The sequence below is a fragment of the Larus michahellis genome, chromosome 13 (assembly GCF_964199755.1).
Source record: "Larus michahellis chromosome 13, bLarMic1.1, whole genome shotgun sequence".
In the NCBI taxonomy this organism is placed as follows: domain Eukaryota; kingdom Metazoa; phylum Chordata; class Aves; order Charadriiformes; family Laridae; genus Larus; species Larus michahellis.
Window position 1 is genome coordinate 1,460,961 of NC_133908.1, and position 72,089 is coordinate 1,533,049.

A 72,089-nucleotide genomic window follows, 5' to 3' on the forward strand; every position below is an offset into this window, starting at 1 on the left:
TCCAGGGTCATGGCAGGGACAGCTTGCCCATGCTGGTGGAGCAGCAAGGTGGTTCCTCATGGTGCCTCTGCTCCAGGTGATGCTCTGACTCCCTTACAGGTGAGACTCATGGCAAAATTATCAACTGAACAAAACAGAGGCCATGGCTCCTCTGCAGACAGAACCTGGTGTGAGCTCAGCAGCAACAGGAGAGGAACTGCTGTTGCATCATTTATGGCATTTCTGAAGCTTCTTTTCTCCATGAGCCACACAGCTCAGTGAGGTACCAAGCTTTGCCTCTGCAGCTCTGAGGACAGCACTGAGCCATCACCCTGGGCCAGGACATGATCAGAGGTAGGTAGGCAAAGCAGGAGTTGCAGCATCTCAAGCAGCATCTCTCATGTTCTCGTCTTAAGGAGATCCCATGCTAACAAAAAGCTCAGACAAGACATGGTGTTCTGATAAATATCTGCTGGAGAAAGGCCTGAGATCACAGGCTGTTTGTGGCAATATGTTTACCTGCAAATGTGCTGATTCACAAAGATCCATTGGAGTTACATATTTCACTGATCGTTTTCTTTCACTCTCGTCCTTCCAACTCCTGGTCGTTTTTGTCTCCTCCAGCAAAACTGCTGCCTCTACCAGTGGTGAGTAGCAATCTTATCATTATGTTAGAAACACAAGCATTCTTCTTGAAGATGACTGCTTGCTCCTCGTCTCCTGGATGCTCTTCTTCTCTTGAAAGGGGGCCTCTGGCTTAAGGGTCTTAAGGTAATCTTGTTCTTCCAGACATGTGCTGTGCCTAGATTGTCCCTATTTGGATCAACAGAGATCAGACTAATCGGGGACTGATACAGGTTTAATCCTTCCCAATGTATTGTTTACTCAATGAATTTGCCTCTTAGCTCTTCTCAAGTCATCCCTCAAAGAGCACCATGAGTTTTACAAATGTGTTCATGATTCAGAAATGTTTGACAATTCAGTTGAGTTTCACAACATTCAGCCTTAAGGATGAATGCTAATTTTCCAGCCTGAGTATTAGTCTAATCACTCACTGAAAGCTCAGTCATTATCTGTGTTCCTAAATGCTGCCATTTTTCACCGTATCTCTGTTGTTAGGGCAGCCCTCCAAGTCACCACCACTGTGTCATCTCCAGTTCTCCATCCAGCCCTGACTGCTGTGAAGAATTCTTGGTTGTAAATGTGACACAAATGCTTGTGTTGGGGTCATCAAGCTCAAAATCAAACCATGGGACGTGCTTTGCACACACAGCTCTACTGTTTGCTAGAGAGTCCAGCCGCAGCAGTTACTCCTGGGTCAATCTCCTGCCACTGGTGAAGCACACGCAGTCCGTGTTGCCCTAACACAGTCACTGACTGCTGACAATTTTCACTTTCCACAAAGCACTGATCTAGGGGAAACCAGGCACAAAGGGAGCAGAAAAGGTCCCTCAGCCACCCTGCTGCCCCAAGGCTGGGTGACTTCTGCTTAAGTGATGTCTGACTGATAGTTGTAATTTAAAAACATCAATGGCAGAAATATCATCTCCCCAGTCAGGTTATTAAAGTCTTGTTAGGGTATGGAAAGCTTTTTCTAACAATGAAATTGTTCCTTCCTCCACAGAGATATGAATTACAGTTTGTTTCCTAACATCACTGTATTTGAAGATGACCATAAAGTCCAGCCTCAAGCCTATTTTTAGGACTAGATGGCCCCATCTCTTCAGTCTTCCCTGTCAGGTTGCGTTGCATAGACCGTTGGTCATTCTCTATGGCTTCCTTCGGATTTGTTCTGGCTGATTTATATCTCCACAATATGACGCTGAGTGCCTAGACTAACAACAGGACCTGATTCAAAACTCACTGGAGTGAGTAGATCTTTCTGGCGATGCTGAATCAGGCATTGTTTGCAGGTTTGTATCTGTGTCTAAGTATGTTCTCTTAATTATTTTTTTTCCCCTGTACAAGTCTGTATTTTTTACGTGGAACAAGGGATTTCTGCAATCACTGGTCATCTACATCCCCATGTGGGGGATCTTCCATGGATAAAAGCATGAAATGCTGCTAAACATCCTGGGAAGGCCTGTTCTGCAGAGGGGCAAAGAGCAAAGTCGGTAAATCATACAAACCGCATTTTCCCAAAAGGAGGTGAGGTGGAGACAGGCACCATCTTGACCCTGCGAGAAGGACAGAAGAGGCTGAGACCTGGGAGGTGGCACTGACTCACCGCCACGCCAGGGACCCTCCTGCATGGCCTGCTGCTTGTGACATTTGGGGTCAAGGAAACCATCCGCTTCTAGGGCACTTTCAAAGACAGTATTTTCACAGATGAGCCTTTACCACACCTGTGATCGTGTGCCGGTTCACTGAGAACCTCTCCACGAGCTGAGTTTCTGCTCTAAAAATGTTCACTTTTCCTAGCCTGCTATTACTGCTCATGCTCTTAAACTTGTCTTGAAAAGCAGTTTACCACCCCTTGGAAGGGCTTAGCAGTCAGTGGAAACACAATTTGCATGTGAGCTGGGCTCTAGCTTGGCATAACCAGGAAACCTGAAGGATGTCAGGGAAATGTTCTGTGCCTGATGTACAGGGGGTCTGTGGATCTATCCGAGGACTGTCTGCACTGCAGTGTCTCCTCCTGTTACACTAAGAAAACTTATGAAAATTCTAGTTGAAAGCTTCATTTTAAAGTCAACCAATTATCTGTAAATTCTAGCGTGATCAGGAAAAAGGGAGAAAGGAAAAGGAAAAAGTGACCGTGATAGCAGCTGCTCTTGGGCGCAGTAAGAAGCAAGTCTGCATAACAAACAGAGCAGAGAAGGCTGGAGGGAAGATGCTCGATGCCTAGGGCTGTGCTGCTCCCACCGAGCTGAGCTGACCCTCAGTGCCTAACTGCTGAGCATTTCCCAAAAAATACCACCAAGAGCGTGTGTTCCCGTGTCAGAGCTTTTCCCGAGGAGCCTTCAAACGTGGGTCAGGTTGATAATGTGGGCTCAGCTCTGTGAAGACCTTCGGGGACTTGCACAAGGCACTGGCAGGAGACTCAGCCCTACCCTGAAGTTTGAATTGAGAGATTCCAACCACACAGCAAGGGCTTGGGGCTTGCAGAAAATGCAGTCTAAAGACAGTTGGATTGTGTGCGGCAAGATCCTCACATACATGCAGGACATATCTGTTTTCTGGAAGGACTGGGGAGGTCCATCCAGCAATGAGTTGCGTGCTAAAGAACATTTTTGTCAGCGACATGGACAGTGGGATCAAGTGCCTCAGCGAGTTTGCTGATGACAGCAAGCTGTGTGGCATGGCCGACACGCTGGAGGGAAGGGAAGCCATCCAGAGGGAGCTGGAGAGGTGGGACTGTGTGAACCTCATGAAGTTCAACCAGGCCAAGGGCAGGGTCCTGCATGCCCAAGCACAAATCCAGGCTGGGTGGAGAATGGCTTGAGAGCAGCCCTGAGGAGAAGGACTTGGCAGTGTTGGGGGGTGAGAAGCTCCACACGCCCCGGCAACGTGTGCTGGCAGCCCAGAAACCCCCCACAGCCCCAGGCTGCATCCCCAGCAGCGTGGGCAGGAGGGGGATTCTGCCCCTCTGCTCTGCTTTGGGGAGACCCCCCTGCAGTGCTGCCTCCAGCGCTGGGGCACCAACAGCAGAAGGACACGGAGCTGTTGGAGCGGGGCCAGAGGAGGCCCAGGAGATGCTGGGAGGGCTGGAGCCCCTCTGCTGGGAGGACAGGCTGAGAGAGCTGGGGGGGTTCAGCCTGGAGGAGAGAAGGCTCCGGGGAGACCTTGGAGCCCCTTCCAGTCCCTAAAGGGGCTCCAGGAAAGCTGGGGAGGGACTCTGGAGCAGGGAGGGGAGCCACAGGATGAGGGAGAATGGTTTTACCCTGAGAAAGGTCAGATTTAGGTGAGATGTGAGGAAGAAATTCTTCATTTTGAGTGGTGAGCCCCTGGCCCAGGTTGCCCAGAGAAGCTGTGGCTGCCCCATCCCTGGAGGGGTTCAAGGCCAGGTTGGCCGGGCCTTGGAGCAACCTGGGCTGGTGGGAGGTGTCCCTGCCCAGGGCAGGGGGTGGCACTGGGTGGGCTTTAAGGTTCCTTCCAACTCTAACTGTTCTGAATTTTTAATCTAATCATTCAAAGCTTAACACGACCATGTAAAACATGTTCTGCAGGCCAATAAAGGTGCCAAAAAAAGAGGCTGGTGGAAGTGTTTTCCTGGGGCTTTGCAATTGGTGTGCTCCACTCAGTTGTCCTCACAGCACTCACCACGAGTCGAGGACTGCACACACCTGGAGGGATTCAATGCGAAACCCAAGTGAGTGCTCCTGATATCCCCCCACGAGTGCCCGGGGGGGTGTCAATGGAGGGAGATCTTCACTCCAGGTGTCTGTGTGCTGTCGGGGGCAGGAACCAAGCAGGAGTGGACACAGGGAGGACAGGCAGGGTGTTGGGCAGCAGGCAACCAGCGCAGCTTCACTGGGGGAGGGCAGCAGGGCTCCGGCGCCTGGTTTTGTTGTGGCTGGCCCAGAAAAATAGGAAATGAACTTTTTTTACAAAAAACATACTGGGATTTCTTTTTAAAAAATGGGAAGGATATGCCATTTTTGTGATTATTTTCTTTTAAAGAGAAACCCCAAGACTAGGACTAAAAGGAAATTCTACTTGATTTCATGTTGGGCTTTGGTTCCACTTCACCTCCAGAAACCAAGAACCTAGAAACTGGGAATTATCCTCTGGAAAACAGACAAAGAAATAAAATACTTCTTTTTGTGTGTCTGCGTTCTTCTCCATTTAGAAATTACAGAAAAAGTGGGGATAGGTGAGAACAAGGAGTTAACAGATGGAATAACTGTGTCATAATTGGTTTTGAACTAGGAAAAGTTTTGACCTGGGAAAGATGGTACTACATTAAAGCAGAAAAAAAATATTTTTCAAAATATGAGAAAGATATTTTTCACTCTCACTTATAATAATACCATCAAAATACATAACAATACTAAGTAATTACTAATAACTAATATTAGTAATAAACTTATTTGTAATCAATAATAAGTAATAACACTACCAAAATAAGAAACTTTTCATACAGAGTGAGAAGGATGAAGTTTTAATTTTTTTCGTTATTTCTCAGGAAACTATTGGTTTAAAAAAAATGTTTTTCTGGGAAATTTTTCATGCCGGAGAGGAATCAGATTTTGAACCCTTTCTCCCAGTTCTTCTCTAAGAAGGCTCATAACTGGGAAGGAGGATGAGGAACACTGGTTTTCCATAAGCCACCAGCTGGGTTCTCCACACGTACAGAGGCTGAGGGACTGCACCTGCAGCAAGGGACTGGATTTCAGGGTGAAGGAACAGAACTTGTGGTGGAGGATGAGGTGTGTGACCCCTTCACCCCCTCTTAGCATCTGCATTTCAGGGTCCTTTTGTGGTCAATGGAGACTCATCAGTGGGCACAAGGCAGGTTGAACTGCTCTCTGGAGGTGCCTGGTTCTTTGCTTTGGTTGCACAAGAGGCTGACGGCGACTAGCTCACGCTGGATGTCCAGCCACCTGAGCTGCTGGGCTAGAGGAAACTGCTTTTATTTTATGTACCTTTGGGTAGATCTCAAATCTCTTCCAGCTGGCTGTTGATGTTCTGCTTTAAACAGCCCATCTTTCCCACCTTCTTGGGCAGTTCAGAAAAAAGGAGCAAACGATGCTCGTGGAAGCTCCCAAGCCCATGGTCCGTGAGAAGGGACCACCACGGGCACTGCTGCCTCTCCAGAGCTAGGGATTATTAGGGTAGGGATGATTAGATCACTCTACCATCGTGGATATCACACACAATTTTTTGTTAGCCATATAACTAAATATGATCTGGCATTGTTGTAATTCTTTCCCGTGATGATGAATAAGAGGCATATAGAATGATGGCAGATGCATTCAAAGGGAAGCATTTCAACAGCTACATTGTTGCTGTAGCAGTATCAACAAACATGTATTTTTTTTTCCTAAATACACGGATTTTTCCTAATAAGAACAAATTCTGTCTGCTCTACTCAGGGAGAAATGTAAAAAAGACTATAGAGAAAGGAAGCCTCTGAAATATCAATTTGTGGAGTGGGTTTGTACGGTATTCTAAAGCTTTTAGTATTTCTAAAGGAAGATCAAATTTCTGTTCAAGCAGTTTTTCCGACAATGAAAATAATTTGCTACAAAAATCAACCCCTTCTGAACTTTCTCTCAGCTCTGGAGTTCTGTGATGACATGACTCAATGCTATTTTCAATTATCTCCCTTTGACAATGAAGCACAGCATTGTCCTTTATATCAAGGTTTTCACAAGAGCCTTCACGCTTTCATGCTGCAGTTGCAATTCAGATGTTTTCTTTTGCTCCTAATTTTTTAATAGACTCTTCCACCGAGCTGATCTCAAAATGAAATGAATCTAATTTAGATTCAAACGAATCAAAACGAGACTTTAAAGCCTTTTTTTTTTTTTCTTTTCTGAAGAAATACGGCATCAAGAGAAATCTTTGAACGCAAAGGAATCCCCAGGGAAGAAGATAATTTTGGCAATAGACTGTGCCATGTTCAGAGGACAAGACCTTGGGGATATGACGATCCACTGCTTTGGAAATATCTGAAGCAAATGCCACTATTCTGATCTAGGAATTATCACCTATTTTACCAATAAGGCCTCTGAATGAGGTAGACCAGGAGTTCCTGTCTCCGATTCCTGGTTCCATCTGAGTGAGCCCAATGCTGAGTCCTCAGCTAACCTGGGGAGAGGTCATTCTGGGCAGAAATTCAAAATACTTCTGGGTGATGTTGCACTGTTGTTGCTGCAGCCTGCAAATACATGAAAAGCATTTACAAAGATGATGCATCAGAGCTATACCCACTGGCAGATGGTAAAAAGAGAGGCAAGAGCCACAGACCGGGACCTTCAATTTGAGCATTAGGAAAACCTTCTTTACCAGGAGGCTGGCACAGCCCTGGGAGAGGGCTCCAGTGGGTGGAAACATCTCAGATCTTGAAGATTGACTCGGTGTTTGGAAATAGAATCATAGAATCATAGAATTGCTGAGGTTGGAAGGGACCTTTAAGATCATCGAGTCCAACCATTAACCTACCCTGACAAAACCCACTTCTAAACCACGTCCCTAAGTACCACATCTACCCTTTTTTTAAACACCTCCAGGGATGGTGAATCCACCACCTCCCTGGGCAGCCTATTCCAATGTTTAATAACCCTTTCAGTGAAAAAATGTTTCCTAATATCCAATCTAAACCTCCCCTGACATAACTTGAACCCGTTTCCTCTTGTCCTATCACTTGTCACCAGAGAGAAGAGGTCAGCCCCCATCTCTCTACAACCTCCTTTCAGGTAGTTGTAGAGGGTGATAAGGTCTCCCCTCAGCCTCCTCTTCTCCAGGCTAAACAACCCCAGCTCCCTCAGTCGTTCTTCACAAGGTTTGTCCTCCAGACCCCTCACCAGCTTTGTAGCCCTTCTCTGGACACGCTCCAACACCCCAATGTCCTTCTTGTAGTGAGAGGCCCAAAACTGAACCCAGTACTCGAGGTGGGGCCTCACCAGTGCCGAGTGCAGGGGGATGATCACTTCCCTAGTCCGGCTCACCACACTATTCCTGATACAGGCTAGGATGCTGTTGGCCTTCTTGGCCACCTGGGCACACTGCTGGCTCATATTCAGCCAGCTGTCAACCAACACCCCACAGGTCCTTTTCTGCCGGGCTGCTTTCGAGCCACTCCGTCCCAATCCTGTAGTGCTGCATGGGGTTGTTGTGACCCAAGTGCAGGACCCGGCATTTGGCCTTGTTGAACCTCATACCATTGGCCTCAGATCATCGGTCCAGCCTGTCCAGATCCCTCTGCAGAGCCAACCTCCCCTCAAGCAGATCAACACGCCCGCCCAGTTTAGTGTCATCTGCGAACTTACTGAGGGTGCATTCGATCCCCTCATCCAGATCATTGATAAAGATATTAAAGAGAACCAGCCCCAGCACCGAGCCCTGGGGGACACCACTTGTGACCGGACACCAACTGGATTTAACTCCATTTACCACCACTCTCTGGGCACAGCCATCCAGCCAGTTTTTTACCCAGAGAAGAGTACACCTGTCCAGGCCATGAGCAGCCAGTTTCTCCAGGAGAATGCTGTGGGAAACGGTGTCAAAAGCTTTGCAAAAATCCAGGTAGGCAACATCCACAGCCTTTCCCTCATCCACTAAGTGGGTCACCTTATCATAGAAGGAGATCAGGTTTGATAGGCATGACCTGCCCTTCACAAACCCATGCTGACTGGGCCTGATCACCCTGTTCTCCTGCACGTGCCGTGTAATGGCACTGAGGAGGATCTGTTCCATGACCTTCCCAGGCACCGAGGTCAGACTGACTGGCTTGTAGTTCCCTGGATCCTCCTTCCGGCCCTTCCTGTGGATGGGTGTCACATTTGCCAACCTCCAGTCAGCTGGGACCTCCTCGGTTGTCCAGGACTGTTCATAAATGATGCAAAGTGGCCTGGTGAGCACTTCCGCCAGCTCCTTCAGTACCCTTGGGTGGATCCCATCCGGCCCCATAGATTTGTGCACCTCCAGGTGCTGAAGCAGGTCCCTCACCATTTCTCTTTGGATTACAGGGGCTTCATTCTTCTCCCCATCCCTTTCTTCTAGCTCAGGGGTCTGGGTACTCAGGGAACAACTGGTCTTACTGCTGAAGACTGAGGCAAAGACTGCATTAAGTACCTCAGCCTTTTCCTCATCCTTGGTCACTATGTTGCCGGCCCCATCTACTAGAGGACAGAGATAATCCTTAGTCCTCTTCCTATTGCTAATATATTTATAGAAACTTTTTTTGTGGTCCTTGACAACAGAAGCCAGGTTTAGTTCTAGCTGGGCTTTGGCCCTCCTGATTTTTTCCCTACATAGCTTCACTACCTCTTTGTAGTCCTCTTGAGTGGCCTGCCCTTCCTTCCAAAGGCCGTAAATCCTCTTTTTTTCTCTAAGTTGCAACACTAGCTCCCTGTTTAGCCAGGCCGGTCTTTTTCCCCGACGGCTTGTCTTCTGGCACATGGGGACAGCCTGCTCCTGCGCCTTTAAGACTTCCTTCTTGAAAAACATCCAGGCTTCCTGGGCTCCTTTGCCCTGGAGGACTGCCTCCCAGGGGACTTTGTCAACCAGGCTCCTGAAAAGCCCAAAGTCCGCCCTCCGGAAGTCCAAGGTAGCAGTTCTGCTGACCCCTCTCCTTGCTTCTTGCAGAATTGAAAACTCTATCATTTCATGGTCACTGTTCCCAAGACAGCCTCCAACCTTCACATCCCCCGCAAGACCTTCCCTGCTTACAAACCACAGATCCAGCAGGTCACCTTCCCTAGTTGGCTCTCTCACCAGCTGTGTCAGGAAGTTATCCCCAGTACATTCCAGGAACCTTCTAGACTGTTCCCTCCCTGCTGTATTGTATTCCCAGCAGATGTCCGGCAAATTGAAGTCCCCCACGAGGACAAGAGCTCGCGATCTTGAGACTCCTCCCAGCCGTTTATAGAATATTTCATCTGCCTCCTCATCCTGGTTGGGCGGTCTATAACAGACTCCTACTACAATATCTGCCTTGTTAGCCCTGCCCCTGATTCTTACCCATAAACGCTCAACAAATAGTGAGAAGCTGGAACGGACACCCCCAATGGTTCTTTCCAACCAACCTTTCCATGCTTCTACATCTGACAAACCATTGACAGAGACAGCCTGAGAGACCCCAACATAAAATAAGGGAGAAAATGTTATGTCTAGGCATTACTGGAAGGCTACATGAAGACATGTGGTCCCTAACTGTTGCAGAAACACCAGGAGGCCACTCCAAGTGGAAGAGTGGCTCTCAGATGGTGAGAGAAAGGCCATTGCTAAAGACACACACCAGTGCAAATCAGGGAGCAGTGATGTTTTCCAGGAAAACAGAATTCTGTAATTCAAGCGCTTTTGTTGGGCAGCAATTATAGGTGCAGGGTGCAACTTGCTGTGCCCCCGTGCAAGTCAATGCCTTGTAAATCCCACCCATAAATAACCCACGTGTTTGGGCTGTGGATGCGATGCGAAGGTTTCCTGGCACTGAGAAGCTGAGCAGTCTGGTCAGGAGAATCCCAGAGGGTTGTGGCGGTGATGGGGCACACGAGTTGGTCTGCCCCCCAGCCTTCCACACCTGACAGACACGGACACCCCACGCAATGGCAGATCCCAATCATCTCCGTTATCCTTTTCAGGAAAAATGGCTTGAAACTGCTTCCTTTCTTGCTTGTTTATTCTCCTAAGGAGCTTTCTTCTGCAAGGAACCTTAAAATGATCAGCTACTGCAGAAAAATGTGACTTTTATAATAAAGGACCAGCAATTATGGAAATGGACTGCTTTCAGTGGCAAAGTGCTGATAAGAACAACAAAAATAATTTTGCCAATAATTATCACATTGAGGCTTGCTGCGCTGTGATTAAAATCTTTCATGTTCCAAAGAAAAGGACCTGTCAGGTGTGTTGCAATTTGCCCATATAAAAAAATAAAAATATTGTCTGTAAAATGGTTACTTGAAAAACATTTAATGACCTCTGGTTATCTATTTAGGGTCTATAACACCCACTGAAGTAGCTGTAGACCATTCAGCAGCAAAATCATCTCAACACATTAAGAGTGAGCAGAAATAATTGAGGTCTGGAGGGGCTGAATGCAAGGAATGATTAAAAGAGATACTTATGCATAATGACTCGAGATGGTACATAATAAGTTTCTTGGAGGGTATATGTAACAAAAAGATGGGATTTGTTTAGCGTTGCACACTGGGGCATAATTAGAAGTAATAGGATTAAATTTATGCATGGGAAAATAATCTGATTATCAGTAATCATTTGCAGCTGTGAAAAAGAAGTTGTATCTGCAAAGGGTTAATTGGCGCTTACAAGCTGCAGCATCTTCCCTCCAGGCATATTCCTGCCTCCGTGGCTCTAGGGCTGGAGCACTTCCAGCAGGTTGCTACAGTCCTTCTGCGGTGCATCCCTTTGGGTAGAGCTGGCCAAGAAGGCTCCCTCTTTGCCAGCGTAGTTTAAATTAGTCTCTTTTTCAGGAACATAACAGTTTCAGTGCAGAGAAGGTGCTGTTTTCATGGGCCTCTTCCTCCACGGTCCTTCAGAGACCACAGCTTCATCAGAGGGGGATGTCCCAGAAGTGGGGTCGGGCAAATGAAGAGGAGAGGCACAGACCTCCCTCAGAAGAACCAGGGGCAGAGGGCGGGTGGGAGGGAGAGCACCCAGTGAAATGAACCCGTAACTCAAGGCATACAACATGTTTCTGTTAGGAGGCAGATCAAAGCCGTTTCTCCTACTGAAAGACCTTGTGGAAGAGGGTAAGACAGTTGAAACTAAATGTAATGGTCTCATTAAAGCGCTGAGTGATTTTTATTCACCTAAGAATTATGTTCTTACTGAAAGACATGATTATTTCCAAGACCGCAGGCAACATCCAGATGAAGAGATGTCTGAATCTATAACAAGCCTGAAAGACTTCACTTCCAAGCACACGTCCAGCCTGACAGCAGAACAATAGCTGACTGTTTGGTGTGTGCCTGCATGTATTAGAACAATGAGTCCCTCTTAGTTTTGTACATCAGGCCCTAAGGTTGTACCCATGCTGAGTAGTCAGAGTGCATCCTGCAGCTCTGACATGTTGGTGGTCTGGACATCCACGTTGTGAGCCTCATTGGACTGCACGAGCCTCTTCTTGCTGTTTGAAGGCAGGCAGGAGGAGGGATGGTTTACTCCAAAGCTCTCATCCTGTTACGAGACTGGAATGTCCCCAGGTCACACATCTGAACCTGTGAACATGGAAGGGCTCCTGAGCATGAGTGAATCCAAACCACCAGAGGCTCCAGGTGACAGACTGACCTGGACTGACCATCTAGGTACAGTATCCTGTCTCCCCTGGGTCCCTGGTGCATTCGTTGCCAGGGCACCTGCCTCTCATACCTGGAATCACCAAACCTTTCATTACATTTGCACCACTCCTGCCCTTGTGACCGCATCTGAGTGGTGTTCACGAAATGCCTGCAGCTGTGTTCTGGAGTTTGTAGGTTTCACTGCAGCATATGCCTCCTGCTAGGCTTTTACAGCCCATGCTAAATCCTCCGCCAGCAGAGTCTGCACTTGAACTAGCTCTCTTGGCGATGTCTTTCCTTACTAGATGGGGAAAAAACTCACCCAAGGTCATCTGTCTCCCATAATCACATCACCTCCCTGTCCTCCTCCTAACGAGCCAAACAGATTGAGCTCTGAAACCACTCCGGGTAAGGCGTTTTCTTTAGTCTTCGAATCACTGTGTTTACTACAACCTTCCCTGTCTTTTTGCAGACTTTTAGAAGGTTGGGGTCGGAACCGAGGTGCATGGCAAGACCCCTTCTCTCACTGGTGGGAGGGGACATGCAGAAGAGCCGCTGTGACACTTGTGTTTGCAACAGAGGTGTACCAAGTTAATAGTAATAGCACTGATGATCTGCTTAACTGGAATTATTGTGCATTTGCAGGACAATAGGGACAATGGCAAACAGGGACAATGTAAAACAAAATAAGAATGTCCACTGAAGAATATTTTTATATTCAAGAATAAGCAGGTACAAGCGTTTGATGCTCAGAGACGGACATGGTTCCAGCAGGCAGCCTTGCTGTAAGGAGCAATCAACGGTAATAAAAAGTCTGAAAAGGGAAAAAATTAAGTTCTCCATGCCAAGACGATTTCTCGCCTACAGTATGCCTGAGAGGCCACTGAGCTACTGCTCCCACAGAAGCCACATTAGAATTTCGTAATCGTAAGTGATGCCTAAGTAAGAGACAGTTACCTATTTTTGTTATCTTTCAATCTCACATGTTTCTTTATGGTGAGGATGTCCTATATTTTATTGAATCGATATCCCAGAGTGGGGAGTATGGATTTTGCTGGCTTCAAGCAATAAGAGTCTAGAAGCAATCAGGAGAAAACAAACAGGGGGATTTACCTTCTCTTGTGGGGATTCATTTTTAACTCCTAGCAGCATGTTGGATGCATTCTGTTGAATGTTATGAGTAATATTTTTTGATCTATTGTTTCACCTTCTCTAAGGCATATTTTATTTCAGAACAATCTTCTTTTGATGTTTTAGAGGTCCTCCTGGCAGATTTCTGAGATGAATCACATCTTTGTCTAACTATTCCCTTTTGAGAAAAAAAAAAAAAAAAAAAAAACCCAACCAAAAAACCCCAAATTTCTTGGGTGAAGTACCATCATGAGAATTTGAGGATAATATTTAATTGATTGACACACTGGAGAGAAAACCTTCTGCATTGTGCCCCAATATTAGTATTTTCATACACTGGGATATAGAATCACTCTTTCAGTCTCTCTGTCTTTTGTTTTTAACATCGGATGAGTGTTAGTGACAATTTTACTCCTGTTTCAAATACAGTTAGCCGCCAGTGTCACATGTCCCCAGAGTGAGCCCTTGCTAGCCAGCCTTCAGGGAGAGATCAGTAATGTAAGATTTTAGTTATATTCTGAGTGCCATCAGTATATTATTTCATGAATCGAGAAACCCACACAAAGAAATTCTGGGGTCTGTATGACCCCTTCTTCCAGGAATTACACTTCAATAACCATGGCCAGCTGCTGATGAACATCCTCTGAATTTTCCACAAATTTTTCCACCACCCAACAGAGCCTCCAATACCAATTGCCTCTAAACGAAACCTACAAAATGAATTCCACTACAGAGCATGTCTTTTCAATACTGAACATTTGCTCATACATAAAACCAAAATAAACAAAAAAAAAGAATGAGGAAGAATCAATGTAAGAGTGCCATCTGGTGACATCTGCCATAACCTTATATCATAGACAGCTTCTTCTCTGCAGTGCAGAGTGGAAAAATTTAGGGACGAGATCCGTGACACGACAGGAGTTTTACAAAACTGATCCATTTTCTCCACAAAATTGGTCAACTTACGTAGGTAACTCAAAATTGCTAGCTGTGGGCTAAGCTCTTTAAAAATCCAGCCCCAAATGTGTAAATACAGGTGCAAAGTGCCTGTGTAATATTCATGGTCATGCATGCAAATTGAGTAATTGTCCTTGCAAATGGCTAATTAGGTACACTGGACATGGCATTGGGATAACTGTGCACACAAATTAAGCCTGTGTTTTGTGCCGAAGCGGTCTGAAAAGCTGTCTCTGGGTTTCTTACCCTAATTTATTTAGATATTAACATCTTGTATTTATGCAAATGCCTGTCATGCTTGGATGTTTTGAAATGCAATCGTGACAATTTGAACATGACCTAATGTCATGCTCTGACGGCTCTTCTTGTCCTAAAGAGGTTAATTTCTATTATGGCCCAATTTAATCCAGTTTTCTACTGGGAATCTGCTCTGCTTAAGAAAACAGAAGCCCTGGATGCATTTCAGGGAGAAGTTGCTTGGAGCTGTCTATTGTTTGTGAATATTTTCACGTTGTCTCCACCTGTAGAGACCACAAAAGACCAAGATTCTCATTTAAAGAGGCTTTGAGTGGGGCTTTGGTTCTGCTTGCTGAGCTTGAACTTTAATCGAGCAGCTCAGGTTTGAGAGACCTAGTAACCATTCTGCCTGCCTGCCTGCCAGTCTCACATTTTAGGGGTAAATAATAAACCCCTGCAAGAAATCTGGGAAAATTAAACCAGTGACCTAATTTTGGGGGTGATGGCTTTTGTCCTTTGCATATTTCTGCTCTTTAGGAAAGATGGCATAGAGCACACAGAGCTATGCTCCCTGGCGTGGTTTTGATGTGGGCCAAATAGCACTGGTCCAAACTAATTGCAGGCATGGTTTGGGAGTAGGAACGGTCCAGCCACCATTCCCAGGAGGCTTTTGGCATGAAACCACTCTGTTCAGGAGGGCAGGAGACTTTGTTAGCACAGGCACAACTCTTCCACGCCAGCTCAGAGACTGTACTTGGACATGGCCAGCTCAGCACATGCAATGTCCAGGGCATCTGGACCCACAGCAGATGATGTGCTCTGCTGGGAGCCCAGTTCAGGTTGTTGCCTTCTTGCTAAAACGATATGGGGCTCTGGGCAGGTCATTCAAGGCATCACAACCCCTAAAGTCCAGGGGAATTAAAGGCGCCAAAGGAACAGCTTACAGTCCCTAGACAGTCATAAGTAAAAGAAGAACCTGAATCAAACTGTCAAACAGTCCCATGGCAAGCAGAGGTGTAACCTCCCACAACCCACAAGTACCCACCAGGCACAGGAGTGCATCTGGTCTGCCAAACTGGAGGCTCTGCCTCCCAAATCAGGGACAAAGGGTGTCAGCAGTCCCAATGCAGAAGGCAGCAATCACCTGAAAAACAGCCCCTCCAGGAACGTGGTTCACTCGTTTCAAAATACAGTCCATGGACAAGGAGAAGGTTGAGCACGGCTTAGCGCACCCCCCTTGTCCTGCACACTCATCCTCCCGGCTCCAGCAGACGTTATACCTCCTCCTTGCTGCACTGTCGTGTTCAGGACTGCAAAAGGGTTTGATGGAGAAGCGTGACAGGACCCATTTTATCTGTGTTCTGCCACATTTTTAGGAAACTCAGCAACTCTGTGAGTTGCAGCAAACTCTGCCCAGTCCCCTCCAAACCCCACAAAGTTCATTGCTGCCAGATGCAAGTCCTCGCAGGTGGCTGCTCGCCCGCCTTGGCCGTCTGTGCTGAGCTGCAACCTCCAGCACGGTCCTGACACCGTCTCCCCGTCTGCCAGCCACACACAGCTCTGGGCAAGGCTTTCCCAGGGCAGGTTTGCTCTTCCCAGGCATGGAAATAACCTTCTTACCAGGCATTTCTACCAGAGACTGCTTTTCTGCCAAAAGGAGGTAGCGTATAGACCAAGGACAGACAGCCCTGGGGTACTGCCGCTGCAGCAAAGCGGCCCACTCCCAAGATTTTGTGTGGCTTCATCTCCAACACACCAACTTCAGTCATTCCCTATCAGCGTCGCTCGCCTCCCATTTACCACACATGATTTTGACAGAGATCTTAGCTGTTATCTCTGGGCATTTTCCTCTGGACTAATTTAGCCTTTCTATCACTAAGTTTTGTTAATGATGATGAACAACAAGGTATACCGGCTGAAATGGATTTCTGTCATTCCAGAAAATTTAGGACACAGGGATCTGCAAAATATGACCTCAATTTAAGTCCATCATTTTCTCCTCCTGGAATTGCTCAGCTGGAATAAATATCATTACCCAGACCAGGGAGACTGGCTGAGTGAGTGGATTGCAGCACACGTACCTGGAGTGGAAGAAATGCAGCTAAAAATCCTACCTCTGTGACAGGAACTGTGAAAAATGGAACTAGTATTCCCAGAGGTCCAGTGAGGACCCTGAACAGTGGCTAGCTGAAAGTCTACCTTCTTTTTTTCTTTCGGTTCAAGAAGAAATTTCATGGTTGGCCTGAGAAATGGCACCGACAAAACATTTGCTGAAATGGATTATTTTCCAGGAGCAAAAAAAAACCCCAACTAGTGCCACCCCAGCCCTCTGGAAAAAAAAAAAAAGCTCCATGTTAGCTTGAATATAAATATTTTCACAAGTTCCTGCAATGGTACTTGGGCAGCAGTGCGTAAAGACACAACCTCGTTTTTCCTGAGAATAAAGCTTTTTATATAGAGAGGGGGAGGGAGCAAACAACTTGGTCACAGGATAAATTGGGGGACAAAGAGGAAGGAAAAAACCCCCTCTCTGGCAGGTTTCTGATGGGGTTGTGCAAAAGGCACCACCAGCACTATGGGTGACAGCAAGGGTGACTCGTCCCAGCTGGTGTGCAGGCACGCGATGAACAGCAAGGATTTCGTATGGGAACAAAAATTAAGCAATCTGTGGCAGGGGTTTAGTGCTTAATTCGGAACGTAATCATTATGCAAGGTTGTGCAGAGGGCGGGCGGGTAACTGATGCCGGAACGTGCAGAATGTGCGGAGAGCACGGAGATGAGGGTGGAGTGTGCACTGAAACACAGGTGGGAAATGAGAAGAGTTCGGGAGATCGGTTGCCACAGGGTTCTCTGGCAGGAAAAAGTTTTGAAAGTGCTGAGATGAAAGGGTAGGTAACCCCTCCGGAGCGAGGAGGAGGCTGGCAGGGAAAAATGTCACAGGCTATTAGCCTCTGCAGAGCAGAGAGAGAAAAGAGTCATTGGCATTTGTATTACAGGAAAGGGTCAATAGGAACAAGCTGAAAATGCAGTGTCTCCACAGCGTCCCTGATTTTCAATCATCAGTAGAGTTATGAAATTTTAGTTCCTACATTCTCCTTGTGAAGGTTTCGGTCTCTTCTGAAGACTGGGACAGAGAGGTCAAGGATGAAGTAGTTATTTTGTGAAAAAATGTTCTCTCAGTAATAACTGTTTTTACCTAGGCTTTATAGATTGTTTGTGTGAGTTCATTCTGGTGGGTACTGGTTGACCTCAGCCTAAGAGCTTATGGGAGAGCATCTGCCATGCAAGATAACACACATAATTTTGGCACTGGCATATGTATGTAAGATCCTTGGGTTTTGATCTGCTTTGCACACAAGGGTCAAAGGAACGGTGGAGAGATACTGGCAGGTTTTGTGTATTTTCACATTTACTGCATTAACAAACGTGGTGCCACTTGCTATTTCTTGGTCTCTAGAAAGTTTGCTCCCAGTCAGAGGAGAAGCTTTGTTTGAAACATGGGGAGAAAACGCCTGGGAAAAATGATTCTGTGGCATAATCTTCTCTTGGTATAGGCTGTAACTGTTTACAGCCATATACATCTGCCTCACACCATCATTTTTCTTCACGGACTCCGGCACAGGACTGTGTGAGTGAGAGAGAGATGTGCAGTTGGAGGGGTGGGAGCTTCCTCTTTTATTGTAATAAGCTCCTCTGAAGTGTCTCAGTAACTTGTACATAAATGTGATGTATTCCCCGGGAGACTGTCTCATGCACTGAAAATCATCTTCAGTTTGGTGAGGCCTTGCTAATTCTTCTCTGAGCAGATGTGGCGATGTCTGAAGGCCTGGCTGTACATCACCACTTTGGGTACTTTTTGCAGAGTTGTGGGGTTTTATGAAGCATGTAAATGGGCTTTTTGTAAGAAATAAGTTGCAAGATACCATTTTCATACATCACTTTAGTATAGGGATGTGCTAGAAAAGCATTCCCTGGGAGGGTAGAGCTGCTGGATCTGTCCTGGAAGAGTGAGAAACCAGGTCTTTGGAGCAGGGAACGTACAGGCTCTCATGTAGGGGCTGTCAGCCCAACAGCCTGTACATGAGGTGGAGTGAGATGTCATGACGAATGCAGTCCAAAGATGCAGCAACCAGGGTCTGGAAACTCAGCGTTACGTTCCTCAGCGCCAGGCTTGGTCTTACAGCTGGCGCATGACTACACAACTTGACATGGCCCAGGTTGGAAAAAAAAAAGGATGAGAAATAACCCCAATTTTGGTGAGGTATTTCACAACACGGCAAACACCACTTTGCCTCCTGTCTGTAACATCAGGGACTACCCCTGAGGACCTTCCACTCCTCTTCCCTCTGGTGCCTCCCCATCCGATGGTCAGCTGCAGAAGCCTGAAGATATTCTCTTGTGTCGGGATCCCAAAGGGAGTATTGAAAGATCAGAGCTCGTAGTTCATTTGTATAATGGAAGGCTCACATTGGTATCTATGGCTAAGAAATAGTCAAACTGGAACAAGCTGCTGCCATAATTTTTATTTTCAAAACTGCAGTCATCTATTGGTCTCAGAATCACCTATGGGCTTTCATTCTTTAGATTACTATATGGAGGGTATTCTTTCCTGGCAGCAATGCGGGCAGGAAGAAGGGACCAAAAGTCAGAGCATGATCTAGCAGGTGATAAAAGCAAGGAGACGTTTAAAACTTACAAATCTTTTGCTATGGGTGCTACACTCAAAGCCCTGTTGTAGGCAAAAGGGAACATGCAACACATATGGAGCTAAGAATATACTGTTAGTATAATTAATGTTTTGACAGCTTAATAGTCCAAATTATCTAATAATTACAGAATAGCCTTATTATTAATATGGTCAAATCATTGTATATAAACATCATGATATATGCCCCTTCTCTCTGGTGTTGTGCTCACGCTCACTGGGTTGGCATCCTCTGCCTTCCCCGAGCCCAATGCGGGGGCTGCGACACGGCAGCGGTGCCCCGAATCCTGTGCCGGGATGAGTCTGATATTCATGGTGGGGTTTCTTTCTCCTCCAACATGGGTTATTTTAATACACTTTTCATCACAGTCTGCTTCCTCGTTATTGAAGCACAGCTAAAATTTGAAAGCTACAAAACCAACATAAAGGACCCCCATCCGTCATGCACTGGCTACCTGGATTTGTTATGCCCTTTATATACAAGATATTGCTGGAGCCATTATCATATATGGCATTCCCATGAGTTATGTATACAACAGTCACTTTGACCCCTAGACAACTGTTGTCACAGCTAAAGCTAAAACCCACCCAGGTCACAGCAATCCCAGGATCTCTGCTGTAGCTAGATCCTACTATTTCAGCTCTTTTTGGGACTTTAGAAAGGGCACACGAATAGACCCTGAACTAACATTTGGGGCAAATCTATCCTCAGCAAAGCAAAGCAAATGAAACCCAAGAAGCTCATTAAAAGTTTGCAGATGCATTTTCAGCTGTAGACAACTCATCAGATGGATTGTGACATTTTCCTAAAACCTGGAAGTACTGCTTGGAAGAGTTGCTTTTGCATGCCAGGAGCCAGTTTCTGTGACACACACCATGGCTTACAGCAATTTTGGGTCTTCTCTTGGACTGTATGAAACCTGACAATCTTTTAAAGACATATGAATGAACAAGATACAAGGTTTAAGGCTATATATCTCGAAGGCATTGTGGTCTGTATCATCTTAGGCACCTTGAAGGAGGTGTTGACTATATTTGGATGAAGGTTTTACCTGCTAACCAGAGCTAACCAGAGCAGCATGACCAAGCATTTAGGGTACACCTAAGGGTATGAGAAGGTCAAATCCTTAAAGATAAGGTTGGAATGTATCTGTCATCAAATGACAAGATAAAAACTCATTATAGTCAAGGTTTCTGTATGTGTAACAAGGCAGCCCAGAGGCTGGTGGGGGTCGCCTGCTTGCAACTGGCCAGATAAAGTGCATTCTCTGTAATATCCCAATACTTGAAGGTCTGATGTTGGCAAGGAATCAATTTTGTGTAATAAACTCTGTGAACTAGCCCTTAACGGAGACGTGAAGGTTGGAGATATCCTGGCCGAGATCTGAGCTGGAAGATCCTTTCACTCAAGCAGCATTACTGCCGGGGTCCTGAGTGCACCAAGGGGCTCTGCAGCCACGTCGCCTCCTCCCCGGGGGCTCGGCTGCCCCTGCTGAGGGTCGGCTCTGACTTGGGATGAGACCTGGGAGAAGCCTTGTTGGTAGCCTGCCCTCAGAGCTGCACTGCAGCTGTGTTGTAGGTGCTCCTGTGCTCCCTGATCCTGAGCTTGCCCTGCGTTGACCATGGACCTGTCATGTCACTACAGATTTTTCTGGCCATCACTGGGCTTTCAGCTGACCCAGGTAACTGTCACCGGACCTGCCCAGCTGTGCTTGCTGAGAGGCGGTGGGAGTGCATCACCTGCCTGCCTTGCGCGCCCGTGGTCCTGGCCGCCCTCCCTGGGCACAGCTGCCCACTCTTGCAGTGACAACAGGACTGCAAACCAGACGGGTGTTTGAAGCTTTTAGGCACTGGTTTCTTGGAGCTCATCAACTCCGGGGCTCCCGATTAAATAACTGCAAGCTATGCGATAAACAAATCTCAGTCCACCCTGCTGGAAACTTACATTTTAGGCTATGCCATTTATAACATGCGACCGATCCAGGACTGTTGTTTTTCTCATAAAAGGGTGCAGATTTAATGGGTGGTGAGGGTGCCTCCGGCTCCATTTCTGGGAAGCAAGAAGTAATAGGGAATATGTGACTTCTCAGGGCTCTTAATCAGACACATTGCTGTGTAGGGAAGCAGCACAATCGGAATCGTGAGTCCCAGGTGAAGGATTTAAACGGGGGCCCAGGTTAGCAGGAGGGGCTGAAATGGGTAGAGGGTGGGGGAAGGAGGCAAGGGCCAAAGTGGGCTCTTCAGGCTGGGGGAAGGGGTAGAAACTTTTTTCCCTTGGTAAGGATTTGCGTGATCGGAGTAGGAGTAGTTAGCTTGTTTAAAGTATGCATACATATCTATACATATGTATATGAGAGGGGGAGGTGTTTGAGCACTGAAATAAAGCCAGATTAACAGATGGGTCAGGAGTCCTGGGTCAGCTCATTTGCCTGGCAGAGGGGGGGGATAAAACAGCAGGGGGGGGCTGCCCTGCCCTGCCCTTGAATGGGGCAGATTTAACGACTGGAGTCTCCAGGCTCTCCAATCGATGGCTCTCGGAGACAAAGGCAGGCAGACAGTGTTTCTTGGGGAGGAGGTGGCCCAGAAATAGCAGAGCTTCGCCTCAGTTCCTGCTCTTGGAAACCTGCATGGCTAGAAATACAACTCACTAAAAATGTTCCATGCCGCAGTAAGCGACGGGCTGGTGCGGGAAGCACAGAATCCGTCCCACGGAGCAATCCATCAGCGCGAACCGGGCATCCCGCAGCGCTGAAGGGAATAGATTTGTGGAAGAGCTATTTAAGGGACTCTTAATATGTTTCATGAATCACGGAAAGGTGAATTTATATCTTTGGGGGGTCATGGCGGTTTAACAAGGTTTTGGCTAAGGTTCTAATGGCTTATTACTGAAATGTAACTATTATAACATAAAATTTAAAGGTCTTGGCCAGATGAAGTGGCTGAATTTAAAAGTACTCTAGAACCATTGATCTGAAGCTCAAAACCTGCTCTTGTGTGCCCTGGTATGACTCTGGAGTCGCTCCACCAAATTTGGTGGGGTGAGCTGCTTTTGCAGGATGCGACGGTGCCTCTGTAGCTCCTCTCCCGGAAAAGCCGGGCTGCAGCCTGGAGAATTAACTGCATCTTCTCATGACCTCCCAGGCTGCACAACATCTACTGCACCAGTTTTCCTGCACTTTGCAAAGTTGTCCCATTATATGGAAATAGCTTTTGTGCTTTCCAGGGAAAGCCTTAAGGGCTTGGCCATGCAAATTGCAAATGAAGGATTCATGGGACATCAGAGCAGCCTTTCCTCCAAGTGCTTTTTCCTACAAGAACTATTGTCTCCCTAGGCTAACCACTTTTTTTATTATTATTATTTTATTTTCCAACAGAAATGGAGATAAGTTTCTGTTGAAGGGAGTTCTTTCGGACGGGCAGGACTGCACCATGGAGATATAGATATATATATATGCTCCTCTGAGCAAATTTTACTGCAGGTACACAGTTTTTCTTTGGTTATGAAGCTACTCACCCTGGAGACACTAAGTGAGGAATGGTTATTTCAACACCAGTGTAGGCACCTGGTCTTCTGAGACAGTGGGCTCCGGACATCCTTCTCCATCCAGGTCCAGCTTCCCCTTCCCATTTCCAATTCCAAAAAGCAGGGCCCCGTGACCCTCTTTCTTGGCCGTATACACCTCTTCTGCTACAGCAGCTCTTATCAACCTCTGTGATGCTTTCCTCCCTGATATCCACACTGAGATTATCCTGAACACCAACACAACGATGAGCATTTCTTCTGCGAGCTACTGTATGGGGTAACAGGATCCTTATGGATTTCCTTCATTTCCGAGGTGTACTACAGCCCTGGCGTTATTTTTCAGTACTTATCAGTGGGCCATGTCTCGGGTGTTTCTGCACGTTTATCAGCGTACTCTGGAGCGACCCCAGTTCCACCAGCTGCTGCTAAGTGTAGTAGGAAATAAATATCAGACTCTTAAGTGCTGATGGAGAGAAATGGTAATTTTCTAGGGCAGGATTTGTTTCTTCTGAAGATAGATCTCCAGAACAAGTCAGATGAATGGCTCCAGCAGTGCCGCTTTCTCTCCCCGACTCCTTATAGGAGCCTAAATGATGAGCTCAGATAAAGACCTCTGTACTGTAGACATCTGAAGTTATTTGTAAACAGTGTCTGCCTTTGGTTTTTAGAAACTGATCTGAGCAACAGCATTCAGGAAGATGCTGTCTGGGTGTCTGATGCTGACGGAGGTTGGCATGGCCAAGGGCAGAGCCCCAGGATGGGTAAGTCTGGGAATTGCTCATGGTTTGGGGCTGGGTGGAGAAATGGGGCGTCTGGCCGTAGGACACTGTCCTATGGGGAAAGCATCTGGAGCCAGCACTGTATCCGGGCACAGAGAGAAGAAAATAAATCAGGCAGGACTCAGGAATCTGCTGGGCATGACTGATGAGCACTTCTCTTAGCTTCTCTAATAGAGGACTCTCTTTTCTTTCTTGTTTTTTTTGTTGTTGTTGTTGGTTTTTTTTTTATTTTTATTTTTTTTTTAAATAAAAGATTTCTCTCTGTCTGTCTCTGGGCTGAGATAACCTAATCAACTCCTGGAGTGGTGCACAGAGGGAATTGTTGTGGATTCAGCGTATGGGAAAATGAAACCCTGATGGAGCAGCACAGGATGGCTGACAGCTAACAAGAAATTAATTTGGAATGCTTTTACTGCTTATTCGCTTGCTTGTCATCCTTACTATTGCTGTAGTTTCCTGTTGGTTTAATTTTTCAAATTATTCCAGCTCATGATATAATTTACATGATGTTTTGCCTTTTCGTTCCACAAGACCCCAGTCCTGCATTCGTGTGTGTAGCTTCCATCAAGGCAGAAAAAGAAAGCAGGGAGGGAGAAGCCCCCAAGAGAGCGTGTTTTGGGAACTGCTTGTTGAGGAAGGAACCTTAAATTGTGACCCTAGTATATCTTAAAGGTACAGAAAAGAGCAGGCGAGGAAAATGAAACTTAAAAGTGTTATTAAAAAAAATAAATCTTAAAATGAGTCTGAGATTCTTTTCTCTGAATTCTAGATGCTGGCAACACTTGAGCAGTCTCTTTGGGAAAAATACTGTCTCCTTTTATCTCTGCCAAGTGCTGTTGTCAATAAATACAGGAAATACGAGCTGGGACTGTAGTGGATGCCGTAACAGCATGTGCAGAGTGTCCCAGGAAAGCCTTTTGTTTGGATCTTGCTAGGAAAATGGTCAGGGAAAGCCGGTGAAAGGCAATCCCGTATTAGCAGAATTACCAGTGACTCACAGCTGACGTGCCACAGCTTAAAAAACACTCACCTGCAGCGACACAGAGCCCCAGGAGCTCCCCATCACACCTTGCAGAGTCCGCGCCATCGGGGAGAGGCAGCAGCAAGCGCAGCCGCGCGTCGAGGACCAGCACCGAGCGGCGGGCAGGCGCTGTGCCCGCTCTCCCCGATGGATTTCCGCGGCGCTGGGGCCACTCAGCTGAGGCCAAAATTTTGCAGAGGTAAGAAGAAGAAGAAGAAGAAAGAAAACGGATTTATTTTTCCTCTTCTTGCAAGGTATTGCAGCCTTTCCTCCCATCAGCAGCAGGAGGTGGCGCGCCTGGATGCGGGATGGTATTTGTAAGGAAGCACTTTAAAGGGGCTGTGGGGGTACTTTTGAGTACCTGTGCCCCAAGGAGGTAAAACCAGTAAATCTGGAGTTCTTAAATTAACAAGAGGGACAACTGTATATAAGCCAAGAAAGCTGCTTGCACAATTTTAACACAAAATACCCCCTTGGTTTGAGTAATGAGGAAATCCCACATACGCAAAACAGGTTGGGGCAAGGGGTTATTGCACTGAGAATTTGCAGGTTCATCTGTGCCGGGCAGGGAGAGGTGGATGGAGCAGGGAGCTATTTTGTGTGTGCGCTGCATGGGTGTGTGTGTGGGTGTGTGTGCGCTGCAGGGGTGTGTGTGCGCACTGCAGGTGTGTGCTAGCAGCCAGGTAACGCATCTACAATGAAAAACAGGTCACAAAGGCCCTCTTGCCTCTCAGAGATGCTTCCCCTGTACAAGGAGCAGGTTCACCCTGTCTGTCTGCTTGGACTGGCCTCCCCGTCCTGGATAAAACCCCAAGTTTTCCCCTTGATCAGTGAGACACTGTCACCTAACACTGAACTTTTTCCTTTCCACTCAGTTTAGTAAAGCCTCAAAAGACCAGCAAGTGGCAAAGGCTAAACCTCTCCGGACGCAGCGAATTCCCCCGCACCAAGCGATGCTGCCCGGGCACAGACCTCCCTGCCCTGGAAAACAAGCCGCCGAGCTCCCTCGCGCGCGTCGCGGCCTGGGGAAAGGACACACATCTCATTAAACCCAGTCAATCTTGCCGGCGCCCTTTCCTTCCAACCACCTCAGCCCTTCTGAAATACATCGATCGGGGCTGCCGAGCTCTGGATAAAGGTCAGGTTACGGGGCTTGTCTGCTTTGATCTGAAGGCTTTTTTGGGGTGGGCGTCGCGGCTGCCCAGTCTGTACCCACGGCAGGACCCCTCATGCTAAAGCGCAGATGTCCCTGCCCCACTGTTCACGGCCACCTCTGCGCTTCCTACGGACGCGTGGGTTTGGGGGGACACAGCCCAGCCAGTATATCCAGGGCTTTGCTCTGCCAGACTCGGGCATGTGCTTCGCACTGGGAGGTGAGGAGCACGTGCCGCTGTACGGGAGAACAGCGAGAAAACTCTTCTCTGTCTTATCCTGGCAATGGAACCCTTGGGGAAACCCCCGCGTCCCATGGAGGGACAACATGGCACAGGTGCTCTGCGGGGGTTATCCTCTGTGCTTTCACAGGTGCAGGGTGAGAGACCCTCCTGGCTTATCCAATCCAGTTCTCCCATATAGCAGACAAAAGATGCTATGAAAAAAAACATCTTAAAACGACGTGGGCTTCTTCCCTTTGCACCTTTCATTAGAAGGTTATTCCCATGACAAACTCAGGCTGGATTTCATGGTCCCAAGTGATGCAGCTTCCAGCTCTTTTCCTATGCAGAAGGATTCCAGCCTCACAAATCTCAACATTGAAAGCTTTCTCTAGTATTTACCTTTATCTTGCCTTTCTTAATATTAAACAGTTCCTGTTTCATCCTCTGCCTCCACTATATTTACTGGTCTTCCTATTTGGAGCAGGATGATTCCTCTAAGCCTTTTTCCTTTATGCATATTCATATCCAATTAGTGAGCACTGGCAAAAAATGGACATTTCAGCCCCGACATTATTGCGATGCTGCTGTTTTTCTCTTGCGAGGCCTTCAGTTGTCTGCCAGGAGTATTTTGTGTCACAAACCACGTTGCAAAAAGTCACTCTTTTTTTTCCCCACCCCAAGTATAGTCCATTGCCTCGGTCCTTATCTGGGAATTCGTTTCCTTGATTTGTCACAAAATATGTACCCCTTTGGGCAAACCTTTGTGCCCCAAGTCCCTGATTTAGCACTTCCCACGCTTGCAGTGCTGCTCTCACTCCTGTTGTACAGTCCAGATAGGAGGCATTGACTCTTAGGAGGGTACTAGAAATAATCAGCTAATTACCTGGCTATCACATATAAGGGGTACATATGTGGCAAAAATGTATTTCATAGAATCATAGAATCACAGAATGGTTTGGTTTGGAAAGGACCTTAAAGGCCACCCAGTGCCACCCCCTGCCCTGGACACCTCCCACCAGCCCAGGTTGGGCCTTGAACCCCTCCAGGCATGGGGCAGCCACAGCTTCTCTGGGCAACCTGGGCCAGGGGCTCACCACTCTCAAAATGAAGAATTTCTTCCTCAGATCTCATCTAAATCTGACCTTTCTCAGGGGAAAACCATTCCCCCTGGTCCTGTAGCTCCCCTCCCAGATCCAGAGTCCCTCCCCACCTTTCCCGGAGCCCCTTTAGGGACTGGAAGGGGCTCCAAGGTCTCCCCGGAGCCTTCTCTTCTCCAGGCTGAACCCCCCCAGCTCTCAGCCTGTCCCCACAGCAGAGGGGCTCCAGTCCTCCCAGCATCTGGATCAAGTGCAAGGAGCCTGGTCTCTAGGAACGAGTTGTCAGCAAGCGACAAGTGTAAGTTAGCCAGCACAGCCCACAGGCAATGCCAAAACACCCTCCCTTTGCAGCCTTTCAGCCCATCCCTTATGAGAGGACTGCCATAACTGAATAAAGGCCTTCCCTTTCTCCCAAGAGCCTTGCAAATTGTCTTTTCTAGGGGCATTTAACTCTAAAGCTTTACCAAAAATCACATCCCGGAGGCGCCTTGTTTCCCAAAAGTTCTCTATGAAATTGCCTGTCAGGGGAGCTGCCTGCGTCGCCCCACGCCTGGTGCCCCTTCAATGCGGTTTTGTTTCTTTTCCCTGTGGCAGAGATCCATAGGAGGGGGCAATTGCCTGAAGACCAAGTTCCGCGTCCCTCACTCCCGGCAGAGGGGCCGTACCTGTGCGCAGGCAGCATCTCCCCTCCTCCGCGGGGGATCCCTTTGTCTCTAGCCCTGCTTTCCATGTCCATGTTGTGATTTCTCCCCGAAAACTTTGTGTGCGTGTGTGAGTGAAATCTTTTGGTGGGTTGGTTTATATTTTCCACCACCCCCACCCCTGGCTCTGTACAGTGAAAGCCAGTAGGGAATAAAAGCCCTTTGTATATGGAAACCTCACGCTATGCTCTAAGGGGATCCTCCGGGATGAGAGGTAGCAGAGAAATGTAAATGTATTCTTTGGATGAGCCCTCTGGATTAGCGTGTGAATTTTCAGCCGCTTTTCCGCAGCAGAGCTCTGAGCCGGGGGCTCTCTGATTACACTAATTCACATGTAATCTCTCTGACAGACTCGGGTACAAGGGTGGGAGATCCCACCTGGGCCCGGCTGCTCCCAGCTCCCGTTCGCCTGCCCCTCGGCAGCGACCTCCGGGGAGTGCACCGGCTTTTGCATCCTGCCCTTTGACTATTGCAGGGAAAAAAAGGGCCGTTTATCTGTTTGTTCTCGAATGTAATACAAGCTCAAGTTTAAGCAAATAAACAAAGCTGGCTATTATGTAATCTGCTTTTTCTCGGCATCTGCGTTTCGGGATGCAAATCTCGGGAAGGCTTTGATTACAGAAACTGGGGCACTCGCAACCTTGACAACAATTTCAGACGTGATCTGAATACAATGCACACCGACGCGAGCAGAAGCTGGGTCCCAGGGGGGCTCCTCGCCAGCCTCTCTGGGCTCTCACTCTCCTAGGGCTACTTCTGGGTACAAGGCCTGCTGGAAACGGCTGCTTGAGCGATGTTATGCGCTTATATCTAAAGAACAGAAGAGTTTAAAGCAAAGCTCCTGCTCTGCCTCCACAGAAGGTGCTCAGAGCGACTACTCCACCTGATCTTCCACCCTCAGCAGGGAACACATGTATGAAAATAATCTTGTAGCCCTGGCCACAAAATGCAAATATACAATTCTCCCATCCTCCACCTGACCCAAGCACGCTGGAGTTAGCGTGGACAAGCTTCCAGGAGAGTCCTGCTGAGGACAGAGCCCCGCATTGTGCTATTTTATGTTTTCTACCTCTGCTCCAGAAGTTGGTATCAGCTTGCCTAGTAATTTTACTTACTTTTTACCAGCACCATTTTCCACCTTCCCCTGTAATTGTATAATTAACATGCTTCATCCATCACCTCTACATCCACCATCCATCATTGTTTAAGCTGAGCATGGCCGTACACATAAGCGTTGCACACATTAGCCGTCACCGACAAGGGAAAATGTACATCCAAGTGTGAGATGACACTACAGGCAACCCCGATTACATGGAGTGGCCATGGGGCTGTTTCACCCACTTCTTTATCCCCAGACACAAGTGTACCCCACTTCCTAAACTAGGTGAGCTGAGCTGTCCCCTGGAAACGTCTGTCTCTACTCCAGAGATAAATCCAATTTCTAAAATGAATCTGTAACTACAGAACGCTTACATGACCTTAAATCTGCCCTGTTGTGATATCAAGCCACGCATCTAGAGCTATGATTAACCTATTTCAGTGCCTGTGGTACCAAAGGAAAGGAAATAAACTACTTTTTATCATGTGGTGCCCAATCAGGATAAAAAATCCCTTCCAGACTGCTTAGAAACCAGTTGGTCCTGATACCTTTCCTCGCAAAACGCAGCCATAAACACCCTTGTTTCATCTTTTCTTCTTACCCTGATTGTTTCCATTCTGCACCAAAACCAGATGTGACACTGCCAGTGCAGCTTCATCCAACGAACCTCACTGATTAGCAGTCACCTCACTAATAATAACTTCCCGGCACTTTTTTCTCACCCTGAACACCTTTCCGAAATGTAAGAGTGTGTTTTGCCAACTGTCTGTGCAAAGCACGTATGTTCCCGCAGCTCCGGCTTTCCTCCCTGGAGGAATCAAAGGCCATCCGCAGCTCCTCAGGATCGCTGCAAGCCTGTCTGATCCACGGACGCTTATAGACCCGGGTGCGCCTTGTTTTGCAGCCTTCACTCTTCTCTTTTACGGTGCCTTCATTTCCTTCTGGCACCTTCTGGAGCCCTTCCCATGTTCTGTCATTTCAGCTAGCACTTGCTTGAAGTTTCGCCGCTGCTTTGTCACCACGTCTCTTTCCCTTGCCCACTTTGGCTCCCAGCATCTCCTTTTCAGCCGCGTCTTTGCAGCGCAAAATACCACAGCTATCTCCATTGGGAAGACTGTCAAGGGCTCTTGATTTCAGCTCCACTTTTGAGATACCGTGAGCTGTCTTCCTATCAGGGAGATACACATTTCTCCTGCAGAGTCCCTGTTATCCCCCTCTCAGTGAATCAGGGCGGAATACTACAGCTCTTTCCTATTCATGCCCTAATTTATTTTGCAAGAGCTTTCCTGTGTAGCAAATGCTGCGTCTCCCTCACCCGAAAGACATCTTTGTTCCTCTCACTCTGCTTCAGAAATATGTAGAGCCAAGCAGGAAAAGGATGTTTGCTTGGTTGTTTATTTACACATTCCCCTCGGTATTCACAGCTTCTGGGGTAAGTTGTCTCTCTTCACAATAACCTGAGAGCAAGGAGGCTGTTGTGGGCTTTAGGGCCCACCGTATTTGTCGGCATCTTTCATTTTCCTTTAACGAGACCCTCCAAGAGTGGAGGCTGCAGCCAGGCTGTGCCCATTCCCCTTTCCCAGCCGCGGGAGCGATGGCTGCGGGAAAAGCCCCAGCACATGGACACCGCCTTGGCGATGGTCCCCCTGCCCAGGGTCCTGCCCAGGTCCAGGATGGGGATGGGGATGGAGGCGGCTGATGGGGAGTATCCCTGGGAAATGCTGAGTGGTGGGAGGGAAGGGGCCGGCTTGTTTGGAGGAAGGAGAGACGGGAAATGTTCACACCTTCTCCGGTATTGATGGACTCGTGGGTCCAGGAGCTGCTGCATGCACAGAGGCTTGCTGAAAATGTTGAGTGGAGTCAAATTAAAAGGAGAAAAGGAAGGTCCCAAGGAGCTGAAGGAGGATGGGGTGAGGAAGGCAGCCCAGGCCTTACCGGAGGGAGGGGAGAAGCACCCACCAAGAAATGGGAGGACTGCAGAGGAAAAGAAAGGAAGAAGAGGTGTACGTTCACACATGCCCCACGTCCGATGGAGATGAGGCTGATGTGGGGCCACGGGTAGAAGAAGCTACACGCCAAGGTTGAAGCACTGCTCCACGTGTGCTCCAGCAGGAGGTGGCAGAAGACCTTTGAGATGTTCCTCAGAGCCATGCTGCAGCACACCAGGGGGGAAATCAGTGGCTCTCTTGCTCCTCCATTTCCACAGACAGTAAACCTTCCCCCGACAGAGCAGGGAAAAAGCAGAGCAGCCTCCCCTCTGCTGTCCCTTGCAGCTAATTAGAGGGTCTGCTTGCGTCCTGCAGCCCACAGCCCCTGTTCCCAGGGGAAGGGAAGGTGTACTGGAGGCACCCGTACACCTCTGCTCAAGCTACGTGGAGAACTTGCTTCAATCCTGGGCAAGTGACACATTGAAAAAAAAAGTTAATTAAACTAAAGGTCAGAAATTCAGAATAAACAAAGGCGAATATTTCATGGGAGCCTGGATTGTGGCTGTATTTAACAACGACTTATTTGGTATGAGAACAATTCTAGCATTAATATCAGAAAACAAGAACGCTGTAAATCCCTGAGCTTGAGTACCAAAGCCTGCATGAGGAAGCCTATGGAAGGGCAGTACCCTTTCATGGCCCATCGCCATCTCATTTGATTCACCAACCCAAGGCAAACAACGGCCCCTGGGCTCCCAGCCAACCACCCCCCAGCTCACAAGGGCAGCTCCCCTTTCAGAGATGGTGGTGGTGGTGCCGCTGGTCATTCCAAGCTAAGAAGAACTGAAAATTCCTCCAGTGCTCCTGGGGCTCTGAGACTATTATAAAGTGACCACGAGAAGAGACTTAATTAAAAGTGCGCACACTGTGAGCAGCCTTACAGTCTTGTTGCTTTGTTATTCTCTGCCTTCTTTGTTGTTCTGGCACCAGTCTGCTGCCATGCATCCTTATTTAAAATGGAAGCGTTTGGAAAAAGGCTGGTTTTTTCAATGTCTATTGAGTCCTTAACATGTTTTCATGTGCTCTAAAGTGAATAATCATAATAACGGAAAGGACTCCCTTTTACAAAGCGTGCGAGCAATAAAAGCTTCGTGCTGCTTGAATAAATGACCAGGAAGCTGTAATATGGATCTACGACATGCATGGCTTTGATTATTACAAAATGCCATCGCACTGTGATGCATAAGAAGTATGTGCATGGAAGGCAGATCAGAGAGGAGCATCCATCCCCACGCTCACTCGCGGAAAGAGAGGCAGAGGCTGGCAGCTGACTGCCATCTCTGGGACAAGGAGATCGTGACAGGGTGTGAGGGATGCACAGAAGATCCCGGGTGGACTAGTGTGCGCTACATTCACGGACTTAAGAGCGAGACAGCGTGTCTGAACCGGTTGCCTGAGGCTCAATTTAAAGTCCATTGAAGAAAACAGGCTCCTCCAGGCGGGAATTTGGGTGAGCTGGCTGAGAATGGGATAAATAGCCTTCTGCCTTTGTGTATAGGAAAGTGAATGAGTTTTACAGACAGAGATATCTAACTTTAGTGCCCAAATGGGGGCAAACCCATTCCCCCACTTGAGCCCATGTGAGGACGTCAGGCTGCCGGTCCCCCTCACGGAGCCCACGGGGGGGTTCCCGTTTATCATCAGCGCACTCAGCCTTTGACCACAGGGACCAATTCCCACATCAGACGTGCCTCTGTGCCTGGCTGGATGTGTCACCCTTCCCACTGCTCTGGTGGTTTCGGACTCAGCTGCCATGAATCGGGAGAACAGGAACATCACTGACGCCTCCAAGGGGAACTCAATGTATTCCTGTGTGCCCGGTGATAAGACTATTTAATTAAAGAATAGGGATCTGCGGCTCTTCCAAAGTTCTCCATCAGGTTTACTTGATGCACATGGGAATAAAGAACGCGCTATTTTAGGAGCAGAACCGTGTAATGCTTCCCTTAAAAAAATGAGCAAGATGCGATTGTCTGTCTTACTTCAGAATAAGCGAAAATACTACCAAAAGAGTCTGGAACATGAACGTTTTGGTTATAAATGCGGGTGTGTGCGTGCATGCGCACGTGTGTGTGGCTATATTGAACCAGACACAAGATGGCAATTGGTGCCACCTTCAGCCCAGCCGAAGACGCCCAGCTGGCAGCAAAGAGTCAAGGAATGACACCAAGAGCGCAGCTGTGCCGGCAGCCTGACGCATGGGGAGAGACAGCCCCATCGCTCAGCCCATCCCCTTCCCGGGGGCTGCTCCCGGCGCTCGCTGCAGGGTTACCGACCATCGGCAGATGTGCTGCAGTCCTGCGGTTTTCTTCCCCGCTGACAGTAATCCCCACTGCAGCACGCTGAAAAAAAAAAAACCATAGATGAAAGAAGAGAGCGATTAATGGAGGTTCCTCTAAAGGCAGTGTTTGACCCAGAGCCGGGCTGCTAATTGAACCGGAGTGTTTTCAGAAGTATGCGCAGACTCAGTGTTTGAAATAAGGAGTCAGTTCATATACTTAGCAAGCACCAGCACATGAAATGTGGGCACCAGAGTCTAGCGAGACCGACTTGAAGAAATGAGAGGAAAGTGAAGCTGCACCTAGAAAGACCCCAGACACACTGTACAGACAGACCCAGAGCACAAATGCTGGATTTGCAGACAGAAGACCTTGCTGAAGCGTGTTGATAATGGAAACAAGAAAAGAGTGTGATAAGGAGAAGCTGACAAGGGATAAAAATGAGACAGCAAAAGTAAGGCTTTTGTTATTTTGTCAAGGAACAAAAACTAGAGGAAGTGAGAAAACTCAGTGAGGAATAATAGCAAAGCCACTAGACAAACTAATAAATATGTCTGATGAAGAATGTAGCTCTAGCCAGGAGGAGACGGGAGATGGATACCATTTTCAATTCCAAACAAAAAAGGCAGAAATAGGGGAATAAACAGTTACACTGGAGCGCAAAACTCTGGCATCCACACGTAACACTGGAAGCGGAAAAGCTTCCCTATTTAAAGACAAGATAATTGTTGGGCGTGTAATTTCACCTTTACGTTAAAAGTGGTTTGGAGAAGCAAATCTAACTCCAGGTAAATGCGCCTGATTGCACAGAGAGCTGAACTGCCCTGGGAAACAAATCAGACTATGGCAAGGCAGGAGTGGTTTGCCTGGGTGTCCTCCAGTGCAGGACTGTGACAAAGGCACGTCACGGACAAAGTGTCTCTGCAGACACCTGAGGCCACGGTAGGTATTGCAGAAAGCATGGCAAAAGGAAGGAAAATGCCCATCCTATTTGATGCCGCTTAGTTTCCAGATGACGCATCCACACCGGCAGCAGTACAGGCATCTGGGTTGCTGTTGGAAGAGATTTTCCGAATGAGTTCAGCAGATCCAGAGATAGTTTTCAGAAGGCATCTGCCAACCATGCATTTCTCAGCTTGGCTATTAGACTGATGACTAGTAAGAGACCGCCCTCACCCGTTGGGCTGCGGAACCAGCTGGGGTATAATGCCCACAACACCAGCAGATGGGAGAAATATGAATTCTTTCAAATACATTTCTAAAAACTGAGCCTGTGCATAAAGTAATTTCTCCACAAAGAAGCCACAAAACATGTGCTGTTGCCCAAGAGATCTTTGAGCAAGGGAAAACTCAACCTTGAGCAGAAAGGCATTGGTGGCCAGTGCTCACAGGACAACGCCGGGACATAGAAACTTAACAGAGAAGGGACGTGGCGGTATACAAACCAAATGTAAGGCAGTATTCTGCAGATGGGTCCCCAGCAGACAGGAAGAGGGTAGATATTAGATAGATTTAGATTAGATTAGATATTAGATTTAGATTTTAGATATTAGATTAGAATTTAGATTTTAGATTAGATATTAGGAGACATTTTTTCACTGAAAGGGTTATTAAACATTGGAATAGGCTGCCCAGGGAGGTGGTGGATTCACCATCTCTGGAGGTGTTTAAAAAAAGGGTAGATGGGGCACTGAGGGACATGGTTTAGAAGTGGCTCTTGTCAGGGTAGGCTAAAGGTTGGACTCGATGATCTTAAAGGTCCCTTCCAACCTCAACAATTCTATGATTCTATGATTCTATGATTCTATATAGTCCCCGATGCAGCCTGTGAGACAGCCGGAACACGTTTCTCCATGAGCACTGGTGGACGAGGAACTGGTGAGTCTTCAGCCCTGTCTCACAGGGGTCTGATTCCAAGCAAAAAATTCAGTGGCCTAGAGGGATATTGTTAAGCGTGATCCAGGATTGTGTTTTCTTCTTCTTTTCTCCTTTTTTTGTCCCACATCTGGACTTCATATCACCTCAAGTATCCACAAGTTAGACGTCTCCAAGTCTGATTTCATCACTGTCAGGCCCCTTCGACAGGGAGAGACGGACATCTCTGCAATGTAATTCATGCGACCCACGCTTTGCCCCTGGCTGGAGGAGACCGTTTCTTTCTACTGCTTGCAAAGGAGGCAGGAGGGCAGAAGGGAGCAAGCCAGAGGTGGTGCCTCCAAGGCCTGGCCTTCATGAGAGATGGGATTTTTGTTTCTTGGCAGCAGCGAGTCAGTCTGCTGACGGAGGATTGCCCTTTGCCCGCTGCACCCAGCTGGACCAAACCCTGGGGCTGCACTGCAAATAGCAGCGGCACTGGAATGGCAGCTATCATCCGGATGAAGGTGCAAAGTCTGGGCAAAAAAATTGTGGTGCATCCACCCAAAGACCTTGCCTTGAAAATCGGGACTTGCAGTGACGTCCATATCAACCTGTCCATTGGGCCTGTGGTCAAGGAAAGAAAGATTTCAAAGTTATACATTTAAAAAAAGCAAGACATTAGAAACCACAGGACTTTTGAGCTATTAGGCTGCCAGGCAAGTCAGAGAGATAGCCCCTAAGATTTATTAACATTATCTGCTACGCAACTCCTGATACAGCTTCAGAACTTGTGGGAAGTCTTATTTATCAACCACAGGGAAAGGACAAATGTAAGAACAGACCATGACAGATAATAATTCAATGTGCTGGGTGAACCTACAGAGACTGGCATTTTTCATTTCACTTCTCTGTTTGCAAAGAACTTGGCACTAGTGTTGTTTTCATTTAATTTCTCTGTTTGTAAGAGATTTGGCCATTCATTTTGGCTGGAGATCTGATAAGCAAAGCTAAGGAAACACAAGGCACATGTTGTTCTTGAGTGGAGCAGAGTCAGGGAAGCTGAAGAGAAAATAGGTTTTTATTAACAACTCAAATATTGACTGGATGTTGCAAGGAGGGAGGGGGGAAAAATTTGCTCCAGAAGTAACCTCAGAAGAATCCCAGACTGTTGCTGGGAAAGTCTTCTGGTTTCTTGCCTTGATAAACATAGCATCACACTGGAAAATAGTCTTGTATTGTGCAAACGTTCGTGGTCAGCGCGGGGAGATGCACATATACTTACAGGAACCGTCATGTACAGAGTCGCACGGACTGCTCGGATGTAGCTAGATGGGGACGGAGCAGTGCAGCACGAGTTCAGGTACCTCTAAGAGCAGACGTAGAGATGTGAGAGTGGGGTGGCACGGCTGTGTCAGAGGGATTTGAGTGTGGGTGGAAGAGCAGCCCCATGCGGTGTGCAGGAGCAAGGAGCTGGAGGCGTTTGCGGATGCCAGGCTGCAGGCAAGGGCATGGCAGCAGGCGTGAAATTGTAACGGCTGGTGGAGTCCACAGGCACCATCCTGGGCTGGGAGCAAGAGGGTCTAATGGGCTCTCTAGTTTCCCTCTTCTGTCTTTCAGTAAATAACAGACACAGGAAAGGAAATTATTCTTCTGAGCCAGCCAGAAAGAACCCTGCACTTCCTCAACAACTCTTCCTTCTTTTGAAAGAGATAGGAAACTAGGGCAGAGAAGACGCAGACCATTAGGCATTGCCAGATTCAGTTCTGGGCTGACGTCTGACGCAGTTTTCACCAGAAATACCCAAGTTCTCAGCTTAGACCTCCGGGGTAGTAGCTGGTGATTGACAGGGTAGGGAATTAGGATGGGATATTCTGATGCGGTGACTGATGTAAAGCGAAGTGCCCTGCAGACAGGAATCGGCAGGCTCTGGGAGATACAGACGGGGAAAGCAAAGGTACCTTGCATGGGAGCAGTCACACCAGGATGAAAAATGGGCCACCTGGGCTATCTCATTCCCAGCGGATCTACTTCTGCATCCTGCAGAAAAATTCATAAGCTGCTCCTCTGTTGGGAGGCAGAAAATATGGTCTGTTCAGAACACTTCAGATATGGTCCATCAAAAGCACTTTTCTGCCCCACATTTCCACTGGTGTGCGAGACGGCAGTGGGGGGGAGCAGCCCCTCCAGAGGGCTCGGTGGGGAGGGATCCCCTCCGCAGGAAGGTTTTGCTGGAGGACGGAAGGTGAAGGGAAGTCCTGAAACACATCCAGATGACACATGCTCCTTTCTCCCGTATGGGGAAAGTTTCTCTTTCACCTTTTCCTACCAAAGACACTCCCTAAAAAAGGAGTGAGGGAGTTTAGAAATAAAGGCAGGTTTCACTGGAATAGAAACTGGAATAGGCATCTTCTCAAAGCAGAGACAAAATGAGCCAGAAAAAGAGTCTGTAAATAGATTTGTCTCCTGACACGGTGTCCTTTCAGGCTTGCTTCCAGCACCTTTTTCCAGGTGTCCACACCAGCTCCAGGCGGGTTGGCAGGACCTTAGGAAGAGCTGCTGCTTCTGCCACCTTGGAGGGCGGTCACCGTGTGTGCTCTCCGCTCCCCGGTCCCCAGCTGTCCCTGGGTCACTGCTGCCCGCGTGGGGAGCTCAGGCGCTCCGCGCACCCCCTGCCCCACCGTGCCCTCCGCGGGTCTGGTGGCTGCCAGCGAAGAAGAGGCATCTCCTCCTTCCCAGGCCCTGCTTGATCCCCGCTTCCAACGCAGCGTGCCCCAGCAGGGAGGGGAGTTCGGTTCTTGTATGAAAGCCCCGCTTTCCCGTCGTCTGCCTCCGCTCCCCTCCGTGAAGCACTGCCGGTGGCTCCAGCTGATAACCCCCACCGAGCCCCTACACCCCCACCCGAGTGTGAGGCTGGTTTGTTACCTCCGGCCAGGTCTTTGGGTCAGGGCTCACACCGCAGGCCCCTAAAAATTGCTCCCAGCCCTTGCTCCTGCCAGGCAGGTCCTGACAAGAGGCTACAAGCTGAAAAAGGAAAAGCAAAAAGCACAAAGATGACAATGAGCACAGCCCCACTTCGCTCAGTTTTGCTGGACTGAATTTATTGACATACTAGTATTCATCAGCAAAGTGTTTTCCGTACATATTATTTAAAATATTCGTTCAGCTGCTTGAAAACCCAGGGACTTTTAGTCCGCTCCCCTCCTCTCCCACCCCCACAGTAAATAAGTTCTCAAGGGTAGAAGAAAGGAAAAGAAAAAGGAAGAAAATGAAACACACTTCGGCTTTTGCTATTGGTTGCAAAGCCATTTTCCACTGGAAAAATGTGTAAAAAGAATATTCTACTAGAACTATAGCAAAATAAGTTATTTTCGGCGGGGATTCTAGGGATGGGTATGAGTTAAGGTGGTTAACTCTTTTCCTAAAACCTTTTTCTCTAAATTCCTTGCTACTTACCTATTTTATCTAACATAAAAATATTGTTCATCCTTTTCTCCGGCTGAATACTTTGTTTTCTCATAGCTAAAAAAACCAAAAATTATAGCTTTCCTCTGAGCATCTCTACAACCCTTCTGATTTTCAGCCAAACCTAGTCATTTGCAAAGGTGTTATTCTGGTATCTAGCAGACACCCTGCAGAATCCATGGGCAAGTACACTCCTTTTTGGTCAAGTTAAAGCCTGTTGACAGGAATAAAGCTCTCTGGAAATTGCAAAAAGTAGATAGGAAAAGTTTCACGAGAAGTTTTCTGCTGGGGGAGCATTGCAACTTGGCATAGCAGAGGGATGCCTGTGATTATTTGCCACCGGCACATTGGAAGGCATTAGTTTTTTGTTAATGGGGTACTTAGACAATAAAGCCTTGGAATGTGTTAATTTCTAGGACTGGATGTGACTCGACTCTACAATGAGGACATTTTGCCAAGATATGTCTGGTGTTGGCTGTCCTGACATCACAGATTCAGCTGAAGAACAGTTTAATAATGTTTTGATTGTGGTTGCGATGCCAGTACGCATTCATTCATGATGGACTACAGCAACATGGCACTCCAAACGTATCGCCTGATGTACGGCCATGTCGAGCTCAGAGTAAATGTAGGAATAAAATGTGCTGGGTCGTGAAGGGACAATGGATTGAGAGCAGCCCCGAGGAGAAGGACTTGGGGGTGTTGGTGGATAAGAAGCTCCACATGCCCCAGCAACATGTGCTGGCAGCCCAGAAACCCCCCGCAGCCCGGGCTGCATCCCCAGCAGCGTGGGCAGGGGGGGAGGGGGGGGATTCTGCCCCTCTGCTCCGCTCTGGGAGACCCCCCTGCAGTGCTGCCTCCAGCGCTGGGGCACCAACAGCAGAAGGACACGGAGCTGTTGGAGCGGGGCCAGAGGAGGCCCCGGAGCTGCTGGGAGGGCTGGAGCCCCTCTGCTGGGAGGACAGGCTGAGAGAGCTGGGGGGGTTCAGCCTGGAGAAGAGAAGGCTCCGGGGAGACCTTGGAGCCCCTTCCAGTCCCTAAAGGGGCTCCAGGAAAGCTGGGGGGGGACTCTGGATCAGGGAGGGGAGCCATAGGATGAGGGGGAAGGGTTTTAAAATGAAAGAGGGGAGATTTAGATTGGATATTGAGAAGAAATTTTTCACTCTGAGGGTGGTGAGCCCCTGGCGCAGGTTGCCCAGAGAAGCTGTGGCTGCCCCATCCCTGGAGGGGTTCAAGGCCAGGTTGGACGGGGCTTGGAGCAACCTGGTCTGGTGGGAGGTGTCCCTGCCCAGGGCAGGGGGGTCGAATGAGATGATCTTTAAGGTCCCTTCCAACCCAAACCACTCTGTGATTCTAAGTAAGGTAACAGGTCTTTGGCGACTCCTCCACAATGTTAACTTCACTCTCTTCAAAGTGTTGTTTTGCCAGGCCAAGGCACTGGTGAGCATGGAAAGGGGGTTCCCTTTGGTGACCCACTCAACATCTGACAGGCCTCACTTCCACCACCCTGGAAATGCAGAAGGTCCCGCCATCTGGTTAATTTATACCCTGGTCAACCACACTCAGATCCCACTGCAATGCCCCTGTTAGCATTCAGCAATAGACAGTTTTGAAACTGGCTTATCAATATGGATTATACTGAATAAATGAAGGAGGTAAAGCAATCAATAGAAACACTTTTAGAAGAGGAAACAGAACTGTTTGGACAAGAACGTACAAGTTTTCCATGCTTTTTAATGCCTGTGTCACCAGCGAGGCAAGATGTCCGATCCGCACAGCACCCATACTAAGTGTGAATGGAAAAACAGCCGCATGAGTGTGTAATTTTTTCAAAGCTTGTGGAGCAATAGATGGATGTTTGGTGTAGGCAGAAGCTTCACTTGTCTGTGTGTGTGCTATTGCAGTACAAACCTTCACAGCTTCACCACTGGAATAGAAATGACATCCAGGATGACTCACGTCTATTTGTCAGGAAAAGGTAAAGATGAAGCCACAGTGGTACGTTTGCCCTGCTCCTGCTTTGGAAACAAACTTCCCGGCCATTTCCAATCAACAACAGTGATCCAGCAGCCAAAGCTGGTCCTTCATTAATCAGCCTTCAGATTTGCCTGGGGCTTGTTCTAATTGATTTAGAGCAGAGCTTCAATTCTCCAGAAATGAAAAATAAAATAAACTTACCAAGTTTAACTCTGCTGTGTCAATCCAATTTCCAGTGGTTTTATTTCCTTGGACAATTTTCTGACACTCTCAGCTTGGTAGTGCAGGAGCATATTGCTAAAACCGTACTCCACGTGTGTGCAGGAAGGCAGGCAGGTCTGTGTTTTACTCAGTATTTGCCAGAATAAAGCTTTTTATAAGTTACACCTTCTGTGGTATGATCTGGTTCCTAGATCAGACCATTACTTGGACTGCTGTAGGTCTTTCTCAAGGATCTGAATGAACCATTCTCGGTTAGCTTAGGAGTGATGCAAATTGAATTGTAATTTATTTTTTGTAGGCTGTGATGCCTCTTGTAGGTCCAAAGTTACCGTCACATGAAACTCCCTGGCAAATATGTGAGGATGGTCTTCTGAGTCCAGCTAAGAAGGAAGGGCAGGGCAGTGGAGAGCCTTGTTCCCTCACCTCCTCGCTCCTTCTCCACCATTTATGCAGGCATTGGCAAGTTCCTCAGGGAATATCCCCGGGGAGCTCAGCTATCAGACGGAGTCCAGAGGATGCTCCCTCTCACCTGCGCTGCTCCCCTTTGCTGAAATCCCCCAGAGCCCCTGTTCCTCGCGTGGCCCACTGCACCACAGCTGCTGCTCCAGGCAGGCTGGGGACACCGGGACTCGCTGGCGTCAATTACTGGGTGGGAAGTAACGGGGACCAGTTACCTACGGAGGGAGGTGGAGTGGAAGCGAAGCACGAATAGCAAAACCTCCTCTTGCACAGTTCATCAGCCGTGTGGATGTCTGCGCAGGTTATCCAGGCCCTGGGAGGTGGGAGAAGGAAGTTACACAAATGTTATTAAATAGGGTATGATTTAAGAGAAGCAGTAGTTCAGAGTTAAAGTGCATATTTGGGATCAGAGCTTTGAAACATCCATCCAGCTGTTCTGAAATGTAACTTTTGATAATGTGACCCATAAAGCCTTCCTGAAAGTTCACATCTCTCTTCTTTCTTTTTTCTTTTTTTTTTTTTTTTTTTTAATGCTGCAGCCTCTGAACATAAAATTCAACCATTTGCTCCTTTGGTGTGCACAATTTTTTGTAATAAATGTCATCCCATTCATGCAAGAAGTAGAATTTCTCACTGTCCCTGATTCTGCAACAAGAGCAGCAATTCTCATACTAAATCATGATATATGAGCATTTACAATGAGACATTCCTGATTTGCCTCCTGTATCTCATAATACTGGGTAAAACTGAAAGTGCCGGGTAAGAATGAAGTGTTATCAAGTGAGGACTAAGACCATCTATAATCCCTCTAATCCAAATTGGATTAATTATTTGCAGAAAGCGCTAAAAGTGCTTGTATTAGATCAAGGGCTAAACGGGTTGAAGTGGGTCGTACAATTTCATGGAGGAGTGGGTTAAGCAAAAAGGGGATTTGTCAATGAGAAAAACTTTATTAAACAGCTGCTAATTGAAAACAAACTTGCTAAAGAGCTGTCTGCAGTCTGAAGAGATCTTTATGCACTTCTATATAAATCACCGCTTAATTGAGTCCCTTGGAACTGCTGGCTGGCAGTACAGAAGAGGCAACACCATACGCAGTCTGCCCTCCTGAAGCATGGGTGAACAAGGAAGGATACGATGGACAGAAAGGGCACCGGGGATCCCATGTCTCTGCTCCGTGAGAGGGATGGACGCAAATGTTGAGATACTGGCACTAATACAGTAAGCTGGAGAAGTCCATCTAGGAGGCATTCAGCTAGACGTCTGCGTTCACATGAGGTCTGCTGCAACGCAAAACTTACGCAAGTCATGAAGGAGACGCGAGCAGCTTGGGGCGTTGACGTGACAGAGTAGTCCAGTTTAGCTCTGAGTGTCCCCCATAGCAAGACCTTTCGGTGTGACATTAGAAAGAGCTGTCACTAGAGGGGGTAGGCTACTGTCATTCAACCTACACAGGGTTTGTTCAGGGTGCCTTTACAAGGGTAACGCTGGCAGGAGCACTACCGTTAGGAAGATGGCTCATACAACATTACAAGGAGCTAGTTTGGCCCATCACTGCTGCACATTACACCTCAAAACCCCACCCTCTGCCACCGCTCTTCAGCTCTCCACCCTACAAGCATCTGTTTTGCCCCCTAGCGCGCTTTCGTAGAGCCCACCACTGGCCTTCCAGTTTCCTGATGCTCCCTGTTGAAGTAAAGTTATAATTGCCAAGTCTTCCTAGAGCACCTTCTCTTTGTCCCTTTTTCCTTTCCTCAGCTTTACTGGTTTCCCTGGATTTTCTCCTCATTCCAGTTCCTTCCCATAAACTCTGTTCTTGACTCCCTCTCCCTCTGATTTCATTTCTGTTTCCTGTAGCTGTAACTTTATCTACCCTGTATTTTTCTTTCTCCCCATGAGTTAGACTTCCCTCCAAGTCTTCCGGGAGCAGAGCAGCTGCAGTCACCCCAAAGCACATCCAGCTCTCCCGCCTCATCCACGCACTCCTCCCGCCTCCCCCGTCCTGCAGGGACATTGCTTTGCTTTCCCAACTGACTGACCAACACCATCCTCTTCCACAGCCTTCCTCACCAGCAGCCATTGGTACAAATATCAATAAGGATGAATTATGAATTGGGTTAGTGCTATTTAATAATTTACTCATTACTTTAAGCTCTTCCAACAGTTTGTTAGAGCCCAATGCTTAGCGAAAGGATTTAGCTTCAGACTTTTTGAGCATTCTGTACTGTATTAATTAAACCAAAACATAAAAATCAATAAAAATTGAAAAGTTAGAAAAACAATATAAAATTATTCTGTGGAAGGAATAACTACCAAATGTCTGCATTTAAGAAGGGTGATTTAAAGTTTTATCTGGGAGAAATAATAGAATGTAATAGATTCCAGAGACAATAATCAGGGCCTTATCTCAAAGTGCCAATCTTACCTCATTTGCTATTCTGGGGAAGATGACTTTGTTATCAATAATGAAATGAATTGGTTCCTTCATTTAGAATCTTGTTAATACGACACAGGCTCTTCTGTGTCCATTTATTCAGTAGTCTTAACCAAAAATTAGTTCCAGGGCTAAAACAGAAATAATTTCCTTAAACACCAATTAGCTCAAACATTGTCTTTGGGGGCAACGAGTACGAGTCTCTTCTTTCCTTGCTAACACGTTCTTCAGGGCACCAAAAAGGAAAGAAGAACCAGACTGAGTCCATCAAGCCCAGGATCAAATGCAGAACTCCTGGTGGAAAGCTCTCTCTAGAGGAGAAGATCCTCCACAGCCCCTTCCCGGGTAAAAAACAGCTAAAGCCTGAAGCAGGAATTTTCTCTTTTGTGTCATTTAACTGTATCCCACATGATCATAGCAGAAAAATCGTTATCAAAATTTGATCCTCCATTTGAAAACCACGCAGCACTCCACCTAGCAGACATCCTGGCTCCACATTAATTCTGTAAAATTGGGGCACAATTGTATTGTCCTGCATCCAACTGCCAGCTATTACATTTTGTCATAGCAACAACCTTAACCTCCGCTACGTGATTCAGCAAAGGTTGGTGTTTGCCACTCAGGGATGTCCTGTCCATGGATCCTCTCTCTCAACTCCCACATGCTCACTGGTGGCCAGGAGGTAGGTGGCTACGAGGGCCGTGCTAGATCTGTGCTCCCGACAGGGAGGAACCCTCGAGTGGCTTGTCAAACTACCCTTGCAGACACGTAGAACAGTGTTAATTTAACCGGTGATCTTCCTGTAACTTTATGTTCAATCAAACCTATAAATATCACTATTGTCTTAAATATGCATGTGTCAGAGCACCAACGGCTACTCAGAAAGGCCAGGGAAAGTTTTACTATTCATCATAATCAGAAAGAGCTCTCTGTCAGGATTAAAATGGACACTACTGTGCCAGACACCCATGTGTACAAGGCACTGAGGACAAATAAGACATTCATGTCAATTTGCCACATCACTCCCTCCCCAGGGACCCGAGGAATGAGACTGGAGCAGACCTCCATGGTCCCTGGTTTGTGTCTTCCACAGCAACAGCCGTATCACAAAACCTCTTCTGTAAACTGCACAAGCTTCTCACGGACTCAGCTGGATTTCAGCCAGAGCCAGACACCTCCTCCTGTTACCCCTTGCCCCCAGTGTGGCCGTGAAAAGCTGAGCAGCATGGGGGGCGGGAAGCAATGAAAATAAGCAGTCTTTTCAGAGTCTTCGAAATGTCCGCTTTGAATAAACTGATGTAGAATCTCGATTCATGAGATGAGCAGACCCTCCCCTCCCGACAGCTTTCCAGTAATATTCATTAGGTTACAAGTCGTTCACCCTAATTATCAGCTCAAACTCGGAGTGCTGATTAATCACTGCCCAGGAACACTACCCAGCACCAGGCGGATGTAATGCTGAAACAGGCGACTGCATCCTGAAGGAGAAGAGAGGAAGAAATGGTGCTGCAAAGAGAGAGGGAGCAGCTCAGTAGATCAAGGGCTGGAGCATTCCAGAACTGAAGAGACAACTGGGAGAGACTCATAGAAGTTTGTTTTTTATCAATCAAGTGAGCTACAAAAGTGAAGATGAGCTACTTTTCATTTTGCAAGATCAAAAGCACAAGCTTTGTTTAGAAGTGTACACTTAACTGAAAAAGAGAAAGCTGGTTATCAGATAGTGAGTAGCTGAAAAAGAACTAAGTACAGATATTCTGCACAGTTAAAAAAATATATTTCTTGAAAGTACTGAAAGGCAGTTGCATGTTGCAACGCTCACATCACCTTCAACATGGATAGACCCAGGTGTGCACATCAATACAATATCCAAGTTACAGCCACAGGTTTAAGAGAAAAACTTGTCTATTAAACACAGGCTCATAACACTCAGATCATACACCGTTCCTTACACAGGTGTCTGTGAGCTACCTGCAGAAGATAACATAGGGGTTTTTTCCTCTTCCCGTGTTGGAAAACAATGCAAGCACTGCATTGTGATACAGCAGGACAAGATTACCCAGAAATAAAAACAGAAGTAAGTGAAAGTGCAGAAATATTAAATAAATAAAAAAACCCCAACAAACCAAACCCCACACCTGTCTAAAAGACAAAGAACAAGCACAGCTAGGATTAGTCCATTTTAAAACAAAAAAAAAAAAAAGGAAGAAGAAAAAAAACCCCACCCACAACCAACTCCAAACTGTAATGTTGGGCCCATAGGCACCGTAAAAGAAATCGTTTCAACTCAAGGTTGCTGTTGGCTGGCTCACACCTCACGAAAACACTACACACATTACAAATGCTAAACTACTAAGCCTCATACATAAAAGTAGTATTCACTACATATTGTATACTTGTTATCTTAACAACACACAATAGAAGCACAAATTAATCATGGAAAGATTCAATACTTTATATACGATTCTAATTTAAACAAATCTGAATCCAGGAACTAAACAGTCCTGTAGAATAGGGTGCCAGAGAACGATGTCAGCTATAGGAAAGTCAAAGAGTGATATTCTGCCTTTCTATGGGGAAGCCAAATTATGCTGCAGCACCCTTGAAATACGAGCGGTCTCAGAGGACGTGGTATGAAATAGAGAGGTTAGCGTAGGACTTGCTGATCGTCACAGCAGTGACTGGCTTCCCGGAGAAAACCGCAACCCCGTGGGTGGGATTCACCTGCTGTAACTTAGACATGCGAAGGCCAGCTGCCCGAGCCCGCACCAGTCACTGCGGGTTCCCTGCACAACCAACGGAGAAAACCAGATTGCGACACATACGGATGTCACGTCGGCACTGGTTTTACAGGGCATCTGGCAAGACTAGCTCAGGCTCAGATTTTTAGATCAGAGCTCAGAGGTAACTTATTGATATCTAAAGCCTGGGATTAAGTCCTTTTCCAACCCAAGACGAAATCAAGGCTGAAAGAGCTGAGCAATCAACAGTAACGTATAATTTCCCCCTTTAAAACTGCCTCAGTACCACAGAACCGGAAAGCATTAAAAAGTGCTCCTTGGCAGGTCAGAGAAGCACACACCAGTGCGTCTGGCTGAAACTACTCTAAAGAAGGGGATAAATGGACATACTGGTAATTGTGATATGTGGGAGAAGCGGCAAAGAGAAAGGTATGTCTTGACAATTTATTAGGATTTTTTCTGAAAAATACAACTGTGGGAGTGACAAAGACCTACTAACACTCTCCTTGGATTTCCACAGCCCTTCCAGGAAGGATCCTCAGCAGAGGCAACTGAAGAAATGCAGCTACTTTGGGATAACATGACTGGTCCTGACTTAAATAGATAGCTGCTTAAAAGATGGGAAAGTAACATACCAGCGGAGGGAGGTCAGCAGTGGCTCAGGATACCTGTAAATGATCTGAAAGGACCACGAGTGGTGAGATGATAGTGCTGATGACATCAAGTGATTCAGGATTGAAAAGAGGGCTGACTGCAAAGCATCGCAGATAAATCTGCCGACACTGACTAGACGAGAAAATGACAGTTGAAATTTGGCATAGGTAAACATAGAATTATGCAACATAAGGAAAACAGCCCTGCATTTACATCCATAATGATAGGGTTTTGAGATAGCTACTACTGCTCAGGAAAGAGTTCTTGAAGTCAGTGGATGAAAAGAGATTTAGGGTTTTACAATAGATGGTCTGACGGAAATATCAACTCAATCAGAGAGAAAGAAAATTGATGCTGGAACGTACTAAGAAAGGAAAAGAGGGCAAAACTGAAAATAGAGTCGTGCCATAGTACAAATCACTGGTGTATCTGCATCCTGAACACTGAGTCATCCCCTCAGAAAGGCTGCTGCAGTGTTGGAGAAGGTTCAGAGAAGGTAACATGTATGATCAGAAGTCTGGAATAAGGAGCACAGTAGATCTTTTCATTTAGGAAAAAAATATGTGACAGGAAAACAATGCAGATTTGGGAGTGGACTGCAGAGGATAAATGGACAGGTTTTCACTTCACTATGGGAAACAAGGGGCATCAGGCTGGGACATTGGTGGCAGACTCAAAACCATCGGAAGACTAACTATGGACTCTCCATCACTGAATGCTGCAGAGGCTAAAATTCAATACGAATCTTCAAAAAACTAAGCAAAGCCATGGCTGAAAAAGCTATTCAAAACCATTAGGTACGCGGACACCATCCTCTCCCATAAGGTCCCTGTGCTGCAAATCACTAGAGCCTTCAAGGACTTACTGGAGAGGTATCCCTATTTTTCCTCTCTTTTCCTCTTATGCATCTGCAGTGGCTACTGCTCTGAGCAGAAACATCCCGTGGTCATACCTTGTCTCCAGGAAAACCATCAAACACAAAGTCTGAAACTGCTGCGGGTAGTGAGGGAAAATAATAGTAAATCATATCATTTCACAGAAACTGCATCTATCACCAGCAAGAGTTGCATACTTTTTTTTTTTTCCATTTCAGGAGGGCATACTATATTAAACTACTTTGTACATATTTGATCTCTTCTACTACTTTAAGGGGCTACTAGTCTGACTTAACAGTTATTTATTCTAGAGATAAAAATGAGAGGAAGGCTGCTTTTTAACACTTGAATATCATTTACTGTCTGGTTGTGCATAACCAAGAGAAATTATTGGGTACGGACATAAATATGTAGAGTTTGAGCCTAAAGGTCACTGAAAGATGCCTACACAAAAGTCACTGCAGTATGTAGCCATGCAGGCAGCCTGCGCAGAGGACGAACTCTACCTGTCGGCTACTGGTTCTCCAGTTACTTGCCAACATAGAAACATACCTACAGAATAAAATACAGACCTGGGTAGACGTTGCCGTTGTATTGCATTGGACATTCACATTCAGTATGTTTCCATCAGACTCCTAAGTCCTTTTCAGAGTTGGTATTTTCCAGGTTCCCCCTTTTTTCTCCCCCTGCTCCCACCTATCTGCTCATCATGATCTGCACTCATGGTTTTTAAATGGATAGTTTTGAATTGTCAATTCTTTGGCCAGATCAGTAACCTATGCACAAATACACATAACAAACTTTGCACTTACGAATACTTTTCAAGGAATAATCTTATGAAATATTCACAGACTACTGAACTATTCTACCTTTGTTACTCACATTTATTAAGCATAGATGCTGCATCTTCTGTTTTTGTATAAACTCTAAACACAGCTGTGCTACGCTGCCCACACAACAACTCCACCCCAGAGTCTTACCAAGTTTGGGGTTTGGTTTTCTTCTAACCCTATATAATCATATATAATCATACAAATGTCTAGGGATATTCATACCCCATGTAAGAAGAGATGCAGCTAGAAATAAAACGCACTTTTTCATTTTGGCCCAGGAGTGAACATGTTTCGTATGGGAAGTTGCCTGTTTTTATCATGGCAGATATCCTTTCAGGATTTTCCCTGGCTTTGCTTTGCACAGTGTCTTTCCCCAGGGAGTGTAGATCCCACTGAAGTATGTCACATTCAACCTCAGAGGATTTCAGTGTGTTTTTTTCCTGTTTTTATGCCAAAAATTTACCTCCATGAAAACAAGAGGAAGATTTTATTTTCAAAGCACATCTGTGAGGAGCTGTAAGCTGCCGAGAGAGTGACAGGCTGTCATTTGCCAAATAACCCGGTTTGTACCTTCTTTTGATCCCTTTACTACTATCGGAAAATTGGTCCAGGATATCAGGTCCAGGATATCAGGTCCGGGATATCAGGAAAGCAAGCAGAAATGCAGAGTTACAGTCCTTCTCTTTGGAGCACACTCCTCTTCATCATAGATTTGGGCAGAAATTGGGTGGGAGAGAAGGTGTGTTTAGGCTGCTGGGTCTCAAATAAGGGAAGGAGCAGAGGAACCCTTATTCTGAGGACCAGAATCACGTTCTGACATTTGGTGCTTCTCCATATCCAGTCACCAGATTTCATCGTTTTCCCTGCGGTTTCTCCAGTGGCAACACCTTCTGCATGCTCTCAGACTGCCAAGTGAGGCCGTGTCTGTGATGGAACAGAGATGTGGTCCCCAGGATGGAAAGTTCAGGCTTGAAAGGGCACCTCTGTGTGTAGGAGCTCAAAACTTTCAGAGCAAATACTGAAGCATGATGTGGGAAGCATCTTCCTACTCCTACCCTCTCCTGAGCAAGCCACACATACAGAAGGAAGAGCCTCTGAGAAGGCAGGACTAGAGACAGCGTATAAAGAGGCTTCTGACATTTGAGACAGGATTTCGTTGTCGTCATTTTAAGTAAGTATTAGATATTGAACAGCTTTGCTGCTTGGGTGACTGGCAGTGGCCACCAAAAATTGTCTGATGGCACAAAACAATGGAGCCCATGAAGATCTGGAGCCCAGGTAGCACTCTGGCTATCAGGCCAGTTCAGGCAGAGGTAGGACAAGGCTATTGATACATCAGTACTATTTGCATCAACCAAAGACTGAGGGGCTTGCTAAAGCCATTATCGTGGATAAGTGAAAAGAAAGAGCTTCCCAGTGGCCAGAAAGGCAACCACTTTTAGGAAGGGGCCAGGTTTTGTATAGTGATGTTCTGCTCATGTGCAGATCACTAAGCACATGGCAAAGAAAGAACAGGGAAGAGGAAGGCAGTTTCCCAAGATGTCCAAACACTCCAGAGCTGGAGCGTAAATAGATGCAAGATTTGCTCATTTCCAGCCCCATGCTCTTTGCACAGGTCACACTGCATCCAGTTTATGAATGGCAAATACACTAACAATTTTTAATAAAAACAGCCAATTAAGTCTTGCCAGAATGCTTGTGATCTCAGAAGAACTCTGCAGCTCACTTTGCACACACTTACAGCGCGGGATGGTTGAGAGGACCTGTGTGTTCACTCATCCGTTGGGTACTGGACGCTCGGCTCATGGCTATGGGTGGGCAGCCGGTGCCAGCCAGGAGCAGGAGCGCAGGAAGCCCAGAGGAGCCTGCGGCAGCACAGGGCGAGGAAAGCAGGCAGGGCACCGTCCCAGCCCAGGGGACAAAATAAACGGCACCTCGGAGCTGGTGAAAAGACGACTTCTCACAGGCATCCAGTGGGAACGGCCACTATTGCAACTGGAGAAGTTGTTTCTGGAGTGGTAGCAGGGCTGTAGGAAGGACCCACCTGCAATGCACAGAGAAAGGGGGAGTTTTGTTTGCAAAGCTCTTTACTTCCGTCACAGTTTATGTTACTCCTTAAAAACATTCGTCATTTCACGTTGTTTTCAAATAACATTCACATATGACATTTTAGATTCTTCTGGATGATATAGGATGTCATCACAGAGAATTATAGCATATATTAATATTCTGCTTAACCCTTTAAAGGACACTTGGGAATGGAAACTCAAGGAAGTAAACTGAAGAAATTTGGCAAATATGATTTCATGGGAAAAGAGTACAAGCAAAAAAGGAATGACGGAGACCAGGTACTTGCAAAAAGGACTAAGAAAGAGCCCTATTGCAGGAGGACAAAAAAGTAATTGCCATAGAAGAAACTTGTGGCTGCATTGGGTAATTTTCAGTGACTTGGAAACAAAAAAGGAAATATCACGAGTGGAAACTAAATGTGAAAATGTATTGGCAGAAGGTCAGTATGCAAGAGAAGAGAATGAATTATAATTAGTAAGGGACAAAAATGTAGCAAGAAAATAGATATTTAAGAATGAGGAAAATTAAATGAATCCTTGGATAATTCCACACAGCGTAAATAATAGATGATCTGGAGAAAGCTGAAGTATTCAGTGCATCCCTCACTTAAAAATAAAATGTTATTTTTTTACCAATTTTTAATGCAGTTAATTTTAAGAGAGGAAGAAAGAAAATGGGACTTCACGCCAGAGCACTGAAGGGATTAGCCTCAGCAGTCACAGTCATTCGCCTTTACCTGCGGAGCACACGGAGGAAGGGTGACGTCCTAGAAGACTAGGAAAGTATAACACCTGCCATTAAAAAAGAGTAATTGAGGAACCTGGGGAAACACAGACAGGTCAGTCTAACCTCAGTACCTGGAAAAATACTGGAACAAGCAGTTAAGCAGCGGTTTATAAGCACCTAGAGGATAATAAGGTAATAAGATAACAGCCCACATGGACTTGACAAAAACAATTCATGTCGAAACAATCTAATTTCCTCCCCTTGGCAGGATAACTGGTCTAGTGGATAGGAACAGCGGTAGACGTGCTGTATCTTGGCTCCGTGAAGGTTTATGACATAGTCCCACGTGGCAGTCTTGCAAACGTGCTTGGGAAATACGGTCTGCAGGAAACTGCCACGGTGGACAACCAGCCCTGAAAACGTGGCTTGGGCAGCAGCCCTCGGTGGTTCACAGCCCACTTCGGAGGCTTCCTCAAACAGGGCCCTGCCTTGTGCTGCACGCTAGTCAATATTTTCTTTTATGGCTTTTATGGTAGAATACAGTGAAATTTGCAAAATATATTCTGGCAACTCGGGCAGTGTCCTGACAGGTGAGGTGGATCCCTGATGTCTACTCATTGGAAATAGTGTTGATTTGTGCTCATGCCCTCCCCAAACCTGGCAATTATCAACCCAGACCTTGTACTGACCTTCTACAGATTGGCAAAATACACCTCCTCACCCTGCAGCCCTCTGACCTCTTCCTCATGGCAATCTCTTTGGAGTGCCTGTGCCTTTTGCAGTATTCCATTTCAGCAGCAGCAGAGTCACCAGTCTGACAGGCTCCTAACACAGGAAACACATCCAACGTCAAGGGAAGTTTCACAGGAATATTTACCAAATTCGGAAAGAGAAAAAGATGACTAATGAATTAAAACACAAAACATAAGTGAATTTGTATAGAGCTACAAGGGGAAAAAAATCTATTTTTTTCCCCATATAGCTCACTCACAATGAACGGTGGAGTTTAACACTGCAGGGAACTGTTACGTGGCAACAGTCTCCACCTGGCCCATCCCCATGATAACACTCTCTCTTTCCTCTTCTAAGGTGCTCCATCAAATTTTCTCTCTCCACTCTTAAGCAAAAAAAAACAGGCCTGGGAAGAAGCTGGAGGAGTTGTGTGTGCACCCTTCCCCAAAGCTGGATGAGCCATTCCTGACGCTGTTCTCCCAGACCTCCAGTGATGGAGTTGCCTCAGCCCTTGTGTCCTACATCTTCTGTCACATTGGGGTACCACCTCTACTCATGCTCGTAGCAGGAAGCCCTTACATTTCAGTATGAAGTGTTCCCTGCCTGCTTTTGCAGATGATTAACACCTTAATACATTGCAAGCTTTGTAAATATGCCAAACATTTTACAGTATAAAAATATGAATTGCACAACTCTTTAATGCTGTGACCTCTGGTGTGTTCTCAGCTTTCCACAGAGTTCACTCACAGCCTCTCTCAGCAGTTCGGAAGGGAGATAACAGACAGGAATTGGACGGGGAGGGGGTCTGAGACACAAACGCTGGGAAGATTTCAAAGTACTCTGGAGGATGGGATCAGAACTGAACATGATCTTGATGAATTGGAAGCATGACCCAAAATAGATGCCATCAAATTCATCAGAGACAAATGCAAACAGCTCAGTCTGGGGTTCAGGCAGGTGAGGTTATCCTTGCCATCAAAGATGGTTTGAGAACTTTCTACCCCTCTCCCCACCTCCAATCTGCTCATTTCCGCCTTAGTATAAAAGTTTGTTGCCCTTTTAGGTGTGATGATCAACTGTTTGTGGGGCTGCATTGCAAAACAGCTCCCTGAGACAACTCAGAATAAAAATACCGCTTCCTTATTTATGAAGTGTTACATCTAACCTGGTTCAGTTCCCTGTTCTGGTTCACAGCACAGCCCCACACGCAGTCCTATCGGCGTAGCTGTGGGGGAAGCAATCTGCAGTAGGGAGAAACAAATGAGCTGCCAGGAACATGGAAGCAGAAACTCCACTGCCGAAGCCAAGTTTCATGCACATACATTCTGATGAAGGAGAAATCAGATGTACAAATATGGGGAATGGCTTGTTCGCGGCAATACGGCACAAAGCAAGCTCAGAGTCTACCACATGAGCTGGTGGTGCGATGCCTTTGCAAAGAATAAGCAGATGCACGGCAGCAGCAACCAAAACCTGACTGTGGAACGTGTAGCAGGAGGCATTAAGAGATGGGAGGCCATCAGCTTAGTGCTGTGGCTTTTCCTGTCAATGAGCTTTAATAATCATGCTGGTAGCTTGAAGGGAAACCAGAAAAAGAGGTAGCATTGGGGGAAATTGGTAAATCGGGGAAATTGGTAAATCGGAGAAATTGGTAATTATCTTCTTCCAGAAAAGAGGGGACGTGAGGGAAGACATACCAGTCCCCCGCAACATAAAAATAGTTACAAGGAGAGCAATAGCAACTTACTCGCTCTCTTGTACAGAGTGAAACAGCAAAAAATGAACAGCGGGTTTTGCATAAAAAAGATTTCAGCAATATAATAAGAAAAACCCACTGCCCATCAAGCGAGAGAAGTACAGGAACAGGCTAGGGACAATCATACTGGCACAACTGCAGGAGAGAACCATATTAAAATATCTATTAAGGGTTGATCCCTGGCTGTGCTTCAGTTCAAGTGGTAGATTAAATGATCTCCTGAGGCTCCTTTAAGTCTTGTATCCTATGATCTGTGCAATTTTTTTAGAGTCATAGGAAGTTGTGGCCAAAAAAAAAAAAACAAACCCAAAAGAAAATAATACTTTAACAATGACAATGCAACTACAAGCAAGGCGACCTTATCTTGAACTCTGCTTGAAAGTGAACTTATAAAAGACGGGGTAAGAATAGAGGAGGCTGTAGGAACAGCTAACGTAATGATTAGAGACTTGAAAAACAGCAACAAGATTTTCATGACCTGTCTAAAAAGAGATGAAATCTGGGGAACATCACATTAAGAAAACCAGAAGACAATTGGGTGTACTCAGAATCTTGACTCTGGCTTGTACAGAATTATATTTTATTGACACACATCAGATTGAAGACTAATGAAGAAGACTGGGCAGAAGCAGGGACTGGTTTTTGTTTGTTTTATTGTAATTGGTTTCCACAATAGATAATTAACTGTGGAACTCATTGCTATAAGACATGTCAAAGACCAAGAACTTATCAAAGGGAGATAAAAAAGGCAAGGTGTTAACAAGAATGAGAGCTAGAATATGTATTTAGGAGGAATAAATTATTCCTGCTTGCAAATTAAATGAGCCACTAAGCTCTATGGACAGGAAAGATGTGGTTTTGTAGCATAGTATTGAACGTTTGCTTATTATAGACATCTATTCCATACGGTGCTGTACACCACGTCTGGCAGAGTAAGTCACCAGGTACATCTGTGTCCTCCTAGTTGTGTCTGTGTCTTCACAGCTACAGCAGGAATCAAACTCCCATGTGGAGACTTGCGGGCTGGAGGTTGACACTGGCATTTCCGGGCACCGAAAAAAATATCTTCAGTTCTTAATAGTATCAGTCAGGTGCTAAACTTGTATTATATTTGGGAATTCAGCCCCTGGAGGAACGTTAGGCCAGGTTGAAGAGTCCCCCTGACACGTGCAGCAGCGACGAGCCTCTTGCAGATGTCCAAACCAATTCAGTGCCCCACTGAGATGCCCCGCGGATCAGCAGTAAGAGACCGGGGCATACGAGACAGATTCAGGCCTGCCACAGCACAGCAATGCATAAGGACTGTTTAAAAGTGCCTTTTTTTGAGGGATAGCTAATGATAGTATTGGAGGAACTGTAGGGGAACATATAGATTTTCAAAGCTGCATGAAAAAGAAACGTCATTGCTGAATGCCTAAGTACACTACCTACAATAAATACCTCTTCGTGCGAGAAAGTACACCCACCACCTGCTTCCTAGCTTTGCTTTATCGTCATGAAAACGAACCAAGATCAACGCCATCGAGATGGGTCTTTTATGAATTGGTGGTTAGAATTTGATGACAAGTAGCTGTGTGATGGGGAAGAAACTTCTCTATTGAATATATATCTTAAAATTGCATCCAGCAAAACCAGTGGGCAGGGAAAACAATAAAATCCAAACCCTTTCTTTCCAGTACGTGTATTTTATTTTTATTTTAGGTCTTCTTGCCCCTCTAGCAAAGGTCATAAATTATTTAACTGCTGCAGCTCAGACTTCTCTTTTTTACTGTCTAATAAAATCTGAGAAATATAAATCTATTTTCGGTCCTTTTCTTTAAAATAATTGAGCGTGGTGACAACCAAAACAGGAATTAAAGCAACAATTCAAGGCAGGGTGTCAGTGAGCTGTGAGCACACCAGGAGATTTCAGCAGAAAGCTTATAAGGAGGCATTTTGCTTATTTCTGGCCAAAGATGTCTCATTGCCTTTTTAAATTTAATAATTTATAGATTCAGTGCTTGTTTTTTTGTCTCCTGTCTGCATGCTTCCTATTAAACACATAATTCAGGTGGTTACATTATTATATGCTGGGCTGCTTACATTTCAGCCAAACGATGTGGAAAGAGGCAGCGAAAACTTTGTGGGAAAGCATCAGGTTATGGAATTGTTAAAGATGGGATCACATCACCGTCTGACTTCCCTGGTAGTGTTTCGCCCTGAGATTTTAAATAAGCAGCAATTTCTTGGATACGGGCCAGTGATTGTTTGTCACTTGGAATTATTAACATCAGCTACCGCTGAAATAAAAGGAAGACGCAAGGTCAAATAAGAAGTAGGCAAAGATAAAAAATTAGTACAAGTGAAAAGGAGAGGACAGGCGTGGGCAGAGGGGGAAAGCAGATATTTAGGGGCCTGAGGAAGGCACCCCCATGCCCTGCACCTGTAGAGGACCAGCCCACTGGTGGCAGACAAATGGACAGGGCAGGTTTCTGGCTGCTGGATCCCCCGTTGGTGAGAAAAGCTCCCAGACAATGGACAAGAGCATTGCTTGAGGCATGACACGCTCCTGACTGTGCCCCGTGCCCTTCCCCATGGGTGTCCCCCAGACCTGGCGCTGGGGAGACACTGTCCAAGTGCCCTCCCTAGGATGAACTGCAGGAGGCCGAGCCGTCTTGAATTGGACTTGTGCGCCAGAGTCAGGAGAAATGGCTGCACCGAGCTGCTGTTATCAGTCAGCCCTGCTTCATTTCCCGGAGCCTGCTCTGCACAGACTCATTTCAGAAATCTCCACCATGAACAAGATTTGCCCTTTTAGACCTCAGACCTTCCAGTGTTTCTGCCCATCTCTTTCTCCCGGTACTGATCTCCTTCACTTAAGAGAACATAAATGATAAGGGGTTAGTTTAAGCACACAGTAATAGATATTTCTGTATAAAAATAGATTGCCTCCTTACACAGGAATTGCTTCAGCTTCCTCATCATTTCTAGCTGAGCAACAATAACGACTCCCGTAAGCAGCCCTACCCGATCAGCTGTACCTCCACGTTCCTTCTGCAGAAGAGGAAGGTGAATTCAAAGGGCACGGTGGGCCCGCTTTCCACCTTCCCCACCATCTTTCACAGCTGTATCCGAGCCAGAAACAAGGTAAAAGGATTTAAAAGGAGGAATTAAAGGTTAAGTAGGTCACAACCAACACAAAACCTGTTTTAAGGTATCCGCTTAGAGTCTCAGGCAGAATGGATGCGGGATTCTGTGAGGACCAAAGTGAAAAAACCCTAAAATTTTACAGCATGGTAAAGGGGGCTGTACCATCTAAAAAGAGTATAATTGAAAAATAGAAAGTGTATCTGGAATGCCAGGGGCTCCAAAACTGACAGAAGGTAGCTGAGGGTGGAAGGGAAAACGTACTTTGATGCCAAGATTATACTTTGTGTTAATTGTTGGCTTCGGTGATAAAAACTCATCTGCGCCCCCACAAAGGGGCACAGTGAGGCAAAGGGGTGGGGGGAGCCCAAATAACACCCTACGCCAGCTGCCCCGAGGCCATCACAGGAGCCACCAGCCCATCAAAGTCTCATCTCCACAAGCCCAAAGGAGCACAGGGGGACAAAGGCAGACAGGAACACAAATTATGGACTCAGGGGAAGGGACACCATTTCTGGGTCCCTCCCAGGGCTGTCTCAGGACACCCTCAGCCCTACAGTCCAGATGTGAGACCCACCACGATGAGTCAATGCCAGAGTACCTTTGGGACTGAGGGGGCTGCTGCCCGGGACTGTGGGACACACCATGGGATGCAGACAAAGAGCTTTTGGGCTTTTGGGCAGATGACTTATTATGGGGTGTTCAGAGAAACAAAGGTGGGGAAAGGAGGTATCTAGGTGATTTAGGGAAGAAGTAGTCTGGAAAAATACAGGAATGAGGGGATAAAACGACTGGTCGTGTAAATGGCTGGCTGGTGTGTATGCTCATCTGGCCATGTCCTGCACCTGATCAGCACAATCTGTCCTATCTTTGTATTAAACACCATTTCTAACTATTTTCCTGGGTGAGGGACTTTATTTTGAGGGGGTGGACGGATACTGGAGTGGAGCTGTGGACTCAGGGTCTCAGATGTCCAGGTACCAGCAACTGGGGAGACTGGGATCCAGGGGTGTGTGTATATATGCGTGTGTGTGTACATGTATGTATATACGTGCTACATACGTGTGTTTATGTACATGTGGTCAGAGCTCTGGTCAGAGCTGGAGCATGGAGCTGCAGCAGCATCACCTCTCTCAGCCCGTGGGATCTGGTGTGGTACCCCTAACATTAGTATTATTTCACGCATAACCTTCCGTGGAAGAGCTAATGAGCAGTTTATACTTTTTACACTATATGACTTACAAAGTTTTTTAAAAGCCACGGAAATGTTTTGAGTCTCAGGGAAGGCTGGTTAATGCAAAAGGGAGTGCACTAATTGTGCAGCAGAGCAAAAGCATCAAATCCACAAAGCACTGGGAAGAGGATAACACTCATTTGCCATATTTGTGTTTCATAACTGAACTCCATGGAACAAAAACAGAGGAGAAAGCCCAATAACCCAGGCAGCAGAATGTGGAGGAATATGGAGTATTAAAGCCTGATCTGATAAAATATTGGCAAACACAAAAAAACAGAGACAGAGCTGAAAGGAGAGTGACTCCCTCAACCAGAGGCGCGGGGAAGGACAGCCTCGCAGGAGGCCGGGGCTCAGGGATCACCTCGTCCCCACCTGAATCATCTGCTGCAGCAGCCAGGGGTGAACAAACTCACACTCCATTTCACCTGCTTAGTTTTGAGTGAGATTGATTTCACCACTTGAACTGGATTCACTTTCACTATCGAAAAGCTACATGTCTCATTTGAGCTGTCTAGATTCCCTCTGTACGGTCAGTGGAGAGAGACGTGTTTACAGAGCAGCCCATCCTACCTTAAGATTGGCGCCGAAGGTTGTGCACGATGCTTTCTGGAGGGTCTCTTCTCTCTCTGCAGACCGCAAAGGAGCCCAGAGACCTAACTGAGCCAGTCTGACTACATTTTAGGCCACCAGCACTGCACCAGAGGACTCCCACTGTGTTTCCAATTTTGTAATCAAGAGCTGAATTCCTCACTGGGATAAATTTGGCTCATTTTGCTTGGCTTGTGCTGAGATGATGGATAACTCCTATACGCAGGAGAATACCGTTCCTCTGGAAACGGTTCAGACAAAAAAGTTTTTTCATGTCTACAATTTGGGATGAATTTGTGACCCTGAGGAGGTGGGAGCTTTTGGGTTGAAAACATGGAGAGCCAGGAGCTGGAAAGCAAACTTCCTAGAGGCTCTGACCCCTCTATCAGGCACAGCAATGGGCCACAGACTGTCACAGTGCGACACCTCCCCTTCTGCCACTGTCAGGGCTGGGTGGCAGACAGAAAGACCTCCTCAGTAAAGCCATCTTGATGATCCTGCATGCTAGTGCAAGACGCCCTCGTGACTCTGTGCACCATGTTTTAGTACCTCTTCCAAGAAGTGTGCTAGGCCTCCCTTGTTTCTATATTTGGGCCTTACATCTGACCATCAAATCAAACCTACCTGTTCTGTAGCTATGATTTGCCATCCTCATTATACACTGTTATTCCAACCTTTCTGTTAACTCTAAATTTCTTAACTATGATTTTATGGCTCTTTTCCCAAATCACTGCCGAATAAGACCAACAGGTAAGGAACAGGACCCCCTACAAAGAGCATCATTACATGATTATTCCCTGCTGACAACTATTTTGTCAGTTAGCTGATTGTTAAACCATGTAAGAAGTGCTCTAATGATATGATGCAGTGCTCACTTTTAAAGCAGCAGTTTTGGCAGGTAAATCATATACCTCACAGAAGCTAAAATAACATCTATGTAGTGCTCTCTGCTCTGGCAGTTTCGTCAGCAAGTGGAGCCTAGCTCACATGGCACGGACACACCCTGAGCTCCTTCACCACCTCCCACCGTTCAGGTCCTGATGTCCTCTACATCCTCCACCCTTACAGTCAAGGCCTTCTGTCCAGCTCCTGCAGAGGATGGAGGAAAAACTGCTTCAGTCCTCTACCATCCCCTCCACCATCCCCAGATAGTGTGGGCCAAAGACATCCAAGGTGGGGCCCAAGGCTGCTCTGAAGAAGAAAAGCCCTCTCCATAGGGCTACCCAGGGGCTAGCAGGGATGAAAGCTTGCAGGTAACTGGAGTGAAACCAACAGTTATGGGTTGTTGCTCCAGGAGAGGATGGTTTGATCGTCTCCTAGGAGCTTTAAGCTTGGGATGTTATTGGTCCCCAAGGTACCCCAAAGGTTATCAGGAAATGCATGGCAATGCTTCTCCCTGGCCTTGGAGCTTCACATATGACTTTTCTGTTTAAAAAAATTAATGTCACAAATTTCATTCACTACCAGTGACTCCTTGTAAACAGGTAAAACCGTTGGAGGACAATGAGATTCAAGGAAAGGGAGTCACATTTCCTTTTCTGTCAAGGGTCATTGCTCCATTCAGTCATTGCCAGTGGAGTTCTGAGCTACAGACAATCAACCGAGAGGCTCCTTTAATGACTAGTGTGCTTATTAATCTCTCCATCTAATATGAGTGCTAACACAAAGCCATCGGTACCAAGAGAGCTCTTCATCAAGGACTTGAAATGAATCCTGTACTCAAGAAAGAGAGATTCTGGCTACAACAGCAACCACTCAAAGTACTAAAATACCCAGCAAGCCTACAACCCACTCTCAGTAGAAAATGGCACCAGGACACTCTGACTTTCAGTGAGACTGAGGCAAAGTCCCTTGTGAGACACCACTCCAATTTTACAGAAGGATTTCACTCTTGCCCCCAGCAAGTACTGCCTGCTGCCCTCCAGGAGGTGAACGCCACGATGAACGGTTCCAGTTCCCTGAAGTACATGATGGCATGTTGGACACCCCCTCTGACGCATTGTCCAGCTGCATGTATCCCACAGAAACTTGCCATGATTCTCCTCATTCACTTTCTAGCCCTGCCCTGGAGCTGTTTGCCAAGAGAGCCAAAGACCGGCACAAAAACTGCATCACCAGCAAAGCAAAAGATGTCATCCCCCAAACCCCTGTCATAGCATGGGACAGACTGGCATGGCTGCCTCCTCAAGGTACAATGATGAAGGACCCTGTGGGCTATCCTGCACCATCACCTCTTTCAGACAAGGTTGCAGAGAGAACGGGCAATGAAAGCAAGTGGTACATCACCCTCCTAGTTGGGAGGAGAAATTAGATATGGACTGCTCTGACCCTCACCTCCATTCCTGGTCTCAAAGCATCTCCTACTCAGTGGTCCTTCCTTCCACAGTGCCCAGGAGACCACCCTGGGACAGTTCCACTCCCCTCCAGGCAGCCAGCCTGCCTGTGGCTACCAACATCCAGAGACATCTCCCTGCCACATGCTTGCCTCCCTGTGCACCAACGTTTGTGCATCACTAATGGGATGAGCTTGCAGGACTCTTGCAGATGTATCTGTGGTCTTTCCCTTCTCCCCACCCGCCTACAGGAATCTCAGGTGGGAGGGATCCATCTCACTCCAGCCCACTCTGCCAGCCTGCCATGCACAGGCCCCATCTTCCACCGCTGCAGCCACAACCTCACCAGGCTAATGCACACGCTGACACGGCTGCCAGCATCTATATTACACGCTTCCACATGCTGTTATCTCCGTACTTGGTTTCACTTTCCAGACCAAGTGCAGCCCATTTGTGTCATAGCTATTTTGCTTTCAAATCTTAAATGCATGGAAGTAGGGTAAATATTTACAACTGAGAGCTTAAATCAACCGCCAGAGCCACAGGCAGATTGCTTTCCTGGTAGAACAAGTTTGTTCACATATATTATCCCATACTCTAGAGCTTCCCAGAGAGCCCCAGACCCCAGTTCAGGACATGCTTTCCATACTAACCTGTCTGTACCTGCACAGTCTTTATTTTCTCTGTCGTCCTGCACAGCCCCTATGCAGTTCAGGAACCTCAAAACCTGACCACCACCACTCACTACAATTCTTCTGGTAATAACATCGTATAAGGACAGATCCTCTCCTCGTCCCAATGCCACACAGAGTTTGCCCTTGTACAGAATGAATGGGGTAAATTAGTTACCTCGGTATAAGAGCAACCAGTCATTCTACAAGAGCACAGGATCAAAGGGAATGCTCATTTTTGGTTGGTTTTGTTTCTTTTTTTGGGGGGAGGAGTTTGTTGCACAAAACTGGCTGTTCAAGCCTTTCAGCAGCAAAACAATCAGCCCCCACTGAAGAAGAAATGTCATCTGCGGTAGAGCCTGTGCAGGTCTTCAGGACCAATAGTCCTTGCAAAACCTTGGTTAAAACTCATTATTTTCTATGTCCCTGTAAGGCAGATGGAGTCCCCGGCCCTCAGGCATTCTCCATGGCTGTCTGCCCCGGAGTGGCTGACCCTGCAGTCCTGGTGTCTCCCTGCTCTGGAAATTCAGAGACGTTTCAGGGGATATCTGCCTGCAATTCAGATTTGAAACTTTTCAGGCTTGGCAAAAACAGTGTGTTTTGAAATCATGCTTGCTATCAGAAGTCCATTCAGCTCTACAGGTGTACCTGGATGAAAAAATCGGGATAAGAAGGAAAGGAGAGACCGTGGTGCACATTTTTACCTGACCTTGTAAGACAGATGTGGATGTTAATGGATCTTTTGTCCATCAGTGGAAGAAGTTACCCTTCTCTACCGGCCTACGAATAACATCAGGGCGCTTTGTCTTTCAGAAAGAGCTCCTTCCAGCCATCAAGCATCCCACATAAGGGGCCCCACTCCTCACCTGTTTCACTTTACCTGCAGCCATTATGTTATCTCACTCCCATTGCTGATTTTAGGAGATGGTGACCCACTTCCTTGACATTTTCTTGTCCAGCAACAGGAATCTCATCACTGACGTGCCTGAGAATCACTGTGGTACCCGTCTCTGGTGGTGAGGGAGCTCCTTTAGAACCAAGTGATGGTCACCCTGATACATATGGACAAACCCTCAGCTGACATGACAACTCATCCTTCCCACTGTTTCTGAACACGCTGTCAAGAAGAGAGTCCATGATCTTTCTTTACCTAGACAGAGGTCCGCAGGCACAGCAAATGAAGAGCGTGTTTCTTAAAGGTTCAGTAGTTGTGGTTGATGCAGCCCCTCAGTTCACCTGACATTTTCTCACTGCTGTTTGGCTGCTGCTCACTCTGCACAACTTCCAGAGGTATAACGAGGCCTCTAATCAAAGACCCACCACTCGCTCTTCCACCAGCGTTAATGGAGCAGCACGTTCCAGCTGTCTCGAAGGTGCATGAGGGTCTATTTCTAACACCCCTCTGCAGAATATAGCTTTAGACTCTGTCTGCATGCTGCCAGATCCCAACACCATGGCTGTCCCTCCCTGTCTACGTGAGGAATGCCACAGTACTGCAGTGCCGCATTACCCTGCTCCGCCATGCCCTGCTGTGAGCACCGACTCCTGTCCCCCCGAGGTGATAACACCTTCGTTTCATAGCTTCCTTCTCAGTGCCCAGTTACGCTCAGTAGTGTTGGGACAGTCTAACATCGCTGCTTATCAATGTCACTGATTTTATATTCCCACGTGTTCAGCAACCCGGTGGTAATAGAGCTGGTGATAGATTTTAAGAATTAGAGAGCGAATGTTTGGCAGATGCCTTCTCTACTGCAGGCAACCTGACAGCCCGATCAGCTGAATTCACACCGCGGATTCTTTGCTGGACATCTCTGGACAACTTCAGTCCCCGCCAGCATTGATGGGTTTCATCCTTTACGATTCTGTGGGCAGCTCCACATCCAGACCATTTACAGCTCTCCCTTCCACTTGTCCTACTTTCAAGACAACAAACATTGTTCTTTTTACATTTTGTATTTATTGCTTGCCACACAAAAGTAACTTAATCATAATGCTTGCATTTCCCCTGATCCATCCGTGACTTTGCTTTCTGCATCCCTTTAGTCCGAGTCTTTATCACGGTTCTGCTCTAGTGGGCGTACAGAGGGACCGTGGGTAGCCACGCTCTCCTTGCTGTTAATCCTGTGCAAGGACAGCTCATCTGTCCTTGCTATTTGGAGGTATTTCCTTAGGGAAAGATCTGTTTCTCTAAAATATCTCTCTTGTAATTAGGAGTCACATGGCCTCATTCATCCCAGTCCCCTCTCATCTTCCCCACAGTGAAATGATAAAAAAGGCTGTATTGTCTGGAAATCCAGCATTCTCAGCCACTTACATCTGTCCATGGTTCCCGCTTGTTCTTTTTGTAGGTGATACTTTGTTTTCTTCCCTGCTGCGGGTTTCATTAGGCTTAACAGCTGCCACCAGGTGCAGTTCAGAATGTGCTGGTAACATAGAAAAAAGCCCCACGTTCCTAAAATTAAACTGGTTCTTCAGTCAGGAAATGATCTATAGACTCCGAGACTGTGCCCAGGAGCTGCAAGGTAGAGCCGGCCTCGTGCAGACCGACTGCAGCACCCTCCTCCTCCGGCTGCTCCCCACCTCCAGGGGCACGAGCGGGTCGAGCCACGTTTACACGGTCCACACACGCCTCCAGGGGCTGAGGGAGCACATTGCTGACGGGGGAATCACGGATGCCCTCTACCAAATCACACGTACTGAAGAAAACGGACGCCTTGCTGGAATAAATTTTCCATTTTCTCACTCATTAAGTTGACTTTCTCTTCAGTGGTATATTTGAGGCTAATAATTGGTGACAGCTAAACTTGAAATGATTTTGCAACTCAGTCAGTAGTGAAGAGTTGATCACTGGTCACCGAAATCATCATATTTCCCTTAGCTAAAAATACAGGCTTTCTTGCTCCTGATTCTCTCTTATCATCAGCATCACAGCATTTCACTTACTGTTGTTGTTATTAATACTAAATTATTATGCATTGTTGTCACGACCAGTGAGTTGGAAATTTCTCATCTTGGGAGAGGTTTTTAACCCTCCAGATGCTGACACAAGTGTCCAGCTGCAGTGCTGGCTCGGCAAGGTGCTTGGAACGTTCTCCAAGAACTAATAATGGACATACTTAAATGGCCCGCATGAGTCTGTTGTTGCTCTTACGGAATGCAAGGAGCCACCAAACATTTATAAAAATATCTCAAAAGTACTTGAAGTTTTCTCCACATGTTATCTATCTCAGCATTTAACCAGGAAAAGCACTTCTCTTTCTCTGAAGGAAACAGAAAAAATTACACTTGATTTTAGCTATGCCTAGACTGATGTTACTAGAGACAGCTATGGTCTCAAGCCTCAAGGGGGTTCACTGCACTCCATTTGTAGCACACGAGGTGCAACAGTTACACCCAAACCGTTAGCGTCTTCTCATTACAGGCCCTTCTAGCACGCATATCACCTTGTGCACTCCCACCATCACTCCAGCACACTTTGTGTAAAGGGGCACATCACAGCAGGCCTTCAGCTTTGCCGAATATTCACCACTCATCCAGGCTGCTGTGGGAAGGGTTCCAGAATAAGCCGGTGATCAGAAGACCAAATTCAAGCCATCCCTGCCCTCCATATGAGTAACCAAGGAAGAGCAGGGCTTAGATGTTCCAATCCCTCCTCCATCCTAGGCATTCGAGAAGTGCAGGTACTCTAACCAGAGGGCTGTCCCTGCCCTTTCTTTTCACCATCCTCCCCTACCAAGGGTTTGAGATAATTTCTATGGAAAAAACTTCACATTCCCTGGCTTGATGTGCCTTTGTCCTGCCAAAACAAGCTGCAAACCCAAGGTAACTGGTTCCAGAGCAACGGGGCCCTATGGAAGTAAAATCTCCCAGTCACAAAGAAGGGTCTGTCAGATAGGGACAGAGAGTCCATGACCCTCTGCAGTCCAGAAGTTCTCCTCTAACCCTTCAGAGATGCTCCCTGACAGCTGTCTATGCTCCCTCTGCTCCCAGAGAGGTAGCATTGCTGGCAGAAAAGTGTAGGCCATGAGAACAAAAGCAAAGTGTTACAGGCTCTGAATATCACTGAAAAAGAGAGAAAGAACGTAGACTTTAAGCAGTTCAAACATTTTCATGCTCACTCACCCCACTGAAAGGCCAGTCTGTCTTCAAATGGAAATGGTGCAAGTAAAAATAACAATAAGGGGCAGAGGCATGAAAAAAGAAATCATGAATCAGAGCTTTGATCACTGTCCTGCCACCACAGAAGTGATGTCCCGCTAATCCCCGCAGGGCATAGCTCAGCTCAGTGCACAGCTGTGCATATGGTTCTGTTCAGATGAATATCACCAATCCTTAGGAAAATCAGTTGTACTGCCAATGGCTTACAAATATTTGTAAATCAGGTCAGCAACCCCAACTTTAAATATTCTATCTTGGCCTGGGTTTATTTGTTTATGCAATATTTTATCAGCATGTTCTTCATGAAATAGAAAAAACCTTATACTTTCATTTCTTCACAGGCAGCAGGCTGCAGAACACTGAATTTAAGAAGTCCAAAATATCTTTGCTTTTCAGCTATCTATTGAAGTCCTCATAGGACCTCTTTATAGACAAAGAGAATATTAAACTGGAGCCACTTCTTTGCTCCACTGAATTTTGATATTGCCCTACGTTTGGGCCAGCTGGGACATCTTCTAGAAAGTAGTCCTGCTTTTATTAATGGTTCTCAAAACCGGTCACTGAAAAATATCTTCCATGGTACGACCAGTGTGGCAATAGGTCTGAAGGTAAATGCAGGTTTTGGATCCTATTGGTTTCTAATACTCAGCTTTAAGAATCAGATTACATGTTTGTTCAATAGCAATAAACTTCCAGAGTTTTATAGAGTCATAAAAACACTACAACTGCTTCCATTTATGGCCTGTATATAATTTACTTGGGTAGGTTTCCTCTCTAATGGTGCAGTGCAAGTGATTTGAGTTCTATTAGCTGGAAACAGTACATCTACATTTGCAGAACTCTCATAAATAATTCTGCCCGATGGACGGCATCCTATCCAGACTACTGTGTAAGGAAGGGAGGAGGGGCTGGCAGGGGGGTAGGGGAAGGAGAGGAGGGGAGAGATGGTAGGAATAGAAAAGAAGGCTGTTAAGACTTCACACAAATTAGGAATTCAGGGATCCTCTTTTTGCTGGCGGCATCAAAATCCCATTTTCCTGCTTAATTTGTGTGGTGCTTTGAGCTTGAAATGTAACCACAGTTCATGCTAGACTGCAGGTTGAACTCATTCTGAGCCTTGCAAAGGCATTCATTTGAAATGATATCTCCCAGGACACAAAGAATTCCTGAGCACTCAGAGATGCACTCAGCTCCCTAGAAGCTTTAGAGCAATAAATGAAATGTTAGACTGACTTACAGCTAAATGAATTATTTGGTCTCAGGTATGAGAACAGCAGAGCTGTATCTCAGGTTTAAGATCCTTCAGCCATAGCAGGGAAAGGGCTGGGGGTCACCCTGCAGTAAGAGAGAGGACGTATCACTGTGCAAATACCCAAGACAGAGGCAACACCGTCTTTTATGTCTATATAGCACCTAATGGTTAAATTACTGAGTTAGGACACTGATTGTAAGGGGGGCTGTCTGCCATCTATCACTATAAATGACATTAAAGGTAATGACACTTGATTTTCACAAGAAAACAAATCAATTAAATAACAACAAGTCCTTTTCAATAGAATTATAAAACAAGGGGTTAGCAATCGTGGGTCACATTTCTTTAATGCGTAACTGGAGGATACTCAAGGATAATGAAGGACTGGTATAGATTTGCTATTATTTAGACTATGTGACTGCGATATGAAGTTCAGTGCACTTATCGCTTCTTTAACACATAGCAGAAGAAAATCACACTGGCTCCTAGACACCGCCATTCTGGCTCTGGCTGCAATGACCTCAGAAGCTCCCAGACCTATTTAACCTAGCAAAACAATGTCTCAGAGTCAATATGATGGTTCTTTAGAATACACTGGGTGAGTAAATAACAAGGACCAAAAAGGAATATGTAAGTTAGAGGATAATGCTAGAATAAGATCGAAGTGGTCATGAATAAATTTAGACTAGAAGGCAGGAAAAAAACCCCAAAAAAACCCATTATGGAATTATATCCTGGAATGACTTTATGAAGAGTGCGGTAGAGGCAAGAAACATAAGTTATTTTAAGGCGAAAAAAATTTAGGAAAGCTTGTAAGGCAGAATATGGGTCAGCCTAGAGTAATAAATGAAATTGGCAATACGAGTTCTTACGTGACTCGCCTTGCTACTGTACTAGAGGAAAGCAGAGGATGGAAGGAGTCTTGGTTGTTGTTCAATTATTGTATTTATTTGTTTTGTATTTATTCGGTATCGTATACATAGCAAGACTGAGCTGTCCTGACAGATATCTAGATGATCTTTAAGGTCCCTTCCAACCTGAACCATTCTATATTTTTGTAACTCTGTCTGCTTTTTCATAACAGTAAAGCTTGCGTAATGGAAAAAGGATTTATTTCAAAGGAATTTTACGTCAAAAATGGAATCAGACAAGGACTTGTGGACTTGCACCTACTTTGTTCAGCCTTCTGTGCTCAGGACTGCTGGCCTTACCTTTCCTGGATCAGGAAAAAAGCACCTATTTGCTAATGGCAATTGCTACATGTTACAAGGCCCTTTCATAGGCACAAGCATGTCTTACTATCATCAGAAGCAAGAAGTCATTTTCTTCTGATTCCAAGCTAGCCTTGCAGTAAATGGAATTAGACTCAAAGAAATGGATAAACTAACATATATTGGTAACGTTCTCTCTCAGCTTTATTTACTCAGGTGTATTGGATAAATTTCACATTACAGCATGATGCCACGCGAAATGGAAAAATCAGTCAGAGAAACTGCAAGAGGAAAACCAATTCTTAACTTGGTTGCATCCAGTGCAACCAATGCACAGTACCTGACTGAAATGTTACTGTAGAAAGCCATCTACAATAGTCATCATAAAGTGGTTATATTCAGCATCTATGTTGGCATAATAAAAATAAAGAAAACCATTGCAGTATGTTTAACTTCAAAAATGGTACTAAATTAAAATTATTCCTTATTATCTCTCTTGTATTAAATAGAGAATAAAAGGAGCAGTCAGAACAGTAAAATCCTTGCCTATGGTGTAGAAACCAGACAGAACACACTGGGTCTCTGAGCAAATGCATACCACTAGCCCAAAGGACTTTAGAAAGACCAAGAGAAGCCAGCAAGAATGAACAGAGAAGCACAAAGGGTATTGGAAATACAAAAGGATAATCAAGATTCAGAGAACTAAGTGCACAGCAAGGAACTAATACAATTTTTGCAGCTGTTTTTACCATGGAAGAGGTCAAGTTGGCTCCTGCACAGTTACTCTTTCTTTATGAGGGGATACATCAGAGGATCGTTCTCATATTGAAGGAGATCATGAAGCATATCAAAAGGTATTATAACAAATCACCAAGACCAAAGGATATTCTTCCAAGAGTACCTGAGGAACTCCACTGTGAAATTACTGAATTAATAACTGGTGTGCAGGCTGAAATGTAAAAATGTCTCAATGTCAAGAAACTTGAAGGTAGCTAATGTGGTTTCAATTTTTAAAGAGGATCCTATGTCAGGTTCAGGGAACTACAGACTGGTAGCATGTCTGTACCAGGCTAATTGATAGAAATTGTAATATAAAAGAGGATCCATGGATAAATAAAATATAACGGGGGAGAGTCCACGCAGTTCTGTAAAGGAAAATCATGCTTTACAGCCTAGTGTAGCTCTTTGAAGAAGTCAATAGACATGGGGATAAGGGATATCCAGCTGGTAGTATATTTGCATTGCTAAAAACGTTTTACGAAGTCTTTCACCAAAAAATCTTAAAGACGTTAAGCTACCATGGAATGAGAGGGAAGATCCTCACATGAATAAACAATTGTTTAAAACATACAAAACGCAGGTTCGTAATTAAATGATCAACATTCACAGGTTAGGGTGGTGGCTACCAAAATTAGCTTAATGAATTAAATTAGTGAAAAAAATGTTACAAATTATTATGACAACAAAAGACAGAGTGTCACTGCGACGGCAAGCGTATCCCCGATGCAAGCACCTGCTGACCTCTTTGCGCGGTTCTGATCCCCAACTCAAAAAGGATACACGAGAACTTGAAAAAAAAAGAAAAGGGCAGCAGATGTGATGAAAGGTTCAAAGGTATTTCTATTCATGGAACAGCCACAGACACTACAATTCTTCATCCTGAAAGAAGGATATCTGGATGGGTGAAGGCAAAGGGATAGGTGGGGTAGGTAACTACAAAAGCATGAGATGAAGGAAAATGGCCAGCTAAGGAATAATTGTAATAATTGTTCATATTCTCTTCCATAGTCAGTTACACTCAGCTATCAGATGCCAGGTTCTAAGCAAACAAAAGGAAAGAGGTTCTCCATGTAATTTCCCAGGTACTCTGTGAAATTTGCCACAGGTAGATACTTGTGTTCAAAATGAGATCGGGCAGGTTCATGCTCCACTGAGGGCTGGGAAATTCTAAGGTGCCACCTTAGTCTCGGTAGTTCTAAAGCTGCAGGTAACCAGAGGCTTGCCCCACTGTTACACCCATTCTTTAGCATCCATCAAACCCCCACTAGAAAAGAGAGCACTCGCTGTCAGACCATTTTGAAACACTCAGGATCTTGTAGTAGGTGATGATCAGCAGCAAATGGTGCTCTTCAGAGAAGATTTATCTGTCGTCATGGTCAAAATTGTCAGGAATGAACCAAGTATTTGTACCCAGTAAGCAGTTCCCTATTTGCTGTGTTTTGTAGGTTTGGACACAATGTCTGTTATGCAGCAAGCTGAGGAGTTTAAACAATGCTGTGCACAGTAGGGCAGGAAGATGTCTGCTACGTAAACATGTGGCAAAACACTGAGGAAAATGTCTTGCAATGGCCTTACTTTCTGCAACAGTCATGTAATAGAGAGATGTGAGGATCTCCAGCAGGTCCTTTCCAGACAGGTTGCCTGACATAAAAATCTGCTTAACAATACCCTGTAAAAAAAAAAAATCTGTTTAACAATATCCTGTAAACTCTCTTTAATGCCTCCCATAATATGGAGTAGCAAAAGCCTTAGATCAAGACATTTGAGTCAAATCTATTTATGATGCTCTCATCTCCTTTAAGGCAAAATTACCCATACCAGCTGGGTGTCCATAGAGAATAAATGGCTACATCACACCCAAGAAATGATCTCCATCAGCTACGGTGGACTAAACTTTATTGTTTGAATCCTCTACTTCAGAACTTCTTTAGTTGCCTGCCAAGTTCATGTTTTAAAGAGTAATCTTCTCTTGATTCATAACCTGGCTCCTGAGACTATATCCCTTCCTCCTCCCTTCCTCTGAAGCACTGGAGGCTGGGCAGAGAGAGACACGGGCAACCAAGTAAGTTTGGCAGTAAACCTACTCTAAGATTGTACTTAAAGCAGCATTAACAACTTTCATTTCAAAGTTCAGCATTTCTTGCTTTCAGGTTCAGGGTAAAAAATCTTTGCTATGGAGCTTGTTGGAGTCTTCCTTGAGATTTTAACTCTGGGCACTCTTCGGTGGTTTTATCTCCCTTCTCCCGATCTGTAGGTTGGTTACAGTCCAAACCTACAGATCATAAGAAAATAGCTCACAAGAGTTGCCCAGCTACAGAGGGGACCTAGCACATTAGCCAGTCCTCTCATATGCTTTGATCTCTTCCTGGAGTCCAATCTAGCCGTGGCTTTTATTTCCTTGCTTTAGAGTACTGGGCAGTGTTACAAGGTTTGTGAAGAAATACGTGATAGGAGCACACCAAGGACCCTCCTCAACCAATACATCATTGCCTGAGACAACAGGAATTGGCCCTTTGAAGAAAACTCCATCCAAAACCCTGTCAGTACCAATGAGCAGATCAATGGAAGCTCTTGTTCTGAATTATGGGATTATTAAAGATATATCAGTATCTACTAATCATTGTATCCCTTTAACTCCTACAAGAATTCTTAATGAGAAAGAATTTCTAAATGCAGAGATTAATAAGCAACACAAATCGCATATCAAAGCCCTGCAAATGATACTGGTAATCTTGGCTAGGATTCCCCTGTTGAGACTGGGACATTTCTGGTAATTGCTGCCTCCAAACCAGCCCTAGAGTGTCCCACAGGTAGGTTTGTCTTATTTCATTATTAAGTACCTCAGCACGACGAAGTATGAACAGGTACAAAAAGATACATCAAAAATTTTGGCAGGCGTGAAGAGAAGTCAGGCACCTGTGACAACCCTCTGTACAACATCATGACAAACTATCAGAGCGGCCCATTAGCATCGCTAATACTACATCAGCCATGGGTGCGTTTTGTGAGGTTTCGCAGGAGCCCTTGCCAAGGAGTATAACCCTCCGCACTATCTGCCATCCAAGTACTCAGCACAAAAATTACCTCTTTCCCACTGAACATACAAGATTTCAATGTGATCTACCCAGTGCAGTGATAAAAAGACTTGTGTGTGATCTTC